This window comes from Hyperolius riggenbachi, chromosome 6, assembly GCF_040937935.1.
Source record: "Hyperolius riggenbachi isolate aHypRig1 chromosome 6, aHypRig1.pri, whole genome shotgun sequence".
NCBI classification, from domain to species: Eukaryota; Metazoa; Chordata; class Amphibia; order Anura; family Hyperoliidae; genus Hyperolius; species Hyperolius riggenbachi.
In genome coordinates, this window is record NC_090651.1 from 303,127,638 (window position 1) to 303,199,726 (window position 72,089).

The window sequence follows — 72,089 nt, forward strand, 5'->3', positions numbered from 1 at the left end:
TGCAGCACTTTCTACTATCACCGTCTCTGTAATAAATCAATGTATCTTTCCCCTGTCTGACTTGTCTCCCTGTGTCTGGAAGGCTGCCAACTCTTCAATGCTTATCTGTTATGCACGCCCCTCTCCAGGCCCCTCTATGCACACTCCCGTGTGTGTGTGTGTGTGTTATTTACATAAGCCAGCAGCGTCTCTGCTCTCTTATCAGTGAGAGAAGAGAGCTGGATAAAAATTCTCCTCTTTAAGGCTGTGAAAGGAGCTGGCTGACACATACTGAGGAATTACAGACACGGGCAGAGCTGGCTGCAGGAAGAAATGATCAGCCTGACACTCAGCAGTGGGTGAGAGCTGCAGGGGGACAGAAGGTAAACACACAAATGATCTCTTGAGATTCAAAAGGAAGGCTGAATACAGCCTGCTTGTGTATGGATGTATTTTCTATGTGTGGACATACTGAACATCAACCTACTTCCTGTTTTGGTGGCCATTTTGTTTGTTTATAAACAAACTTTTTAAAACTGTTTTTGACTACTTTTAATGCGGCGGGGAGCGGCAAAATTGTGACAGAGGGGAATAGGAGATGTCCCCTAACGCACTGGTATGTTTACTTTTGTGCGATTTTAACAATACAGATTCTCTTTAACTGTACACAAACTGTTCCCCATTGTAACAATTCCTCGATGAATACAGTAATTTACATCTCAAATGGACTCTATATAATTAAAGAGTAACTGTTAGCCCCCAAATTGAAATTTAAAACACTATTGCAATGTTTTATTTATTATATAAGTGAGACAAAAAGCCAATGTACAAGTTAAAAATCAATCTAATTTTGTTACTATCTAACCTTTTCCCCCAGCTCCGGACGCAAGCCGCATATCAGATACTGTAGCATGCAGAGCATGCCTATGTCTGGCCGACCCCCCTCTCCCCCCCAGGACCAGGTGCCAATATATTCTCCCCACCGCAGCTGACCGCTCTGACACGGAGAGAGCGGCAGCACTTCCAGAGCAGCACCGCAGAGCAGCCAGCGCCGTGCATCTCTCTCACATGTGATTCTCTCACATGTGACTCGGCGGCGGCTGCTCTGCGGTGCTGCTCTGGAAGTGCTGCCGCTCTCTCCGTGTCAGAGCGGTCAGCTGCGGTGGGGAGAATATGGGGAGAATATATTGGCACCTGGTCCTGGGGGGGAGAGGGGGGTCGGCCAGACATAGGCATGCTCTGCATGCTACAGTATCTGATATCCGGCTTGCGTCCGGAGCTGGGGGAAAAGGTTAGATAGTAACAAAATTAGATTGATTTTTAACTTGTACATTGGCTTTTTGGCTCACTTATATAATAAATAAAACATTGCAATAGTGTTTTAAATTTCAATTTGGGGGCTAACAGTTACTCTTTAAACCCTGAAGGTATGAATTCTGTTTGCTTTCCCATGCATTACAAAGCAAACTACGGCTTAGGAAGCTGACTAATACGTACACAAACATTTATTTTACACCTGAATATAAAAATGAGAACAAATGTATTACCCTGCTTCAGTGTGAAGAAAGCATTGTCTACATGTATTATACCATGCCTAATGAAGAGATCTGAGCTATCACAAAAGATTCTGCTTATTCAAAAAGTAGCATTTAACCCATTAAGTTCCTTCAGGGTGGGAGGCATAAAGTACAGAAGAATGCAACCATTTTGATAAACATTGGCGTGACATATGGACATTTTACTGTATTTTTCACATTTATCCATTGTTTAAGTTTGTAATTTAAAGTTACTTTTATGACTACTGAATGATTTACTTATGGGCCAACCCTTCCAGTAAAGGTAGCTTTGCCTTATGCACCCCCTGTATAGGTAGCATTATTGCCTACCACCACCAGTATAGGTATCCATGTTTTCTCAGTATAGGAAACCTTATGTCCCCCAAGAGTAGGTAGCCAGATTCCCCCCAGTATAGGCAGCCTTATGCCTCCCCATTACAGTATAATCTGCAGTAGACAGTAGGATGCGAAGGATGGATGAAAAAACAAGGGGTGGAGGGAGAGCGCACTCAGATTGTCATCCAATAAAAATGGGCAGCCGGCCGAGGAATACTCTCACCTGGATCTGTGACTGTCCCATACGGGGTGGCCAGCAGAAAGGCTTTGTCCCACTTGGACATGGGGACCAAGTCTTGGCCGAAGTCCTCCTCCACAAAGCGTGCAGACGATAGCCTCCATCAGAGCTGTACTGGCAGGCCGCTGCTCTGGTATATTTTCCACCAGGGCTCAACCCTCTTTCATCAGACTGTTTGGGGGACATAAGGCTTCCTCTTTTACACTCACTTTCCCCTTAACACTTCCACCAGTCCTCCATGCTTCTCTTAAATCATTTGATTGTCTCTCCTGCCATGGTGCCACCTTGAAAGTGAAGCAAATACCCCTGTAGTCTAATACCTCTGCCGCTGGTTGTCATGGGTGTAACTAGACCCCTGGAACTGCAGGGGGGCCCAGAACTTTAAGGGGGCCCCAACTACTACGTCACTTCCTCCAATAAAGGGGCCCATCCTTCATATCAGATGTTTTTGTGACTACATTTCTTATGGGTTTGAAGATTATAATGTCTACACTTGTTGTATGACTCTCCCAAGATGGGCCCCCAGGCTGTAAGGGTTACCAGGGGTAGGCAAGGGAAATGGTGTGAACATCTTGGGCCCCATTAAAGTTTTGTTGAGGGGCCCCATGATTTGTAGTCACGCCCCTGCTGGCTGTTCATGCTTTTCAGTTCCAGGTATTGGGGCTATGAGAAAGGTAAGAGGTAAGTGGCACTAATAAACTAAGCCAAACTAATTAAATCTTTCAGCATAAGCTAAGCGACATGGTGGCTATTTTTCAAGTGAAGCTGGAGAGTAATTGGAGCGCTGTCACCATGGCAGCATAGTAGAAAAATGAACACTAGACTATTAAAGAGGGGTATTAGGGACCAGTGGGATGCTTTTTGTCCCTTCAAGTGTTTTTTAAATAAAACTTCCCCAACGCCACTTTAGTAAATATGAAATGAGGATACAGGCCCAGATTTGATGGCAACGTTTGCTCTGGATGTGTCTGACTGGGGTCGGGGTCTGCTCATTGCATCCACATTTTGGGAATCTTTTTTTGAATTGCTCAAGTTGTTACGTTCTGTGTTGCCATTTTATTGAAACAAGAACAGTTGCATTCTCAGGCCACAGCTTCCTGCTATAGAACAGAGATAAGGCTGTGTGTTCTATCACTTTGTCACCACAGAAATATTTGATGGGGCAATTTGATTTATGTGGGGTCATCACTTTGTAATCAACTAGAAAAGAAGCTTAAAATCAAGTTTTTCTTGGATATAACTCTGGCCAAAATGCTGCTATAATGTGGGACTAAATTGTATATATGTTTTTTTGGTATGCACCTGGGCACCTTGCACTTTTGTCTACCGCTGACGAATCCTCCTATAGGGAGGTGAAACACGTAGGACTGTTTCATTTGGGTTTAAGTTGTATTATCTAGTGTGAGGAAAGGAAATTGTTTATGTGACTGTTGCCTTGATTTATAACCCTATAGAGTTAGCTAGTTTGCAGTTACAATATAGTTTAACCTCCTTTCACTCTATTCAGTTTTTAGCAAGTTATAATAAAAAATTATATTTTAGACTATCATCCGCAAAAGGTTCAAACCAATCGTGTTTGACAAAGGGCAATTATTAGGATTAGAGAATATAGCCGGATACTGAGGACAGCCTTAAACATTTTCCTGCAACAGAACTGCTATTTAAAATGATCATAACCACGGCACATGAATGATGTACCAGAAGTGTGCTAGGATAATGCCATATTTAAATAATTTTGCAATTAAAATTGATTTACATATTTTTGTCCAATATACAAAGAAACATCGGGACAAGTTTTGTGGGATCTCAAATAAAGCCTTTAACTCTTAAAACTGTGACAGATCTAAGCTCATTAATTGATCCTTTCTAGATAGATATTTTGAAAGGAAAGTGCTTTTGCTTGGGATTTAATTGTGATACTTATTTACATTTTTGTATGGTTCTTAGTGAAAACTGCTAAGGAAGAGGGCAATGGCTGCGCAGACGTTACAAAACACAATAAAGTTAAACTTTTCTGCTGAAAGCAATAACACTATAGTAGTAATAAATTACTTTACTTTTTATTATTATTATTGTTGTTGTTATTAAAAAAAAAGACAATTGTTTATGCTGAATGCAATAACAGTAAAGTAGTTAGAAATCGCTGCATATTTTTGTGTGTTTGTGAAACTGGCACAGAGCTGTACTTGCATCCATGGACAACGCTGGGAACTACAAAAACTGGCAGAAGTTGCTGTTTGGTTGTAGAAGATGGCCCATCTCGTAGAGGCTGGGGGCCAGAGGAGCAGCACCTGTAGGTGAATAATGATTCTTTGAGGCCTTGTTCACATCTGAAATCGCAATCGCTGACGCCAGCGTTTTGTGATTTTGTGAGTGTTTTTTTTTTAGCGCTGCACGTTAGTTGTTTTTTTTTACAGCGCTTTTCTAACTGCTTTTGCAGAGCGATTTGTTTTTTCACTTCCTGATGCAAGTCAGGAAGTGAACTCTTTGACCTCAGAAAAGAATAAATACCTGTATTTATTCTTAAAAGCGCTGGGGAAATCGCTATACAAAGCGATTTTTCAAGCGTTTTGGGATTTCCCTTTACCTTCCATTATAGGCAATTCGCCCCAAAAATGGTACAGGCAGCTCTTTGGTGAGTAGATCGGAATCAAACCGCTCATACTTGAACATTCTCATAGGGAATCATTGCACAAGCGCTTTTATGGCGATATTGAAAATCGCCGGCGCTTAAAAAAAATTAAAAGCGCCCATAGTATGAACAAGCCCTGAGGGAAAACTGATTCTTTTATGTGGCAGGGTGGTGGGGAAGGTTGATATGATGTTATATTAAGGGTACAAGGATATACAGTATCGCAACACAACCCTGTCAGCACAAACATGGTGACTAGTGTACATAACTTTGCCCATCCTTTGCTGCTGCCAAGCCCAGTGCATAATGGGATTAACAACCGAACAGTCGAGATATTCGTGATATTCAGGGTGAATAATCCTTTTTTTTAAACATGGACTGCAATACTATTTTCAAGCGTGCATTTAGCAGCAGTCTGCTACACATGCAAAGGTGAAACTGAGAGAAAGCTAATTAAATGTTATGGGGCTAAAATGTTCCTTGTTTTTTTTTTTTGTTTTTTTTTTACAGCCAGCTGACTGGAAGTTCAAAAATAGAAATAATTGACAGAAGAACGAGTTCCTGGACTTTGTCCATTAAAAGTTATCAACAAGCTCTGGCTAAAAATTCCTTTGAAATCCCATCTGTACTTTTATCAGTACTCAGGTACCACAAAGAAACTATGGTTAAGGGAAATTAAAGCCACTGGACCCGTGGGGGCTCAGGGCGGGTTCAGTGGAGCGGCCGTTATTAGCAAGGAGCGCAAGGTAGTTAGCAGCGCACGCTTCGCTGTATTACCGTGCATATTGTGCACATAACTCGTGCTCCTCTCATTAAGCTGCGCTGCTTTAGCAGCACAGCTTAAAGTGAACCTCCAGACTAAAAATCTACTCAGCAGCACTGAAAAGGTTTGGTGTTTCTTTAACAGGTTCACAGCATCAGAACTTTGTTTTTCATACCTAAGCTTAATTTGTAGCTGCTTAGAAGCTAAGCTCTGCCCCATCAAAGAAAACTGCCCGGGCATTTTCCCCTGGTGCTGTGCAAAGCATGATGGAATTTCTGATGTTGTTGTTCTCATTGCTTAGCAACTGGGAGGGGTGATCAGGACACAGGACAGTTGGAGCTGTGTCTCATGCTCCCTGTCACCTCCTTTCTACTAAAAATATGGCTGCCCCCATGAAACCACAAACATTTGCCTGTTTGTTTTAAAACAGGGTGGGTAAGAGATTATATTACCTGTCTATTTCAATTAACATAACTAATGTAACTTAAAGAAAACCCGAGGTGGGATTTAATGATGTTAGTGGGGCACAGAGGCTGGTTGTGCACACTATCACCAGCCTCTGTTGCCCTATGGTGTGCCCCCAGGACCCCCCTGCGCTCTGCTATCCCTAGCGCCGTGCTAGCGACACACAGCGTGTCGCCAGCAGGCTGTTTACATGTGACTGTCTGTCAGCGCCGCTCCCCCGCCTCCTCTGTATCGGCGCTATCCCTTCCCTCCCGCTGGCTGGAGGAAAGGGACGCGGGCAGGTAGCGCCGATACAGAGGAGGCGGGGGAGCGGCGCTGACAGACAGTCACATGTAAACAGCCTCGCTAGCGTGACGCTGGGGATAGCAGAGCGCAGGGGGGTCCTGGAGGCACACCATGGGGCAACAGAGGCTGGTGATAGTGTGCACAACCAGCCTCTGTGCCCCACTAACATCATTAAATCCCACCTCGGGTTCTCTTTAATGACAGTATGTTTGTTTAGGCTGAAGTTCCTCTTTAATGAATCAACCCCAAAATCTCTGAGCAATGCCACAAATAATTAAGGCAGTTCTGACGGTAAGAGGGAGTCCAACCCGGTACTGGTAAAATGTACCTTGTAAAGTGCCCAGCAAGATCTGTTTATTTTCCTATCATTGGCCTATTTTTAACACCAAATTTTCAAATGCAGCAATTATGACCCTCAAGAAATCTGACCCCTTACCACCATGTCAAAAACTTTAACAAATATTTCAACTTTAATCTAAAGAGGTTATATTTTTTTCTTTTACCATTTTTTTATTAATCTCTGTAAAAATTTGGCAAATACTCTGGCCTGGATTTACCAAAAGGCACTGTAGGCACGTGTCTACAGTTGTCCGATGATGGAAAGGCGACTCATTCCCTTGTGACACTTCACATGTAAACAGCCGTCGCCAGCACGGCGATTGATTTATGGGGCATAGCAGAGCGCAGGGGGGAGACTGGGGGAGACGGTATAGCAACAGAGGCTGGTCATTGTATGCAGAACCAGCCTCTGTATGCTAATTGGATTCTTAGAACCCACCTCGGGTTCTCTTTAATACTGAGGTCCCACTAGCTACCTGATACTTGAGGGCACCTCTTGCTACTTAATATTGGGGGTACTTCTGGCTACTTAATATACTAAGGGGCACACATATGGGGCACTACTTAATATACTAAGGGGCACACATATGGGGCACTACTTAATATACTAAGGGGCACACATATGAAGGAGGGCAAAGTAAGTAAGGGAGAAGTGACAGCTGGGACAGCCAGCCCACTTGCGGTGCAGTTTAGTGAGGGTTTGTAGGTTCATGAAGGGCAAAGTCTATGGTGCTTGGACATCTGTGCCTATAGGCTGCTGCAAGGTAAATCCGGGCCTGCAGATACTAGTAACATTTCAGATGTTTAGAAATTCACAGGTACCTCCCTCTGGTGTGTTTTTTTTTAGACAGAAGAGGGTGTTTCTTTACTGCTGCAGCAAATAAGTCTCTAACACACACACACAGGTGCAGAGGGAAGCTGAAAGATGCTCGTGCTCGTGCTGAATACTATTCCCCCTCCAAGTTGTAGCAACTGGGGGGGGGGGGGGGGAAGACCCAAGACAAAGTCCTCCAGCACCCAAGGCTGAGACAGCAAAGTGCGCCCCGCCCCCCATCCCTCCCACCCCAGCAACATACTGATTGCTATTAGACTAAGAGGTGCCACAGGGCCCCCAATCCCCCAACACCTTAATCTCTAGTTATCTGGCTTGCAGTCACTGCCATGTATCCCCTTTTCTTATTTCTCTCTGTTTCAAACACAATAGGGGAATAATAGCTAAAGGCCTGAGCCCACTAACGCAGTTGTCTTCGCTTTTCAGTTAAACATCAATGTTACAGATGCTGAAAATCGGACAGAAGCGGACACAACTGCGTTAGTGGGCTCAGGCCCTAAGTAAGTTGTGTGCCTCCTCCTACACTGTGCCCTGAGCCTCTCTCACCTCTGCCTTGGGGGGCAGGGGGGGTGGGGGTGGGCGGACACGTAATTCAGGCGCTAGCTATTGCAGGCAGCCAAATTACCTTTTGTTTTTAGCTGATCTGTGCGGTGCCCAGCTGAAATTCTGGTGAGCAAATCAGCCACACAGCACTAGCACCAAAATCAGCGGTTTTGCTGCCTGAGACCCTCTGGAGCATCGCTCCTCTTCATACATGAACGTAGCAGTACTGTGCACACACAAGTATGGGCACAGCTACAAAGTAGCACAGAGCCGCGCCTGCATGAGTGGCTTCAGCTTACTGCGCAGGTGTGGCCATACTCACACTGACGCATGAAGGGGAGCACAGGCGCAATCTAAAATCTGACAAGCTCTTGTCAGATTTCTTTTCGGGGTCCACTTGTTGCAAAGTTGAGGGGGCAGGAGCACATGGAAAGCTGGATACAGGGGCTTCACTTTTTCTTAGGTCAATTTCAGTTTTTTCTTGCAGGTTTTGGCTCAGGTACACTTAAACTCATGATTAAAAATCATGTTTTTTTCCGACAATAGTCAGCACTGGAAGTGGCGGTGCGGTTAGTAGAACAAGCATTCTCCGTGCAAACTGTACCAGGCTGGTATCCTGGTGTTTTTTTACCATGAATCAGGAATTTCCCTGCCAGTAATAACAGGTGATGGATTGATGAGGTACTAGCAGCATGTCACACTTATGTATCTCTGGCATCTCCCTCTCTGCAGTCAGTTCTATATTGTTCTTTCCCTCATCTGAACTCTGGTTGGGTTTCAGCTTGTACTGGCAATATCACTGGAAGGTTTCAACCACAATACAAACAAATTGCTTCTGTTTCACACTAGTAGGTCTCTTTTTTTTGCTCTCCTGTTTTAGCTCATAAATCCAGCACTAAATTGAAGACATTTTAATGTGCAAAGCAAAAGCCAAATGGCTTAAAGTGAAACACCACTTTAACCGAACAAACATTTAAAGGGAATCTGAAGTGAAAATAAGCTTATGTTATAATGATTTGTATGTATAGCTAAGAAATAAAACATTAGGAGCAGAGACATGAGTCTAATATTATTTCCAGTACAGGAAGAGTTTAGAAACTGGTTGTTATCTATGCAAAAAAGCTTCACTGATCTCTCTGACTTTCAAAGTCGCAGAGAGCTCTGTCTTCTGAAGCTTATTATCTCAACTATCTGTCACTGCATTTCGTTTTTTCTGCAGAGGAAAGTTCAAAAGTTCATTAGCCTGCTCCGTGAAATAAATTAGAATGCTGAGTGTAGTGAATAAATTGCAAATATTAGAGAATGATGCAATGTTATAAAAAAAACAACAACTATACAACTGAAAATAAAAATATGAGGCTATTTTCTTTGCTACTAATGTTGTATTAATTATCCATACAACACAACCAATTCATTATATCATCATTTTTTTTCTGCTTCAGTGTTACTTTAAAGGAAACCTGAGACCACAAGGAAAATATATATATATATATATATATATTTCACCATAAAATTGATCAGGTATTGGCCTGCGGTGTATGGACAGCTGACAGATCTCTCTCTAATCAGATTTGATTAGAGAGAGATTTGTCTTCATCATCGCTAGATGTATGGCTACCTTTACTGTGAGTGGGTTTGTCTGCAGAGCTGTGTCTGTGTAAATCTGGCACATCTCTATGGTAATGAGTCACATGTGCAGGCAGAACCAATACTGTATACACACACAAGGGGCGGAACTGTAGACTGTATGAAGCTACTTGTTATAGGGCTGTTCCGGAACACCCCCCACACCCACCCACCCTCACAACTCCACACCCCATTATAAATTATACTATACTGTCTGCCATTGTATCATGTGAAAAGGGGGAGATGGTGGGTAATGCCTGCCACATGGTTCCCAGCAGCAGCAACCAGAGACAGGCTGAGACAGTGTCCTGCTATTCATGCAAGTTGAGGAGCTTGCAACGAAATTGCATGTCTACAGACAGCACAGGGTGGGCCATTTATATGGATACACCTTAATAAAATGGGAATGGCCCACCCTGTACAATGGCAGGCACGAGCCATTAAATCTGGGGACACCACCAGATTGTCAGCGAAGTTTCTTACTGAATATCTGGTATTGTCTCCAGATTTTATGGCTCATCTGGCTATACACTGTCTGTAGGCATACTGTAAAATATGATGGGCATCTGGTATTGGTGGTATCCCCAGATGTGATGGCTCATCATGGCTGTACTGTCTGTAGGCAACAGGCATGCAACTGGATGGCCAGGCCATCAAATGCATGCCATTACCTACTACAGACAGTACAGCCATGATGAGCCTTCAAATCTGGGGACACTACCAACCTATAAAATGCTGTCTAACATAATGACAGTCACTTACTGTGAGTGGGTTGTTTCTGTCTCTCTCTGGTCTGGTCTGTCCTTGCCACAGCAAGTCAGTCTCCACAGCACTGTGTCACACATGCATTGAGCAGGAAGCCCCAAGTCCCCAATAGTATATCTACATGGGGTGGGTGTGGAGCTGTAGTAGCCTATACAGGACATGGCCAATGCTGGTCGTAATGGAAAAATCTACGCTTACGGATCATTACGCGTAATTTTACGCTATTACGCATTACGGAATTACGCTTACGGCGTAGACATTTATCTACGGTTCATGTCTGTAATTACGCATGACCCTTACGCAATTACGCGTAAGAATACCGTACTGCAGGTTGTTACGTTATTGCCTTACACATTATTTCACTACTAGCAATTAATGCGTAAGGCAATGCTCCCAAGCGGAAAAGTTGATGCATGGATCATTGTTAGGTAGCCGCCAACTTTAAGGGTTAATAGCAAAGCCCCCTTAAGTGCTAAGGGCCTCAAATTTGGAGAATATATTAAGGAGATCAGAAGGAATAAGAGGAAATTTTTTTTTCAAAAAGACCTTATAGTTTTTGAGAAAATCGATGTTAAAGTTTCAAAGGAAAAATATATACATTTAAAAACCCGCCGACTTTAACGGTTAATAGCAAAGCCTGCTTAAAATTTAGGAACACCAAATTCCCAGGGTATATTTAGGGGATCAGTGGGAATAAGAGGAACATTTTTTTTTCAAAAAGACCTTATAGTTTTTAAGAAAAACGATTTTTAAGTTTCAAGGGCAAAAATGTCTTTTAAATGCGCAAAATGTCCGTTTTTTTTTTGCACAGGTAACAATAGTGTATTATTTTCATAGATTCCCCCAAGTGGGAAGAGTTTTACTTACTTCGTTCTGAGTGTGGAAAATATAAAAAAAAAACGACGTGGGGTCCCCCCTCCCAGACCTCTTTAACCCCTTGTCCCCCATGCAGGCTGGGATAGCCAGAATGCGGAGCACCGGCCACGTGGGGCTCCGCACCCTGACTATACCAGCCCGCATGGTATAGGCCCCCACGCGGCCGGTGCTCCGCATTCTGGCTATCCCAGCCTGCATGGGGGACAAGGGGTTAAAGAGGTCTGGGAGGGGGGACCCCACGTCGTTTTAACATCGATTTTCTCAAAAACTATAAGGTCTTTTTGAAAAAAAAATTCCTCTTATTCCTTCTGATCTCCTTAATATATTCTCCAAATTTGAGGCCCTTAGCACTTAAAGGGGCTTTGCTATTAACCCTTAAAGTCGGTGGCTTTTTTATATTATACGGGAGCGTAATATTACGCGATTACGGCAGACTGTGTAATTTCAATAGGAGTTTACTGTCTTACGCGTAATTTGTTACGCGTAATAACGTAACCTACGGTCTACGCGTAATTAATTACGTGTAATACCGTAACCTTACACGTAATGCTTATGGTGCATTTGTAGTGAATTACGATGCGTAATTACGCTAATGCGTAATTTCGGCCCAGGACTGGACATGGCTACTTGTTACAGGGGTGCTGTTCTGTGCCTCCCCACGGCGGGGGCCGGTATGCCTGTTAGAGTCCTTTTACAGTTAATCAGTTGCTCTCAGTTATAACTGAAAGATAACTGATTTTCAAAGTGATGCTCATATTTTCCTATAGCACAGTTCACACTAAACAAACTAACTGAAAGATTTTTCACAATATACTGCTATGGAGAAGAAAAAACGCGTACCAACTGATTAAGTGTAAAAGGACCCTCACTGTCTTGACTACACATGCTAGCTGCCACTGTATGTACACAGGAGAGGGGGCAGGGTGGAGGCGGAGCTGTTTGCCTACCTCCGCTCTCAGTGTCAGCTCAGGCAAATTTAATTGGGATGTGATGCCTGGTTCACAGCGGCAACACAGCCAAAAAGCGCGGCGCCCCTCCTTTCCTCTGCACGCAGCTGAAGACTTGCAGCCTTGCAAGTTGCAGCGCTATGTGCAGGCATGGCAACAATAGAGAGTTGGACATCACTAGCTATCACTATATGCGGCCAGTCAGCTGCGGAGGATGAAGGCGGCCGGGGATTGTGACTTCACGTGAGTGGGCAGGGCGAGTGGAGCGGTCACGGATGCAATCTCCGCATTTCAATTAAAGAAGGAAATTCTGAAATGTCCCACCTTTGTCCCATAAGGCGCTTGTAGGCTTGTGCCTACATTGCCTTATGGTAAATCCGGCCCTGAAAGCAGACTATGATTGCGCAAAGTCTTTGGCAAATAAAATTGATTCTGATTTTATGCAGCTGTACATAAAACAGGTGGTGCTTGGTTTAGAGCGCTTGCATTTCTCTCCCAATGTGGATAAATTTACCTGCCGGCAAGGCTTCAGACCTCAAATGTCATGGGCTGCAGCTAACAACATTAGGTGCAAAGCAGAATTTTCTATGCTTCTACATTCATCATGTCACTCAATCTAGCCAATTACTAGCATGTGAGCAGCACGATCAAACACACACCAAAAGGTCAAGGGACCCCATTCCAAACTCACATGAAGCCAGCAGATGCACACCTCTATAATAAAACCTAACTGTCCCTGCGTCATCCTTGCTGTCCCTGGCTGTGTGTCCGTGTTTTTTTTCTACTGTGCATGTGCGCAGTACAGACAGCCATTGCTACAGGATGACAGGGGGGGTGACGGGCAGGTGCGTGTGCGCACTGACTGGCGGCAGTGTCGGCGGCGTGAAGAGACCCAGAGCCCGTTTTTAAACAGGCTTAGGTCAATTAGTCTATATAATAAAAAGGCAGTTGTAATAAAACAAGGATGCAGTGTTGCACACGCATATTACAACTGCCTACTGTGCTCGCAGCGGCGGTGAAGAAGAGGAAAGGGGACGCACATAAGCGTTGGTCATGCTCGCGTGGCATGGGCTCTGTGGCACGCCTGTGCAGAGGTGGGGAAGAGGGGTACATTTAAAATGGTCTCGTGCAAATTTGGGCACAGGGTGAAGCCAAAAGATGGCTTGCTCTTCTCCTGCTGAAACCGGTCGTTTTAAATGCTATTCTCCCTCTGAGTTGGGCGCCCAGAGATTATTAACGTTTTCAAATGGCGCCTGGAGATTATTAACATTTTCAAACTGCGCTTGTGATGATTTAAGTTTTCAAAATGGGCCCGTGACGAATTACATTTATAAATATACTAAACATATGTATTATTATTATTATTATTTAGTATTTATATAGCGCCGACATATTACGCAGCGCTGTACAATGTATATATATATCTTGCCACTAACTGTCCCTCAAAGGAGCTCACAATCTAATCCCTACCATTGCCATATGTCTATATTATGTAGTGTAAGTACTGTAGTCTAGGGCCAATTTTTTTTTAGGGGGAGCCAATTAACTTATCCATATGTTTTTGGAATGTGGGAGGAAACCGGAGTGCCCGGAGGAAACCCAAGCAGACACAGAGAGAACATACAAACTCTTTGCTGATAGTGCCCTGGCTGGGATTCAAACCAGGGACCAAGCGTTGTAAGGTGAGAGAGCCAACCACTACGCCACCGTGCTGCCCATGTATTGTATGTAACTAAACCGTTGTTTAAAATTGTATCACTTACTGTTTGTAAAACATTAATTTCAACATAATAAAGTGATCAGTAAGTAAATTGTAATATATTTTTTACAGTCACTATTTGTAAAACATTATTATTATTATTAGGGTTAGGCACCACCAGGGGGGTCTTAGGGTTAGGCACCACCAGGGGGATGGTTAGAGTTAGCCACCACCAGGGGAGATTTAGGGTTAGGCACCACGAGGGGCGTCTTTGGGTTAGGCACCACCAGGGGCATTTTAGGATTAGGCACCACCAGGGGAGATTTAGGGTTAGGCACCACCAAGGGGCTCTTAGGGTTAGGCACCACCAGGGAGGTCTTGGAGTTAGGTAGTAATATAGCAGCACTCTCAGTAGATGAATCCCATCGATGTGCCTGGCTAATAGTCCAGCAGCACTCTGGAGCAATCAGCAAGATAGCAAGGAAAAGCCGGCACCATCTATTTATAATCTTCTGCTCTTTTATTGCATAGAAAAATCCCAGCAGATAAAGCAATGCTTCAAGGTTGCACACCTCTTTGTCAAGTTTGCTGGAAGTCAAATACACACTGAACTTGAACAAACATCATTATATATCACACATGATTAGCAGCAACCAATAGGATTCAAATCTATCTGCCCCAATCATAACAGTCCTAAACTGCTGGACCTGATGGGAAACTTCTATACAGCTGCTATGATAGGTTGCAGTATTGTAGAACCACCCACCATACTGCAACCTATCATAGCAGCTGTATAGAATTCCCCATCAGGTCCAGCAGTTTAGGACTGTTATGATTGGGGCAGATAGATTTGAATCCTATTGGTTGCTGCTAATCATGTGTGATATATAATGATGTTTGTTCAAGTTCAGTGTGTATTTGACTTCCAGCAAGCTTGACAGAGGTGTGCAACCTTGAAACGTTGCTTTATCTGCTGGGATTTTTCTATGCAATAAAAGAGCAGAAGATTATAAATAGATGGTGCCGGCTTTTCCTTGCTATCTTGGAGGTCTTGGAGTTAGGCACCACCATGGGGGTCTTAGGGTTAGGCACCACCAGGGGGTCTAACGGTTAGGGATAGGTAGAGGGAGGGTTCTGTGTGAGAGTAAGGTTAGGTTAAGTTGTAGTAAAATGTTAGTAATATTTACTAATGTTTTACTACAGTTATTACAAACATACTTATATTTTTTTTTCCATTTTTATAAACAATATTTTTTAGATTTTATTACATGAAGAAACAATAAATGAAGGTTATACACAATATATACAATTATAACGATTATACATATATTATCATTTTTTAACAAACGTAATTACAAGTTTAACTTTCAAAACAGGGAAGATTATCAAATTCACAATTTGTGATTTCATAGACATTATTAAAGGTTTTTTAATTTGTAAAACATTATTGTAAACGAAATAGAACACAATATTTTTGTAAAAGCTATTACCGCTTATCATTTACACCACACGCCCTTTTTTCCCGATGCCCTTTTTGCATGGGCGCAGAACAGAGATTTGTTGGTTCCTCATATCCACAGATATGCAGGTGAACCCCAAAACCTATTTTTTTTCAGGATCCACCCTCTATTATTGCATGTAAACGCATCCTGCACAAATAATGGGAATTTGCACCATGAAATCTAAAAATCTAGCTAATGATTAGCATCACTAAGTCTCACCACTGGCTTGCAAGGAGTATGGAGGCGGGGCAATAAAATTATATATATTGATCCTGGCATCACTGCCTAGTGAGTCACTGAAGTGGTTTCAGTCTTTAACCAGTGAAGTGTGAAAAGATGGAAACTTCAGACCCACCTTGCAATCTTCATCTGCATCAGGAAATTGCTAACTAGTGAAGCAGACTTTTTAAAGACTGCAAAATATAATAGTAGCAATGTCCACATTTGATATGTATATATTCACTTTTATAAAAGAGTTAAATGTTTCTTTTACAATTAATGACTGCATTGCTGAGCAGTCTTGGCAGCTAATGCTCCTAACAATGAGCCACATATGATTTTGATTTTGCAGGCAGTTGATTGGAACCAGGTGAGGTGGAGAGTCCAAGACTTCATATAGTTATCCTCTCACCTGGCCCCAATTTACCAGTTGTAGAATTTGTGTAATTTAAATGGGGAGTTCTACTGTGATTCAACATCCGAGAATGTGAGATTATTTTCTCTCTGACATGTGATGTTACCTAAATTGCCTCTTCCCGCTCATGGCTTTGATCTGTGTTTCTTAATGATACTTATAGAGAAAACGTGGCATTATATCAGAGGAGATACGAATGCCACATCTCTTTAACCTGGACTTTAGGTTAACTAAGGTTATTCCTTGCTAGAAACTGGTGAAGGCGCCCTTAATGATTAGTAACAACTACAAACTATTATGAGAAGGGTATTGTCTAGGACAAACCAATTTTTATGGAAAAGGTATTTATTCATGCCCAATACACAATGTGTTTCACATTTAATTAGAGGTGCTCACGCTCCTACCGGCAACATTTCAGGCCCTTTTTTATTGACCTGAGGAATGGGGCCAGAACATGCTGTCTATTGTGCATGAATAAATACCTTTTCCATAAAAATTGGTTTGTTCTTCTGAGAAGGTAAGACAATACACTCCTCAATTATATAATTATTTGCAGTTGTTATTAATCAAGGGCGCCTCCACCAGTGTTTCTAGTATAGTCCATACCCATTTGGATTTATAGCGGCGAGGACTTTGCAGTCCTCACAACAGTCAAAGGAAAGCGGACAACCAACATCTGCATCCACAGACCTGGAACTGCAAAGGTGTTGCATTGCTTTGAACTTTGTGTATATGTAAACAAGCCCAAAATCCAATCCAGACTAGACAGTTGGAAGGTAACACAGGAACGTTTGAAGTTTACATATGACAGCCTACTGGAAGTGGGTGAAGTGTTTTGAAGTCTATGTGTAAAAACAGGAAAGCTTTGAAGGTCGCGTATCACAGAAAGGATATGACATGAAATACCCACGGGCCACACTGCGGACTATATAAGTGGCCTAGGATAGTCACAACTCGTAGTTCTCTGGGGGTAGCAACACGCTAGGACAAACCTGGTCTCAACAGAACCGCGTCGCCCTCGCAACAATGCTCAGATCTATATGCTGGTACGTTTATTCTTGTTTAATTAATGCAAACTGCCTTGTGTGTATCTTTTGTATCTTTGTAACTTTTATTTTGTAATTTTTACTTTGTTTTCTGTAAATCTTGTGTATATATTATTTTCTGCATTCTTCCACTTTTCTCTGGAATATTAAATCGTTATTTGATAAGTTTGACTTCTGCTGTACTAAGCTAATGCTCATAGCCTAGAGAGACTGCAGTGTAACTTGCATTACAAGATTCAGTGCCTGATTGTGCCTTGCTACTGCACGATTGTGCTGTGTGTGTGTATGTGTGCGTGGCGTTCCTGTATTCGGCCTAAAGCGCAAAGCTGACCCGAATACGAAAACGCACACTGCGTGTAGATCACTTGACAGCAGAGTGAGAATCGCTGAAGTGTCTAGCGGCAGCTAGTGTTGGCAGTGAGAAGTGATTTGAGGGGCGACAGCCTTGTTGTAGCTTGACTAAGGCTGCTTCCCTCTTGATCTGGTCAAACCCGCAGTCGGGAACTGTATCTGCAGGCTTGCCCCGGGGCCGGTTCCTGACACATATCTCTCCATATTAAATGAGTACACCATGGATAAACTGGACAACTACACAACAGCATCCTTTCAAAATCCTAACTCTCTCTCAAAGATGGAATTTGGAAAAACACATTGGATGCCCATGACCATAATCCAGCATTTCCAGTGGTGCACAGGACAAGGATAGGTCTGTTATACTGGCAGGGAAGGGGTGCTTAGATATCTACAACTCAGTTGACTGTATTGCAGCTTTAAAGGAGAACTGTAGTGAGAGATATATGGTGGCAACCATATTTATTTCCTTTTAAGCAATACCAGTTGCTTGGCTGTTCTGCTGATCCTCTGCCTCTAATAGTATTAGCCACAAACCCTGAACAAGCATGCAACAGATCAGGTGTTTCTGACATTTTTGTCAGATCTGACAAGATTAGCTGCATGCTTGTTTCTGGTGTGATTCACACTACCGCAGGCAAATAGCTCAGCAGGGCTGCCAGGCAACTGGTATTGCTTAAAAGGAAATAAACATGGCTGCCACCATATACCTCTCACTACAGTTCTCCTTTAAAGTGTAATTTCGTGACACACAGAGAGGATGGTTCATTAAAGAAGGCCCTCAAAACTCACCTTTTCACTCTGGCCTACCACCCCTCACAATTGCTCTAAACCCACAGCTGAACTCTGGTCCCCTCCCCTTCGTGTCCCTACCTCTCCCTCTAGATTGTAAGTCTTTGGGCAGGGTCCTCCTCCTTTTGTGTCCTACCTGATCATGCACCTCCATTACTGTGCACCCATGCTATGCATTTGAGTGAACCTAACTTGCCTAATCGCCATGCTCCATCCAGTGACTAAGCATTACCTTGTACTCATACTGTGCTGTGTGATCTGGTTTTCTTGTATTCCTGTATTGTCATATTGCTGTATGTCACCCCTAAATATTGTCTGTAACCTAAATTAATGTCCAGCGCTGCGTAATATGTTGGCGATTTAGAAATACAATAAATAATAATAATTAAAATGAGGTAAAGGTGTGAATGCTAAAGGCCTCTTTTTTGCACGGGCAGCCGAAGATGGTGAATTCACCGCCTGTCAGCTGCTCCCATTCACCAGACAGGCGCCTGGCAGCACTCAGCATGGGCGGTGGACAGGCGGCCATGCTATGGAGTTGCGTCTGAGCACAGTGGTTGCTCTCCCCAGACTTGAAATTAGGTGTTTTTTGGCTGCTAGGTAATGCCACCACGTGTCAAACGGGACATGTGTGGTGTTACCAAATGCTATCACTCGGATGCATGTAAATTCGCTGAAAGGCTCTTGTGGCCAGGAGGCTGAACTGAACATCAAGTGAGCAGTTCAGCCACCCCTGGAAAAGAAAACTGGTGTACCTACGATCAATAGACAAAAAACAGCCACACGTTTGTACAGTGGATGGCATGTGATGGCCGTGTGGGAATTCACTTGTCGACACTAGTGCAGTGCTCGTCTGCTCAATACTTCTTATCAATAGTCTAAGGACTTACGCTTCCTTAAAAGTCCAAGACCGTTTTGTTGTCTGAAGGACATTAAAGTGGTATGAAACTCAACATTTTTTGTTTGTTCTAAAGGTTTATATGCAGCCCTACTACCACAAAAAAATAGTAGTAGAACAGCAGCAGTTAAACACAGCACTATCTTCTTCAGTGCAAAGCTTGTTAACATTACATTTTGTTTATATTCCTTTGTCAGATACAATAGGTAAACATTAGTAGCAGTGCTGAAACTAAGTTACACACATAGTCGAAACAGAGAGAGCTGAGAAGTGATCACTAGATAGATTTTAATATATAAATACAACAACTATGCAATAAAATACAATGGCAGCTTTCAGAGCAGATAAACTATACTTTGGGAACTTGTTATTTGTAATCAGACAATATTACTTGTGCACAAAAGAAATTACGGTAACTGTATGTGTAATAAAAAGTAGGAAAACACGTTTTTATTGAATGTTATGTCAGAGTTGTATCCCATTTTAATCAACATGAATAGTTGTAGAAATATGTAAAATAGAACTGGAAAAAAAGGAATGGAGAATGAAGAACAAGGCAAAAGACAAAAACAAAGAAAGCATTACAACATGACACTGGCTTGTGTTACCCAATGTTTAGATTTGTTTGGTTTTGCCTTGTATTTCCCAGCAATTTACTATTCTCGGTATTTATTGTATCCTGTCCTATTTGTTATTTTTTCTTCTAAATTTCCAGAAAGCTACAGTAAATAAAATCTACATTTAATGCCCTCTGGGGGATATATTTAAAATAGATACAGACTGTTCAATTTGTCAACATGCTTGTTTTATTACCGCTTTGTCTTCCTGCTGGTTTTACAATTTTTGTCCCATAAAATACTACTGCATAAAATGTCCTCCTATGTCAGATATAATCAAAGTTAACATTAATGTGGATCTTTTAGTGCACCGTTCATTTGTTTACTGTTTTTTAATACGGAGACCCGATTAATTACTGTGCATGAGTTCAGCCATGACCGCACATAGCTGAAAACAACTAGAAAAAAGCATGCATTTTTTTATGCATATAAAAAATAAATATGATACTGTATTTTTCCCCAACAAAAAAGGCAGATAATTTAAAAAAAATGCAAAAAGCAAGCACATGAAAAACATGCATACAAAAACACAAAACCAAAACTGCAAAAGGCAAAGAAAAATGCCGAAATGCACATGGCATAGAACTCAGTTTTTTTACACAGATAAGTGTTCTTCCAACCTTAAGTATAAATGACATTTACTTTTTGTTTTAGTTTCAAGCCACCAGTCTTCCATTGAAATCTTCTGTGCCAAACTATCTGTGAATACTTGTGCTAAAGCCACCGCCATGTTACCAAAGGTAACAGTGTAGGCAAGTGTCAGCACCCAGTACTTTTGTTCCATAACCCACCTGTCCTGTTTTTCATTGTGCTCATGTTTCTTCCAATTCCAACAACATAATGGAAGGTTAGCCAGCTTTCCATGCTTGGCCTAGAATGTGGTTGGAGCATTAGATTGCAGTAATAGTAATGCAACTTTCCAAAACTCTCTAAAAAGGGCTGTGGAAAATGTGTCAGAGCTATAAAAATACATAATAATAGTGATAAAGTGTTGCTGAAGATTGAATATAACAATTCTTCTCCCCTGTGCCAAACTGGGATTCACGTCTGATGTGTCTTTGTCCACCTTCTGTGCTGCACATCGTCATCGTTACTTTCTGATTGTAGATTTCAAATAAATATGAAAACATACTATCGGCACACAATTCCATCAGCAACAAAAGTGTATATTATATAGTGCTTTTGTGTTCTGCAATTAATAAGCTAATAAAGCAGCGTTCTCCCCATTCTGACATTGGACCTGTCCATGTGGATTCCTCCCTCGTGTCTGGTTTTGATCCCCGCAGAATGGCTTTTCTTGTATTTCACGAAGTTCAAAGAAAAATCCCAGTTTATGTAGATTTCTGGGAAACGTTGGAAAAATGTTTCCTGCAAATATTTTGGTTCAGAACATTCTTGATATAAAAAGCTGTCATTCATCTCCGTATTTGTTGAGATTTATAATTTCAGGAAATGTTAATGTTTTGTTTTTACTCCAAGCCTCGGAATAGTATTTGTGAAGTTTGCCAAAAGCACCGTCCACAAGGTAATTATAACGCTACATCTGTTTTTTTAAATGTTTTATTTAACGTTTAATAAGGCTCGGAGCAAACCTGTAACTGGGTAAAAAGAATAAAATGGACTTTGAGCTGTCTCGCCAGATCGGTGAGATTCTACTTCACATCCCACTTCCCCCAACCCCACCTCATGTGGCCATAATCCATCAAATGCATTAACAGGGAGGCTAGAGGGGATCAAGCAGGTAAAAGGGGGCATGCGACCGGCCGGTAATAAGGGCGCCACATAGAGCACAATGTAATTAGTGGCTTTTGTGGTGCCCACTGTATAATAAGGGTGTAGGAGAACATTATATCAATAATTATAGATAATAGAGAATTTATGGATAAAAGAAATAGAAAATGTATTGATAATAGAAAAATTAATGATAATGATTTTTTTTCCTGCTTCTGCCTCTGGCGCACCTGAAGCCCAAACCTCTGCTAATAGTTGCCGTTAGCATTGCATCTGTCGGTGGATCAGGTTAGGTTCCAGTGGGGGGGGGTTCTTAAATGTAAGTGTGGGGGGCTAAGGTTAGGCACCACCAGGGGGTATTCAGGATTAGGCAGCGGTAAGGGGGATTGGTTAGTGCTAGGCATGAATAGGGAGGGCTCTGTGTGAGAAGAATTAGGTTAGGTCTCAGTAAAATATTGGTAAAGAATAAGATTAACGATATTTTACTATTGTAATTAACTAGTAGATTATCGGTATTATTACAGATATTCTAATAGCAACTATCTACGGTGCCCTTCTTACTGGGTGCCTTTTTTTACATGTATGCTGGACAGAATCCCGAGGACCACACATTAGGCCTTAGAGCAGGGGTCCCCATACTTTTTTAGTCAAGGGCCAGGTCAACATACTTCAGACTGCTGGGGGCCGGAGTATACATGAAATGATGTAGAGAAACATAACATTGAGCCTAGGTATTGTAGACAGCGCCTATTAACATGGGCAGCCCTAATTTCTCCCATTTAACCAGAGCACATGTTATGCCCCTTGTCAGGAACCGGCCCGCGGCACGCCTGCGTATACGGTTCCCGACTGCGGGTTTGACCAGATCAAGCGGGGAAGTAGCCTTAGTCAAACTAGAACAAGGCTGTGACCCCCTCAGAACACTTCTCACTGCCCCCACTAGCTGTTGCTAGACACTTCCACTCTGCTGTTTTCGTACTTTGGGTCAGCTGCGCGCTTTAGGCCAACGTATGACAAACGCCCCGCACACACGCACAATTGCAATCTTACACTGTAGTGAAGCCAAACCACTAACAGTCGTTCCGAACGATACTGTTAGCCACTTCGAGACTTCTCACTCTGCTGTCGAGCGCAGAAGTGCCCCATACACACAATGCAATTACAATCTTATACGGTAGTGTGGCTCAGTCATACAATCAGGCATGGACTTATACACAGTTACACTTCAGTCTCTTCTAGGCTATGAGTGTTAGTTTAGTACAGCAGAAGTCAAACCTATTAAATAACGATTTAATATTCCAGGAAAAAAGTGAAACAATGCAGAAAATAATATATACAAAAGATTTACAAAAACAGTAAAAAAGTTACAAAGGGGGCGTGGCTTGGCACCGCTCTGAGATGGCTGCTTGCTAAGAGAGCTCCGTCCGTGCACCCACCAAATCCTGGTTTCCAGCTTAATTCCAACGATGAAAGAGGATAAAAAGACTACCGGGACCTCTAAGAACCCGGGGGACCCCACAACCCGACCACCGAAAAATGTTCCGGAGATGTTTAGAGCGCAGAAGAGCGGAACCACAGGGCGCTCCTCTCCCACTATGGCGGCAACCTCACCCAGCCCTTCAGAAGACTCTTCCTCAGGTACAGCTCGTGGACAAAAAGACTCCAAGGTACTTGAAAAGCTAAACAACATGCCGACAGTGACAATCATGAAAGAGATAGCTGCAGACATAAAAGAATCATTCGCTACCACCATAACAGACCTCAGAGAAGATGTGACACAGATTCACACTAGACTATCCTCTTTAGAGAAGGAAGGAAAAGACACTTGCACTCAAGTAAGCGACTTGCAAACCAAATCAGAGAAGCAAGATAATAAGATGTTTGAATTCCAGCAAAAACTGGAGGACTTAGATAACAGAGGACGTCGCAACAACATTAGACTAAGGGGCATCCCTGAGGTGGTATCCCAAGACTCCCTCCTTGAGGCGGTAACCGCCATCTTTAACCAACTCCTAGAGAGGCCCAAGGACAGTCTTATAGCAATTGAAAGAGCGCACTGCGCACTTCGCTCCAAGGGACGAGAAGAAGGCCCTCCGCGCGACATAATCTGCTGCCTAACTAGCTTCTCGCTGAAAGAAGAAATCATGAGGAAAGCTAGACAGCAAGGCGAGATTCACTTCAATGATGTCACCATTCAGCTTTATCAGGATTTGTCGATTATCACCTTGCAGACTAGGAGAGCACTGAAGCCATTATTACAGCTTTTAAGGGAGAACGGCATTGTGTATCGCTGGCGCTTTCCCTCCTGCCTACAAGCAACGAAGGGCTCGATCACTGCTAACTTGAGGCACCCTCTAGACCTGGAATACTTCTGCAGGGCACTCCATATCCCCATGGTTGATCTCCCAGACTGGCAACATCTCACAAATGGAGACGGACCCCCGACCCTGACAGCGGCCGACCGTATAGGGTCCGCGAGGAGACGTGACCGCACCTCGAGTAACTCCAGTGACCAACAACAGGCCCGCAGGAGACGCTTCAGTCAAGTCTCTGAACCCGCTTAAGACGACCTACAGGAAAACAATCCCAGGTCTGCATCGGAGGAGAGTGACGCCGATCAAAGCCCAGACCCACAAGACAACGCTGATGGGTGACTTTTTTCTGTTCTTCATCCCTGTGCTCTGGTGAACCTTTAGGCCATCTCTTGGCTCTCACATGATTGAGCTTTATCTGCTTACTTAACCTCCGAGGTGCTTCACCAGGCCAATGTTTGCCCAACTCTTCTAGCGCCATATTCCTCATAATAGATATGATAGTTACATAGTCTTTCTCTCCCTTCCCTGTTTACCTACCATCCCAAGATAGCAGAACTGGGTTAATCATACGGAACCAAACAAAATTATATCTATCTGGCCTAAGGCGCAAATTACAATATATTTGTCATCTAACTACGCACCCCTTTTTTCTACGCAATAGCTGTAAATGTTAAACTGTTTAGCCTAATTGAATAAGTGTGTCACAATGGTATAAATACAAGGGTTTAAGGGTTAATTTAGTTTATAGTTCTATGTAATTGGTTAATTATTGGATATATACTAATCATCTGTCCAAGCTATAATAATATAATTTCCTCCTCTCAGGGCGCGTACTTTATTATATGGTGCTAACAATAAACTCAGGAGACGATCAGACCAGCTACTATGGACGATCTCAATATTTAGAGCTCCTTATACCTGGCTCTGCTAGACCCTGGGTTCCCCGGAAATAAAATTGCTTAAGGCGCACCTCTTATACGCACCCTGAAACCAGGAAACTGTGTTGGGTTGACACAGGACACTTTCTTGAGCTCCATTGATTGGATCCTTGTCACCTCAACCCCCACACAGTGTATACAACTGCACTGACCCTCAATCGGTTAACTAACTAGACAGGTCACTAGTTGATCTGTCTACACCGTAATTGCTTCTAAACACAGTTAAAGCACTTAAGATTCTTCTGACATTTAATTTGTGCTAATTTGTGCTTGTGCTCATGATAGCTCTCTCTTCTTCTATTTCTATTTTCACCCTTTGTTCTATTCTCTCTCTCTCTTTCTCCTTAAGTAGTGAAGAGGCGGTTAAGTGGAGTGGCAGCTTCGTAGGATACTACACAATGTCCTCGCAAAAGGACTCAGTCCTCTGGACAGTCACATCCCACAATGTCAATGGGCTTAATACTCCTGAAAGGCGTTCGGCTTTTCTACATCTTCTCCAAAGCCAAAATATCATGATCGCCATGATTCAGGAAGCGCATTTCTCCAACCGACATACACCCTATTTAAGGGATAAAAACTATACCAGAAGCTACCACTCCACTTCTCCAGCAGGTAAAACTAGAGGAATATCTATCCTCCTACACAAAACGTGTGAACTACAAGTAAAGGATCACCTAGCAGACCCTGAGGGTAGATTCATATTTGTCAACTGCACACTAGGTAACAGAGATATCACCCTAGCCTCGATTTATGCGCCCAATGAAAAACAAGAGTCGTTCCTAGCTACTACTGCTAATAAATTACTAGATTACGCTAAATGCATGATTATTTGGGGAGATGACCTCAATATACCCCTGCACCCACCAATCGACACCTCAAATGGCAAATCCCAACTCCCCTACAAAATGATAAAAAGGGTTAAAGACAAGCTACATGATCTCTCCTTGGTGGATGTTTGGAGGACTCTAAATCCCCAGGGCAAAGATTTTACATATTACTCTGCTCCTCACGGGAAGTATTCACGCATTGATCATTTGCTAATTACCCAACTTGACATAGAATATGTTGCAAAAGCATATATAGGCTCTATAGCTTTCTCTGATCACGCGCCAGTGTTTTTAAAGCTTAAAATTCCCTTTCTAAAAACTTCCCAATTTAATTGGAAACTAAACCCAGAGCTTCTGGAGGATTTGGAGTCCTCTAGTGCAGTTACCAAGATCTTATCAGACTACATGAAACATAACCTAACATGCGAAGCTTCGCCCCTTGCTATCTGGGAAGCCCATAAAGTGGTCATAAGGGGAGAACTTATTAAGCTGGGAGCACGAAAGAAAAGAGAAAAATACCTTAGAGTACAGACCCTACTAAAAGAGATTGCGCAGCTAGAACAAACCCATCAAAAGAACCCTAGGGAAGACACTCTAGCCACCCTCCAACGTAAAAGACAAGACCTTAAGCAGGTCTTAGAGAGGAAAGCACAATCCTCCATCCTTCAATCAGAAAAAGCTTTCTACGAATGGGACAACAAAATAGGCACCTTTTTAGCAAGAAAACTTAAACGTAGGAGGGCTAGACCATTAATATCAATAATTACCAATCCCAAAGGTCAGAACCATGTCACTACCCCGGAAATCCTAGAAGACTTCCGCAATTACTACCTGGGCCTTTATAACCTTCATTCAGCTGGTAAAGATGCACCTCCACAAGCAGATAAAAATAGACTGATCCAGGAATATCTACAAAAACACGGATTCACCCCGTTAGAAACGGACGTGGTGAAAGAATTAGAACTCCCAATAGACCAAGGGGAGTTCCTGAACATTGTTAAAAATCTAAAATCAGGGAAGAGCCCGGGGCCCGATGGGCTAACTGCCCAATACTACAAGCTCTTTGCCAAGGCCTTGGCACCTTGCTTCACTAAGGCCTTCAATATTGTATCGGACCAAACTGTCCCCTCAGTGCAGCTTCTTGAAGCTCATGTGACGGTGATTCACAAGGAAGGAAAGGATCCTACTCTCTGTAACAACTACAGACCAATCTCACTTCTCAATTGTGATATCAAGATATTTGCCAAGGACTTGGCAAACAGAATCACACCTCTTCTCCCACAGCTCACCCATCAAGACCAGGTCGGTTTTGTCCCCGGAAGGGAAGGCAGGGACAATACGACAAAAGCTATTGGGATTCAGTACTGGCTTTCTCGGCGTCGGTCGGAGGGCTTTCTGCTGTCGACCGATGCCGAGAAGCATTTGATAGGGCCTCCTGGAACTATATTAAGGCGGTACTTGCTAATCTAGGATTGGGCCCACAGCTCACTTCATGGATCAACCTGCTATACAACAATTCATCAGCAAAAGTAAAGGCGAACCTCTCTCTCTCAAAGTCTTTTCCTATCTCAAATGGCACTAGGCAGGGGTGCCCCCTATTCCCCTTAATTTATATTCTTTGCTTGGAGCCTTTTCTAAATCAGGTTAGATCGAATGCTGACATTCAAGGTATCAAGATTGGTCGGGATGAATATAAAATAGCAGCTTTTGCTGACGATATGTTATTTTTTCTGTCAAACCCCCTAACCACTCTCCCGAACCTGATACAAGCTCTTCACAATTTTGGACTAATTTCCAATTTAAAAATCAACTATGATAAATCCTTTGCACTCAATATTACCCTTAAAGCAGAAATTGTGACGACTTGCAGAGAGAGATTCCCATTTAAATGGGAGACAAAAGCAATCCCATACTTGGGCATTAAATTATTTGCGAATTTAGATAACCTCTTCGACTTCAACTACGGCCCTCTCAGTGACAAGATTCAAAAAGAATTAACAGACTGGAACAAGCTCAAAGGTCTGTCCTGGTTTGGGAGGATGGCATCTATTAAGATGACAATCCTTCCGCAACTCTTATACCTTTTTCAGACGGTTCCTGTCAACCTACCCCCAACCTTAGTGAAAAAGCTGCAAAATTCACTCAACCAATTCATATGGGGACATAAAAAAGTAAGACTTAACAACAACACTCTTTCCTTACCCCTAGACAGAGGTGGCTCAGGCCTTCCTAACCTAAGACTATATCACCTTGCCTCACATCTAATACGAATTATTGACTGGAGATCCTTGCTAGGCCAGAAAGACTGGGTTAAGATAGAGCAGGAGATTATAGGCACCCAAATAAGGGGCTTCCCCTGGGTACCCTCCATACCTACCAGTGATAGCAAACTAGACCATCCATTTATAGTAACAACAAAACAAGCCTTCTCGACATGCTGCAAAAAATACAAAATCTCCCTCCTAAACGGGCCTATGACCCCACTGATAGGACATCCTCTCTTTACTCCAGGTAATAAATCAGCTTATCTTAGAACTTGGGCAAAGGTAGAACTCCCCAGGGTACACCACTTTGTGACAGCTGGAAAACTCAAAACCCGGGAAACCATAACACACCCTACTTCAGATCAATCCCTGCCTTACTGGACGTTTTTCCAGATTCGTCGTTTCCTAGAGACACCTGTTCTTAAGCAGGGAGCAACCTGCAACCTCACACAATTTTACCAAAGATGTGAATCTAAAACTGTGAAACGCCATATGCTCTCATGGAACTACAATCTTTTGCTATACGCCCAATCTCCACTGACTCCTATTTTTAGGAAAAAGTGGGATAAACTTCTAGGTTCCCCATTATCAGAAGATCAATGGCTCACAATATACTCAAACACACATAAATCCTCTAGGAATACAAGAACCAGGGAGCAGAATTATACATTTCTTACCCTATGGTATATAACTCCTGAAATTCTAAGCAAATTTATGCCCAACTTACCTAACACTTGCTGGCGTTGTGAAAAAGGCCCTGGTAACTTACTCCACTTGATGTTTGACTGTCCTCTGATAAACAGATTCTGGAAAGACGTCCACAGGCTAACCCAACAAATCTCGAGTTGTAATATGCCGTATAGCCCAGATGTTTTCCTTCTACACAATTCAACCTACTCCTCCGCTCAGTATAAGAAATCTATAGTCCCTCACTTGATCTCAGCGGCCAGAGCAACTATACCAGCACTCTGGAAAACAAAACTTGCCCCTACCCTGAAACAGTGGTTCCTGAGAGTTGAAAAAGTGAGAGAGCTGGAAGAACTGATCTTTATAGCCCAGGAGCAGGTCGACAAAATCTCCCAAATATGGGCCTGTTGGTACAAATGTAAAGACTCTGAAGAATACAAAGGTATAATGCTATAACCTGGCTTCAATTATAGATCATTATTCCCTGTACACCTGCCATCGCAGTCAAGCTGTCACACCGCACTCTCCACCTCATAGCCTACTACACACCTACTTACTCACTACTCCTCTCTTCTTTTCTTTTCTCTTCTTCCTCTCTCTCTCCATTTTCCTTTCATCTCTATCTCCTTTTGCCTCCTCTCTTCTTCTCCTCATCTTAACTCCAGTAGCTCATTTTAAAGAGTAATATCACCCTAATTAATAAAAATGGTATTTGTAAACGATTCCACTTTAATGGCTAGCCAAATGTGTTATAAATAACTTCGCTGCTTTAATATGTACACTGGTATAATCTGTTTGCAAATTTCATTCAATAAAATATATTGGAAAAGAAAAAAGTTACAAAGTAAAAGTTACAACGATACACACAAGGATATTTACATAAAAATAAACGGGAATCAAAACGTTACCAACTTGAAGGTCTAAACGTCATTTTGCGGGAGAACGCAGCTTCTGGTCAGACCAGGATAGCCCTAGCGTTTGCTATCTCCAAAGAGCTACCAGTTGTGAAGGGCCTGTGCAGATTCTTATAGGCCCATTTGGGGCCTGGGGCATTGAATGTTCCATCCCCAAAACTAACGCAATTTCCCCATTTGTGACATCACGGTCTGCCAAGCCACTTGTCATATCTGGGTTAGCTGTGACATGCGAATTTCAAGGCTTTTCCTGTCACACCTTGCAGACTTCAAAGCAATTCAGACCACAGGTAAAATTGTATCAAAAGGACTTCAAACCACTTCACCCACTTCCAGGTAGGCTGTCATCTGAAAACTTCAAACATTCCTGCGTTAGCTTCCACTGTCCAGTTTGGATTGTATTTTGGCTTGTTGACATATGCACAAAGTTCAAAGCACGGCAACAAAAGACAAAAGAGGGGCTCGTTATCTAATTACCTCTTTCCCAATTAGGAGCAGACAATGGCTTCCCCATGCTGGCCATTGAATGCAGAGCTAATTTACATTATATAAGGACTCCAGGAAGCCAGACTGGCCTACATCCACCTCTGGAAGATATACAGCAGATGAAAAATGAAAATATACTCCTGTATTATCCCAACATCATAACTAGCTGCTATATTCCTGACACCACTAAATCAGCAAGTACAGATATTATGCCATCAACTCAGCATGTGCAGATAGTATGCACTCCACCACAGCATGTGCAGATAGTATGCCCTCCAACATAGCATGTGCAGCTATTATGCCACCAATACAGTGCAGATATCGTGACCCTAACATAGCAAGTCATATGTGAGCCATACTGTCATCCAATAGCCTGCAAAAGCTTGCAGCACAACACAGAAGCCAGAAAAAGACTGCTTTCTGGGTTCCATGTGGAAGGTTGGTGCCAGAACTGCTATTCTATATGCAGGCCACCAATATTTAAAGATGCAGCAGAACGCATCTATGACTAATACATTTTGTGTATGGGAGGCGGTAAAAAAGCCTCAGGGGGCCGCATTCAGCCCGCGGGCCTTAGTTTGAGGACCACTGCCTTAGAGTGTTCCTGTATTGGTGTCTAAAGTCATAAACCAATTATGCTTCCCAACAAGAAACCAAATAATCTACCCACCCATGTTAGTTTCAATTCAAAAGGTCCTACTATTGTAATCATTAATGCTCATTATGCCATTCTAAGGCTCCCCTAGTGATCTGACCAAGCAAAGGAAGGCGGCTATGACCCCTTATTTATTTATTTATATTACTTATAAAGCGCCAACATATTACGCAGCGCTGGACATTAGTTTAGGTTACAGACAATATTTAGGGGTGGCATACAGCAAAATGACAATACCTGAATACAAGAAAGACCAGATCACGCAGCACAGTATGAGTACAAGGTAATGCTTAGTCACTGGAGGGGAGCATGGAGATTAGGCAAGTTAGGTTCACTCAGATGCATACTTCAAAACAAAAACAGGGAGCGCTCCATAGTGCATTAACATAAAAACGTGTTTATTACGCATTAAAAGTTATACTCACAATGTGCTAATATAAAAATCGCCTATCAGCGGTAAGCCCTTCCGCTTAGATCCCCGGCAGCTATGGCGCTCACGCTGTGGCCAGCAGCGCGGTCCTGGTGTAATCGGTAGCTCGTCTCTTGGGGGGGTGGGCGTGGCTTAGTCCAAACGTGCTTGCTGCGTCATTACGCGTTTCGGCGCTCTGCGCCTTCGTCAGATGACGCTGCAAGCTGGAGCACGTCCTTTATTAGGCTGCCTCTCACCGTAGTCATAGCAACAGTTACTGCGGCGATAGGGAGACTCGCCCTGGTGCAGATAGCAGTTGCAACGGTGATAGAAAGATTTGTCTGGGGCGAACAGAGGGTGGGTAGATTACTGTAATTGAGCAACCCACTAAGCAACACATATGATTAAAGACAGGACCGCTCTGTTGGCCCCTAGCAGCGCGTTAGAATTTGTTAACCATCATTTCCGCGGCAGGCGGAAATACATAATAAATAACAATTATAACATTCATAATGATGGGAACACATAAATTATATGTCAAATATATAAATATATAAATATATAAATATCAGATGTATGAATATTCATAATAAAGATATGTTATACGACATAATTACATATACTAAACATTAGATGAAGATGCAATAAAAACAAAATTAGATACAGAGATTAAATGAATGCATAAATACATCTCTGCTCTCTCCTGTATAGAGGTAAATTCGTTCCCCCATTGTATTAGGACTATAGACTTTTTTTCACTGTGGACTATTTTTAGTCGCATCAGACCTTACTGCAGCACAAGCAGTTGGTATATGGGAAAGTTAATTTAAAAAGTGGGGAAAAAAAGGGGCTAGATAGGAAGGATGGGTGGGGGAAGGGGACAATAGGAAAAGAGGGGGGGGGGAGGTTATTCTGGAAGAAAAAAGGGGAAATTATTTTTAGCAATGATTAGTAAATTGCGGCAATGTAGCTGCCGTTATGCTGATATAAATTGAACAGCAGGAAAGCCATGCGAAAGCTTACTATATTTCTATCTAAAGTGTACTCACCACCCTCACGTGCTAAATACGACTATTATTAGACACTTTGGGAGCTGTATAGGAAAAAAGGGGGGGAGGATAAAACATAAGGCAGTTAATTATATATTCAGACTCTATGCCTAAAATTATAAATACGTAGAGATCTCTAATGCTTCATTGAGGCCTTTGGGGGTCAAGGTGTCCATCTTAAAAATCCAATATGTTTCTCTTTCGCAAAGTTTCCTATACCTTTCTCCCTGATGCAGTTTTTTGGGCATAGTTTCTAGGCCCATAATGGTGAGGGTATCAGTTTCACTACCATGATATTCTTTAAAATGTTTCGGGACGCTGTGTTTCTCTATCCCATCTAAAATATTGCGCTTGTGCTCGCCAAACCTTTGGCGGAGCGGCCTAGTGGTTCTGCCGACATAGTATTTTGGGCAATCACAGGAGAGGAGGTAAACTACATGATCGCTCCCGCAATTTATGAAATCCTTAATCTTTACGGTTTGCTGATTCCCATCTATTGCTTCCTTTGTTCTATGTCTTATAAAGGGACAACAACCACACCTCTTAACGTTACATCTAAAATTTCCAACGACAGAAGGAAACATGTTTTTTATTTGTGCAGTATTGTCTTTGATATTGCTAGGAGCAATACAATTCTTAATTGATTTGGACTTTCTAAAAATGACTCCAGGTTGCTCAGGCAGAGCACTTTTGAGCAAGGGATCCTGTTTCAAGATTGGCCAGCTTTGTAAAATAATATTCCTAACTCTTCTGGATTCTTCAGTGTATGGAGTAATGAAAGAGATTTCTGGTTTATTGTTTCTGGACATATTTTGGTCTTTATTTTCTAGGGATCTCACTTTAAATTCATCAAACACCTTCTGAACCAGATTTTTCTGATATCCCTTCTCTATAAATTTTTTAGATAATATTTCCCCCTGCTCTACATAATCTTTATCCGAGGTGCAATTGCGCCTCAATCTACAATATTGGCTCCTAGGAATATTCTGGATCCATTTACGGTTATGACAACTTGATGCATGAAGGTAGGAGTTGCCAGATGTAGGTTTGAAATGTGTCCTGGAGCAAATTACTCCTTTATCGTCAGGAAACAACTCAAGATCTAAGAAAACCAAACTTTCATCTGAAACAACATGTGTGAAAGTTAAACCAAAATTGTTGCTATTGCAATACTCGACAAATTTAGCAAGTGGACCCGGACCCCCTTCCCAGATGATTAAAATGTCATCTATGAACCGAGTATAACATACAAGGTTTCTGGAAAAGGGGTTGGAGGCCCATATCTGCTGGCTTTCCCAGTATGCCATATAGAGGTTGGCAAAACTGGGAGCGAACCCCGCTCCCATGGACGTACCGCAAGTCTGTAGATATAATTGATCCATAAAACTAAAATAATTATGTGTCAAAGCAAACTCCAGTAAATCTAAAATAAATTAGGCTTGAGTTATGGGTACGGAACCGTCTTGTACTAGAAAATATTGGACTGCTTCTAATCCCCTTTCATGGGGTATACATGTATAAAGTGAGGCAACATCGAGTGAAACCCAAAGATACCCTTTATCCCACCTATATTTTTGCAGTATATCTAATACATGCATTGAGTCGCGAGTGTAAGCCTCTGTTTGCAATACAATGGGCTGTAGAAAGTGGTCAATGTAAGATGATATGTTGGCAACCAACCCCTCCATCCCTGCAACAATTGGTCTCCCCAGCCAGCAGATATGGGCCTCCAACCCCTTTTCCAGAAACCTTGTATGTTATACTCGGTTCATAGATGACATTTTAATCATCTGGGAAGGGGGTCCGGGTCCACTTGCTAAATTTGTCGAGTATTGTAATAGCAACAATTTTGGTTTAACTTTCACACATGTTGTTTCAGATGAAAGTTTGGTTTTCTTAGATCTCGAGTTGTTTCCTGACGATAAAGGAGTAATTTGCTCCAGGACACATTTCAAACCTACATCTGGCAACTCCTACCTTCATGCATCAAGTTGTCATAACCGTAAATGGATCCAGAATAGTCCTAGGAGCCAATATTGTAGATTGAGGCGCAATTGCACCTCGGATAAAGATTATGTAGAGCAGGGGGAAATATTATCTAAAAAATTTATAGAGAAGGGATATCAGAAAAATCTGGTTCAGAAGGTGTTTGATGAATTTAAAGTGAGATCCCTAGAAAATAAAGACCAAAATATGTCCAGAAACAATAAACCAGAAATCTCTTTCATTACTCCATACACTGAAGAATCAATATTATTTTACAAAGCTGGCCAATCTTGAAACAGGATCCCTTGCTCAAAAGTGCTCTGCCTGAGCAACCTGGAGTCATTTTTAGAAAGTCCAAATCAATTAAGAATTGTATTGCTCCTAGCAATATCAAAGACAATACCGCACAAATAAAAAACATGTTTCCTTCTGTCGTTGGAAATTTTAGATGTAACGTTAAGAGGTGTGGTTGTTGTCCCTTTATACGACATAGAACAAAGGAAGCAATAGATGGGAATCAGCAAACCGTAAAGATTAAGGATTTCATAAATTGCGGGAGCGATCATGTAGTTTACCTCCTCTCCTGTGATTGCCCAAAATACTATGTCGGCAGAACCACTAGGCCGCTCCGCCAAAGGTTTGGCGAGCACAAGCGCAATATTTTAGATGGGATAGAGAAACACAGCGTCCCGAAACATTTTAAAGAATATCATGGTAGTGAAACTGATACCCTCACCATTATGGGCCTAGAAACTATGCCCAAAAAACTGCATCAGGGAGAAAGGTATAGGAAACTTTGCGAAAGAGAAACATATTGGATTTTTAAGATGGACACCTTGACCCCCAAAGGCCTCAATGAAGCATTAGAGATCTCTACGTATTTATAATTTTAGGCATAGAGTCTGAATATATAATTAACTGCCTTATGTTTTATCCTCCCCCCCTTTTTTCCTATACAGCTCCCAAAGTGTCTAATAATAGTCGTATTTAGCACGTGAGGGTGGTGAGTACACTTTAGATAGAAATATAGTAAGCTTTCGCATGGCTTTCCTGCTGTTCAATTTATATCAGCATAACGGCAGCTACATTGCCGCAATTTACTAATCATTGCTAAAAATAATTTCCCCTTTTTTCTTCCAAAATAACCTCCCCCCCCCCCCCCTCTTTTCCTATTGTCCCCTTCCCCCACCCATCCTTCCTATCTAGCCCCTTTTTTTCCCCACTTTTTAAATTAACTTTCCCATATACCAACTGCTTGTGCTGCAGTAAGGTCTGATGCGACTAAAAATAGTCCACAGTGAAAAAAAGTCTATAGTCCTAATACAATGGGGGAACGAATTTACCTCTATACAGGAGAGAGCAGAGATGTATTTATGCATTCATTTGATCTCTGTATCTAATTTTGTTTTTATTGCATCTTCATCTAATGTTTAGTATATGTAATTATGTCGTATAACATATCTTTATTATGAATATTCATACATCTGATATTTATATATTTATATATTTATATATTTGACATATAATTTATGTGTTCCCATCATTATGAATGTTATAATTGTTATTTATTATGTATTTCCGCCTGCCGCGGAAATGATGGTTAACAAATTCTAACGCGCTGCTAGGGGCCAACAGAGCGGTCCTGACTTTAATCATATGTGTTGCTTAGTGGGTTGCTCAATTACAGTAATCTACCCACCCTCTGTTCGCCCCAGACAAATCTTTCTATCACCGTTGCAACTGCTATCTGCACCAGGGCGAGTCTCCCTATCGCCGCAGTAACTGTTGCTATGACTACGGTGAGAGGCAGCCTAATAAAGGACGTGCTCCAGCTTGCAGCGTCATCTGACGATGGCGCAGAGCGCCGAAACGCGTAATGACGCAGCAAGCACGTTCGGACTAAGCCACGCCCACCCCCCCCCCCCCCCCCCCCGAGAGACGAGCTACCGATTACACCAGGACCGCGCTGCTGGCCACAGCGTGAGCGCCATAGCTGCCGGGGATCTAAGCGGAAGGGCTTACCGCTGATAGGCGATTTTTATATTAGCACATTGTGAGTATAACTTTTAATGCGTAATAAACACGTTTTTATGTTAATGCACTATGGAGCACTCCCTGTTTTTGTTTTGAAGTTGCACACACCCCAGAGCTGTTTGGAGCTGAGCCAGGCATTGTGAACATAAAGACCGCAGAGGTTGTTGTGGATGACTGTTTGAGACCAGGATTGAAGCGCAGGGGTCATTTGGATCACTCAGATGCATAGCATGGGTGCACAGTAATGGAGGTGCATGATCAGGTAGGACACAAAAGGAGGAGGACCCTGCCCAAAGGCTTACAATCTAGAGGGAGAGGTAAGATTCTAATCCAGGCTTTCTCAACCAGGGTTCCCTGGAACCCCAGGGTTCCTTGAGTACTCTGCAGGGGTTCCTTGGCATTTTCCCCCATCGTGGGGATGTATAATGGAGCTCACTATAATAGGTGGTAGTGTAACAAGAAGCACTAAATTAGGGGCTTAGGAGGCAGTATAATGAGTGGCAGTGTAATAGGGGTAGTGAAATAAACAGCCACACATACTTTTAAAGACCATGCCTCCTGCAAAATAAATGCGGGGGTTCCTCAAGATCAGAAAATTGTTTGCAGGGGTTCCTTGAGATCCAAAAGCTATTTGCAGGGTTCCTCCAGGGTAGGAAGGTTGAGAAAGGCTGTTCTAATCTCTACCTAGTGTGTGTAAAAGCTCCTTGTCCACAAGGTTTCTCACTTTAATTACAACTTCAGGTAATCTTGCAAGGAAGCCTGGAAAGTAGAAACTGAGCATAACGACTGATGTGCATGAACAACATGTGACTCCCCTTTAACATAGTCATAGACAAACCAGAGTGTAGAGTCTTCTCTTAACTTAATCTCAGTAGAAACAGTTCAACGAATTATGCAAGGGCTGAACTTACCCTACTGTGGCCTCAAAATTAAAGAGAGGCCCAGGGGCGTGCCTAGAAAGCCCCGGGCCCCCCTGCAAAAGGGGGCAGGAGGGGTCGCAGCATAAGAGGAGAGCTGTGGCCGCAGATCGGTGGGGAGGGGGGAAATTCTCCCCCCCATCCCTCACCTCGGGCAATCCTCTCAGCGCTCCCCTCCTGCAAGCAATCATTGGTGGTGCTCGTGGCAGCAGCGGAGGTGGCAGTGGCAGGCAAGCTCAGCACATACCTCCTTCTGGCCGGAGGTCTCCGATCACTAAGTGCTTCATAGAACTTCCTGTTTACACAGGAAGTTCCATAAAGCACTTAGTGATCGGAGACCAGCCAGAAGGAGGTATGTGCTCAGCTTGCCTGCCGCCGCCGCTGCTGCCACGAGCACCACCAATGCTGCTGCTGCCACGAACACCACCAGTGGCTGGATGGTGTAATGGTTAAGGGCTCTGCCTCTGACACGGGAGACCAGGGTTTGAATCGTGGCTTTGCCTGCTCAGTAAGCCAGCACCTATTCAGTAGGAGACCTTAGGCAAGTCTTCCTAACACTGCTCCTGCCTATAGAGGGCGCCCTAGTGGCTGCAGCTCTGGCGCTTTGAGTCCGCCAGGAGAAAAGCGCGATATAAATGTTGTTTGTCACCAATGATTGCTTGCAGGAGGGAAGCGCTAAGAGGAGTGCCCGAGGTGAGGGAGGGGGTGGGGGGGAATTTCCCCCCTCCCCACCGATCTGCGGCCACAGCTCTCCTCTTATGCTGCGTCCCCTCCTGCCCCCAAAAAGTCCCCCCCCCCCCCCCCGACGGCAGGGGTCGCATCCCCTATTGTTACGCCAGTGGGGAGGCCCTCAACTGCATATAATTGGTGGAACTCTAGTCAGGATAAAAACGACTTGCATGAACTTTAGTTGCAGGTGCTGCTTTGAAGTCAGTTCTTACCTATTCAGTGTTTTTGTATGCTTGTGGAAGGATGTCGATTGGGTTATCTCCTTAGTAGTGGGAGCAGTTTTGGATGGTCCCCCAAGGTGGTAAGAGCAGTTTTTGGGGAGCTATATGCGCTGGTGTAGTTTGCAGACCGTGGTTCTGTGTGATGTGAGCACCTTGGACCCCACCCGTTTTGCACATCTCTGTGTTTGTATTTTTAAATTACAAATAAAAGGATAACATACAAAAAATATGGTTTATTTAGATCTGTGCTTGGCGGTAGTTTTTCTGACATTTGGTTTGTGCTTGAGAAATCTTGATTGCGCTACATACTTCCTCTGCAAATACAGTAAACAGCGTTCACTCAGCATGAAACTACGTCTGTCAGATCATCTTCTTCACATCTTTTTTTATGATACAGTAATTTACTGTAATTCACCAAGTGCCTTTGTTACTTTTCGGTCAGGGGTCAGGAAAGAGCCGCGGATATATAATGTCTCAGCGCTGACAAAAATCAGATATGAGCCTCACACGGAAACTCAGTTCATATCTCTGGATAACTCGTCCAGTGGGAGTTTAAACAAAGAAGCAGAAACGGACATTGCTGCAGCCTCACTATCTGCCTTATACATGACGTCAGAGGATATGTGAATTCCACAATCATATAGGGAAAGTAAAACAGACAGTATGTGCTGTATATCCAAAGAGTAACTCCCAACAAACTCTGGTTTCTGTATTTCCATAAGGAATCTGTCAAGAAAATAATATCCATTTAATTCTAAATATTTTATCATGGACAATGTTTTTTGAGTTTGGATAGACTGGTTAAATCCACTTTTAGACTTTTGTTGCTGTCTGACCACAGATTCGCTATTGGATTAAGGTCTGGACTTTGACTAGACCATTCCAACACGTTTCCCCTTAAACCACTCGAGTTGCTTTAGAAGTATGTTAGAAGTCATTGCCCTGCTGGAAAGTGAAACTCCTTCTCAGTCACAAACCAATGGCAGACTGACACAGGTTTTGCTCCAGAATATGGACTAGGAATAAAGAGATGAGATATCATGCGCTGCAGTCAAAGAAAGAGACCAGCAAATGCACAGAATTCCACTTGGCAGCTCCTCAAACAAATCCATATGGGAGGTTGAGAGACAAAAGGAAGGGTGGTATAATAAAGTTTTTATTTCTACAAAACACACAATTAAAATGTACTTACTGGAGACCAGTAATGTAAAGTCTTGTATTTGTATAGTTGGGAAAAGGTCCTTTCTAACGGAAGGACAAAAAACGTCCACCACACCCAATCTTGACACTAAATAGATATTATGAGGACTTGTGTTTCTTTCAAAAACCACAACAACGTTATGCAGTAAAAAAAATATCAGTCCAGCCTGAGGCCCCAGGCCGCCGCTTACTTAGCTTGTAGCTAGCGGCGGCCCTGGGCACAGTATAGCTTGAAGCCTGGCAAACATGGTTTCCAGAAGTATTCAATGTACAAAATAGCTGTGTTTATCCTACACAGACCATACTTAGGGGAAATGGAAGTGCAAAGTCTCTCCAAATTTCAAGCTGTATGCATGAATTCCTTGCATGCTGGTAAGAGTGGACCAATCCTAAGGAGGGAACTTAAACAATTTTGGTGGGTTGGCTTAATTTGAGTATGCTGCAACATTATTGGAGAACTAAGATCCTCCATTTTATTTGGCACTAACATTGCTTGGACACTGAGGTTCAGTCTCTGATGAGCAACTCTTACTTTAATATCCAGAAGTCATCTTGCATTCAGGAATTCTACTGTTCTTCTTTTCTTCACTGAACTCACTTCCATATTCCATTTGACGCTCATTCAAGATTATGAATTAAAAAAAAAACATCTACCTACAGATGCAAGCCACAGCTGCAGCACATGCACATCACTCAGGTGGAGATGTGGGATCTACCTAGAAGACCTTTGCAATTTACCGGTAGATCATAATTTACGCAATGGACGCCCCTGCTCTGCCACATAGTCAAGACACCTCAACTTACTAACTCTCCTCATCATGTGTTTCATTCCTCTATTACTTTAGAATGTAAGCTCTAAGGCTAGGTTAACAGTACACCAGGCTAATGCCGTGGACGGTCACTGCAGATCCAGTGTGACCACCCAAAGCATAACCCCTGCAGTTCTCACTACTTATGTTGACTCATGCTATATATGACATGTTTGACATCCATCTGGTGTCAGGAAAAGGCATGCCTGATGTGACTGGGAGCAAAATGAGCCCCAGAGGTGCCCTGGTAAAATGGGTGTCGCCTTAGACGTCAAAAGTTGCACCCAAAATATTGGCAGATAGGGTTAGGCAGGAATCTTTAGAGCTAGGCACTGGAGGGGGGGGGGGTTCTTTGTGTTAGGCGTTGGTGGGTTTTAAAGATTAGGCATCACCAGGGGGGGTTTTAGGGTTGGGCATCACCAGGGGGGTTTAAGGTTAGGCACCGCCAGGGGAGTCTGATGGGGGGGGATCAGTTAGTGTTAGACATCAAGCATGAAGGTTAGGTTAGGTCATAGTAAAATATTGTGAAGGTTACCTATATTTTTCATCTGAATTAACTAGTAAAATATCAGTAATTTTAAATTATATTCTACTTATGGATATCTCCAGTGCCCTTTTGACCTTTTTACATGTACACACAACGGACGTGTCTGAATGGATCATATGCTTAAAGAGGAACTCCAGTGAAAATAATGTAGTAAAAAAGTGCTTCATTTTTACCATAATTATGTATAAATGATTTAGTCAGTGTTTGCTCATTGTAAAATCTTTCCTCTCCCCGATTTACATTGTGACATTTATTACATGGTGATATTTTTACTGTGGGCAGGTTATGTAGCTGCTCCTAGCTGTTTTGGCTGTTAGAGGCAGCTGTAAACAGCTAATTCCTGTCTGTGAACCTTGTTACATTGTAACAAACTGCCAAAAGTACCGCGGTCCCAGAGCTTCTTGTGGGAGGGGTTTCAGCACAAAATCAGTCATACAGCGCCCCCTGATGGTCTGTTTGTGAAAAGCATTATATTTCTCATGTAAAAGGAGGTATCAGCTACTGATTGGGATAAAGTTCAATTCTAGGTTGGAGATTCTCTTTAACACAGGGTCTATCAACCTGTCCATTGGTCAGTTGTGGTCCTTTCTAGGAAACAGACTGATTTAAGGCTAATTGTGAACCTAGCCGCTTAGGCTGGCCCACCTCTCCCAGTGTATCCCAGTATTGCTATTGTCTTGTCTTTCTGCTGGTAATTTGTATGACTGTGTCTTATCACGATTGTATTCTGGATTTCTCTCTACACTTTGTCTATGCCATTGTAACTGGAAAGCACCATGGAATATGCTGGTTCTTTAGAAATGTATAATAATAATAATAAAGTTATTTTTTCAGATGTAATCACTGATTTGGGATTATAAAAACAGAATTTCTCATTGTAAATTCTAATGAATGCTTCGCACTTCCACTATTTACTGAAAAGAAACTTGACATGTGTAATTTGTCAGCTGTAAGGCAGAAAAAAACAATTGATGGTGACAAGTTCCGCTTTCTATGAAAGCAAAGCAGAGAAAAACCTAGCAGCTCCCACACAATGAGATCAGAGGCGACACAATAAAACCTTTCAGGATAAAATTATAGGAGACACTTGTTTTTAAAGGAAACCTGGGGGAGAGATGTTGAGTTTTATCTTCCAACATTCCGTAGTCTTTCAGATTCCTCTGTGTCCTCCTGGTCCCCTCCTTTGTGCCGCCGTCCCCTTGAAAAGATTGACGACTAGTCGCAGGCTACTGCTCAACTTTTTCCTCTGCCTCAGTTGTTTTTGATCACTGTCTGTTAAAGGATACCACAGCCAGAAGCATTTAGAAAAAATGGGGGGGGGGGGAGCAAGCATGTATGAGAAGCTGTCCTCATGCCAGCCACTCCTCCCATTCTCATCCGTCCCCCTTCTCGGTTACCTAAATGCCCCTCTGCAGCCTCTTCCGGGTCGACGCATAACGCAGCAGTGGTAGTTGTGACTTCATGTGCAGGCGTGGGCGCGCAATCTAGGACACTCGTAACCAGACCAGCGCCTGCGCACTGCTGTGCGACTCGCTGACCGACTTGCTGACCCGGGTGAAGCTGCAGGGGAGCATTTAGGTAACAAAGGAGGGAGACAGAGGAGAATGGGGGGAGAGGTGGGCATGAGGACAACCTCCCACACATGCCTGCTCCCAGCATTTTTCCAATTGCTTTCAGCTCTGGTATCCTTTAAAGCACTATACCTTGCTAAATGCACCATTATCATTTCCATATGTACCACTTATAATTCCAGGTGAGATAACTGTCATACTTACGAATAAAGATGATTCAGATTCTGGCTCTCAAATGTTTTTGTTGCATTTGATCTGCATTTCTGAAGCACGTTGGAAGCATTTTAAATTCAGAATGTATGAATGAGATCCTAAGGATCAATTTTATCATGCATTTCTATTGCAATGTATGTGTGTTTGTGTTTGCTTTACTTCACACATTTCCAGATGCAGCAGGCCCATTTGAACTCCTTTCCTGATTGGAATGTATTGAATGTTTGGCTGATAGTGATTAACAACTTGTTCAGCATGAACAGGTGTTGAGGGCTCAAACCCACCAGAAGCTTTTTCTAAGCTCTAGTGATTTGAAAAAGCTCTTGCTAGTGCAATGCTATGGGGGATTTTTATAAAATCACATCGCTCAAGTGGGATCACACCCATAGCCTTACATTAGCAAGAACTTTTCAAATCACAAAGTGCTCAGAAAAGCTCTTCTAGTGGGTTCCAGGCCTCATTCATGGAGAAGCTGTAATATCTTTATTATGGCAACAGCTTTGTAAGTTTCTGAATGGCTAGTCATGATCATGTGATAATGCATAAAAAAACAAAAGAACAAGGACCCAAATGGACGGCAGCAGGTGAGTATCTTGCAAAATGTTAGTGTCAAGCAGCCTAGTGAGAACGCACACTGTTCCAAATGGACTCATGCGTATGGATCATATTGTTTTGCCTAGGATCCGATAGCAACCTTGCTTATCCGTTCCATTCAGTTCCAATAAATGGTGTGAACTCCAAAAAGCAAAGGAACATTTTGGTAAAGGAGTTGAGACTCTAGTAAATCAGGCCCTTTGTTTCAAAATAAACATTCAGATGGAGTATTCAGTAAAAAAAAAACACTGTACATAATTCGACAAGTGAATTTTTACTTGTCTTTATTGCACAACTTTCAGAAAATCAAACACTTTGCTATTGGATTCGAATTGATTTGGATGCCTGGAAGGGAAATATGAATTTTTTGAAAAATATATTTGACTACTAATGATGAGCACGAATTTCGCATAATTATAATATCACAATGAATTACAATTACGATGCAAAATCGTAATGTGACATTTAAAAAAATTTAACTCCATTTGTAACTGTAATCAGGAACTGTAATTTCACAATTATGTGTAATTTTCCTGAAATTTCAAGATGACTTTAGTGGTTAATAGCAAAGCCCCCATACATCCCCCATGCAATCATTACCAAAACTGCTACGTAAATTACATGAAATTACACTTGGATTATGCAAAACCAATTGAATTTCCAAAACGTAATTAAATAGGGTCATAATTGCAAAATTTTGCTCAAAATTACATATAATTGTAAGTAGCAGATTATGATCATCACTACTGGCTACAGAATAAAAGGAAAATACACCACATCATCATCACACTGACAAAGCCTCCGTCACTAGTAGGGGAAACGAGCATGTGGGGGTGGGTTCATGACCTTGACCTTAGAGAGCGCTGGATCGGTGTAACACGTGGGATGTGGAAGCCGGTTCTGAGATGCACTCCGGGCTTCTTCATCCTATCCGGGAACAGGTACCTGTGAGCTGCAGGACTCCTCAGCCAGTGTCATCAGTAGAGATGTCGCAAACATAGAATTTTCTATTTGCGAACAGCTTTGCAAAGGTTCGGAACAAATTTGCAAACTGTCTGTTCATGGCGAGCTTCATAGACTAGTATTTCAGGTGAACGGCCGTCGACTGTAACGGTTAATAGCAAAGCCCCCTTACATGCTAGAAACACCAACTTTGGAGGGGATGTTGACAGGGACAGTGGGTACAAGAGGAAAACATTTTTCAGAAAGACCTTATAGTTTGAGAAAATTGATTTTAACGTTTCAAAGAAAAAAAAGTATACATTTAAATGCGGTAAATGACAGATAATGTAGCAAGCCTAACGGTAGTGTAAATTTCCATATATTAAAAGAAAGAGCAATGAATTTCCTGACAGGGTTTCCAGGGGTCCGTACGCAGATATATTCAGAGGGTGGAAAATAAAAAAAAAAATGACGTGGGGCTCTCCCCCACTTCCAGTGCTCCAGGAGGAGGTGGAGGTCGCTGACTCCCTGGGGGGGGGGGGGGGGGTTCAAGGTGGTATCTGGGAGTCCCCTTTAAGAAGGGGACTCCCAGATGCCCACCCCCCTCCCAGGAGAAATTAGCATAGGGGTACAAAGTACCCCTTACCTATTTTCATAAAGGGTTAAATGAAATAAAAACACAAAAACGAGAAAAGTCCTTTATTGTTCTTAATTAACCAGAAATACTTACCTGTACCTTTAAAAAAAGTTCCCACGCCAATATCCTTGAAAAAAGTTCCCACGCCAATATCCTCTGTCTTGCGATCTTCTGTTACATGTTGATTGAAGATCTCCACCGTTCGCCGCCCACACTGCCACAACACCGCTGACAGCTCTGCCACACTAAGTATAGCAGAGCTGTGTTGCTCTCTGTCTTCCACGGCTCCCGGTTCCACTCTCCTCCCCGCTCACCACACCAATAGCGCAGACCTTTGCTGTCACTCTGGAGCACCCATATACAGGGGTTTTGCTATTAACTGTTAAAGACGTTCACCTTCCATTAAAGTCTATGTAAAAATGCGAACGCAAATTTGCGTTCTACGCGAACGGTGAACAGGCCTTTGTTTGCAGAAAACTGCTCACCAGCGAACTGTTCGGGCCATCTGTAGTTATTAGTGCTTGGATGCCTCCCAAGGAGAAGTTCTTGTTGGAGTGGTGAGTGACCCTACCATTAGGTTGTGCTGTAACACAGGCATGAATTGTCTGCCCAATGGGAAGCTGACATGGTGACATCGATGATCTCATGTGTTAATTCAAGGAGTATACTTGGAAGGTCTCATTTGCAATCATACCATTGAACTATATGAATTATGGAATGTGTTGCCTATTAACAAACACAAGGAAGATCGTGCAGTGTTTTAAGGGTATCGATTACAAGCCTGATGTTGTTGAACCAAGCAGTGTTCCAGGGGACTTTACTTGCCAGTCTTTACCCTTGAACTGAATATTGGGACATCTGAGAAGCATTGGCTTCCCGCTTACCACAGTGTGGCATACATTACAACCAGATCATGCTATCTGATGTGAGTCTGGAACGGTGGTTATGAGCTAGTGTTGGCTGCTAGGAGCGCTCCTAGATTCTATGCAGTGTATTGTATTTAGGGGGTTAGTGTTTTAAAGGGGAATCACCCAATGACCAAAGTGATCAAAGTAAAGTTTTGTATTTTTGTACTCTATGAGTGGCGGTTTGAATTGAATATTTTGGATACACATTATACCCAAACCAGCCTTCCCTCCCTGAGAAGAAGTGTGTAAAGGTTCATACACAACTACCAACTATCTGTCCAACTATCTGCCAAAATTATCTGTTAAGCCCCATACACACGCCCAACAGCAGTCTTTTATGCAGCACAATTGTCAAACAGCTTTTGTTGTGAAACAAGTTGAAACAACTAAAAAGTCTTTTGCTATTGTTCAAAAAGCTGATAAGACTGATAAGAAGTCAATCCAACAGTTGAATTGACTTCTTATCAGTCCTATCAGCTGTTTGAACAATAGCAAAATACTTTTTTTACTTGTTTCAGCTTGTTTCACAACAAAAGTTGTATGGGGCTTTATGCTGGGAATACACAGCTCAATTCTTTCTCGATTCGAATCATTTAGATCAGTGTTTCTCAACATTTTATTGGTATGTACCCCTTTTAATACCCTGTACTCACCAAGTACCCCCTAGCATAGTACACCTTATCACAAGTACCCCTTGACAAATATATTTTTAATCCTAGTACATGATAATTGGTTCTAAACCATTTCCGAGCATTTTAATTAGCTAAAACACTAATTTGGTGGTGTGTAAATAAAATGTATCATTTGTAAAATTCGAAATTTGTTGTTCTTGGTTAAGTATATCAAGCCCGAGTACCCCCTGGAACCATCAGAAGTACCCCCTGGGGTACGCGTACCACACGTTGAGAACCTAGGATTTAGATGGCTCGACAGATCATTTCCTACATGTCCGATCTCCCGCCCAAACGTTTCGCCGCTCGATTCTGCATTGAGCACAATGGAAAAAGATAAGAAAAAAAATCGCCTGCGGAATCGAGCGGGGAATCAATAGAGCAGAAGAGTTGAGGGGCAAAATAGAGCCGTGTATGCTCAGCATAACAGACAAGTTTGGCAGATAGTTGGTAGTTGAGTATGAACCTTAAAGAGAAACTCCGACCAAGAATTGAACTTTATCCCAATCAGTAGCTGATACCCACTTTTACATGAGAAAAATAATGATTTTCACAAACAGACCATCAGGGGGCGCTGTATGACTGATTTTGTGCTGAAACCCCTCCCACAAGAGGCTCTGGTACCGTACGGTACTCCTGGCAAACTGCCACAATGTAACAATGTTCAGACAGGAAATAGCTGCTTACAGCTGTCTGTTAAAGCCAGACCAACTAGAAACAGCTACATAATCTGCCCACAGTAACAATGTCACCATGTAATACATGTCAGAATGTGAATCTGGGAGAGGAAAGATTTTACAATGAGCAAACACTGACTAAATCATGTATACATAATTATTGTAAAAATGAAGCACTTTTTTTATTACATTATTTTCACTGGAGTTCCTCTTTAAGACTTGTTCACCAATTTAGTGTATGTTTTTTCTAAAATGAAAAATGTCATTTTCAGTAAAAATTACAAAATAGCTTGTTTAGCAATGATGGATATTGTATTAGTTCATTCTATTTACAGTATATCCTATGAACAGTTAAACGGAGCTATTTCTATGGAATATTTTGACTTCCTGGTAAGATTACAGTAACAGCGATGTCACTACAGAAGAATAATCTCTATTGATTTATAACGGATAGCAGCATTGTCTGTGTTTGATCATCTAATGCTTATTTCTTGTCTGCAGTGGATTTATTGTACCTCTATTATCACAGCCCCAGTGCCTCCACCCCCCCCTCCATTGCTGATTTATCTGTTTCTACGGGAGTCTGCATGGATTCTTGTTAAACATTTATCTGTCATTTACAGAATGGGGAGGAGCCTGTGACTTCTGGGAAATCCAGACCGTATACTATGTAAATCAGGCAGAAGAGTGAAAGAGAGTGTCAGATACAGAGAGCGAGCAAGACTGTCAAAAGTTTGTTAATGTGAATGAAATGCATTAGGCCGGAGTGAGTAATGATGAAGAGCGAGAGAATCGTATATTTGCTGTAATCTATGTCTTCTGGGGATTTCTTGTAATGTCGTCTGTACATTTTAGAATATGTCATTGCAATGCGGTGCTCCAATTATGAAAATGACAGGATTCATCTGTTTCTATGGAGGGGAGGCTGTACTGAGCACTGTGATCTGTGGAATTGTTAGTGATGTTGATATCAGGGCTGGATTTAGGCTAAGGCCACCTAGGCCCTGGCCTAGGGCACCACAGGTGCAAGGGCACCAAAGCAGCAGGCTGAACTTATGCAGCATTTGCAAAGTTGCAAATGCTGCAATGCAGGGATATTAGGTGAGCACCTGACCTTGGTACTCTGCTGCTAGCCGCCTGTGTAGAGGCCACTTTGCTCTCTGTGCACATTTGCATTGTGGCCGGCAGCTATGGACCGGGGCAGCATTGGAGACATAGGGGAAGAGGAAGCTTCTGCAATGGAGATGAGCTGAGAAATGTGTGACACTAATGGGTGCTGCAGTGTGAAGGCAAGCTGGCTACCTATACTGAAAGGGGCGAGTGGGAAAAGGAGGGATTAAGGGAGTCATCTGGCTATCCATACTATAGGGAAAGGGGGGAGGAGTCATCTGGCTACCTATACTAGAGGGATAGGGAGGAGGAGTCCTCTTGCTAACTATACTGGAGGGGTGGGTCATCAGGTTACCTATGCTAGAGGGAAAAGGGGAGGAGTCATCTGGCTACCTATACTGAAGGAGGGCGGCTGGTAACAGCGCCTTGGGCAGTAAAGAGTACAAATCTGGCCCTGGTCGATATTACTTATTGGACCTGGAATAAAATCCATTACAGGGACTCACTGGCTTTCCATTTATCTTAAATCTCAGGCACAGTTAGTAGAGCATCAAAGCAGGCATCTGCACCTAAAAATCGTGTATTAAAAATGTAATGATGCGGCTTGAAGTACTCCAGAGAAAGTTAATAGCAGGTCTCTGAATTGCAAGCCTCGGCACCCGTGGTTTTATCGGGTGGCTCTGGGCATCCAAACTTCCCTTCTTTGCTGCATATAAGTTAAGGTTAAGGTTAGGAGGAGGGGTGATTAAGTGTTAGGCATAGGTAGGTCTTAGGGTTAGGCATCGGTAGAGGGAGGTCTTAGGGTTAGGCATTGGTAGAGGGAGGTCTTATTGTTAGGCATCAGTAGAGGGAGGTCTTAGGGTTAGGCATTGGTAGAGGGAGGTCTTATTGTTAGGCATCAGTAGAGGGAGGTATTAGGGTTAGGCATCAGTAGAGGGAGGTCTTAGGATTAGGCATTGGTAGAGGGAGGTCTTAGGGTTAGGCATTGGTAGAGGGAGGTCTTAGGGTTAGGCATCAGTAGGCATCAGTAGAGGGAGGTTTTAGGGTTAGGCATCGATAGAAGGAAGTATTAGGGTTAGGCATCAGTAGAGGGAGGTCTTAGGGTTAGGCATCAGTAGAAGGAGGTATTAGGGTTAGGCATCGTAGAGAGGGAGGTCTTAGGGTTAGGCATCGGTAGAGGGAGGTCTTAGGGTTAGGCACCGGTAGAGGGAGGTCTTAAGGTTATGCATCGGTAGAGGAATCCAAAATGTGATTGGTACAATGCTGGCTGCTGAGCATCGGAGACAAAGGCCTCAATTCACTAAGCTTTATCAAACACTTTATCGAACATTTGATAATTTACCTCATGGGTAAAATCTAATTTTAAATTCACTAAGGTGTTATATATTTATCAAATGTTTTATCGATAAAATGTTCAATAAATATATAAAACACCTTAGTGAATTCAATATTAGATTTTACCCATGAGGTAAATTATCAAACGTTTGATAAAATGTTTGCTAAAGCTTAGTGAATTGAGGCCGATATATCAGCAATATATAAATGTCTAAAATACTATTAATTTGGATGCTAAACTGAGAGCTTAACGGGTTGGTGGGAGGTTCCCCAAATGTAATAGAAAAAAAAACTTCTAAAAGTTGTTGATTAAAAGGTGAAGGTTGGCTTGCCTTAACCACTTTACCCCCACGCGTACGAATTTCTCCATCCCTTTTTCCATCCTTTCACCACCAGGGACGGAGAAATCCGTACTTTCCACGCTGCCCGCGCTCCCGCTCGCTCTAGCGCGCACTCTCACTCGTGAACACACCGCCGGCCGCTCGCCCGGAGATCAATGAACGGGAAAATCCATTCCCGTTCATTGATCTAAGCCCCGCAATAATCTGCTGCTTCTCCGATAAGCAGCGCGATCATTGTGAAAAAAAAAAAAACGTTCCCAGCCTCCTAGTACTTCCTGCAAGCGTCCGGAAGGACGTTTGCAGGTCGCATTAAACAAAAAGTTACTGTTCCCATCTTGTGGCCAAATAGTAAAACTACACCCTAAAGCATTTTTCACATACAAATAAATTAGTTTTACACAAAAAATTAACTCCTTACCTCCCACACTCCCCAAATTTTTTTTTTTTTTGGATAATTAAAAAAAAAAATTACAATAAAAAAAAATACATAAATACCATATATACTCGCAAGCAAGCCGCATGTAAGCCGACCCCCCCACTTTTACCCCAAAAAACAGGAAAAAATTATTGACCCTCATGTAAGCCGGGGGTAGGAAACGCTGGCCGCGTGATCCCCCCAGTATGTCCCAGTATAGCTAGTATAGTGCCCAGTATAGGTAGGTAGTGCTCAGTATAGCTAGTAAAATGCCCCAGTATAGCTAGTATAGTGCTCAGTATAGCTAGTATAGTGCTCAGTATAGCTAGTATAGTGCTCAGTATAGCTAGTATAGTGCTCAGTATAGCTAGTATAGTGCTCATTATAGCTAGTGAAGTGCCCCAGTTTAGCTAGTATAGTGCTCAGTATAGGTAGGTAGTGCTCAGTATAGCTAGTAAAATGCCCCAGTATAGCTAGTATAGTGCTCAGTATAGCTAGTATAGTGCTCAGTATAGCTAGTATAGTGCTCAGTATAGTGCTCAGTATAGCTAGTATAGTGCTCAGTATAGCTAGTATAGTGCTCAGTATAGCTAGTATAGTGCTCAGTATAGCTAGTGAAGTGCCCCAGTTTAGCTAGTATAGTGCTCAGTATAGTGCCCCATTATAGCTAATATAGTGCCCCATTATAGCTAGTATAGTGCCCCCAGTATAGCTAGTATAGTGCCCCCAGTATAGCTAGTATAGTGCCCCCAGTATAGCTAGTATAGTGCCCCATTATAGCTAGTATAGTGCCCCCAGTATAGCTAGTATAGTGCTCAGAATAGTGCCCCATTATAGCTAGTATAGTGACCCATTACAGCTAGTATAGTGCCCCCAGTATAGCTAGTATAGTGCCCCATTATAGCTAGTATACTGCCCCCAGTATAGCTAGTATAGTGCCCCATTATAGCTAGTATAGTGCCCCATTATAGCTAGTATAGTGCCCCATTATAGCTTGTTTAGTGCCCCAGTATAGCTTGTATAGTGCCCCATATAGCTAGCATAGTGCCCCATATAGCTAGCATAGTGCCCCAGTATGGGTGGGTGGGTGGGTGGGTAGGTGCTGTCCCTCCCCGCTCCCCCCGCGGCCGCCGCTGCTATTACCTTAGGCGGCGCCGCTTCCTCTATCCCCGTCCTCCTCCGGTAACTCATTCACAGCAGCGCGCCTCTCGCTGCTGTGATGACGAGGAAACCAGAGAGAGCGGCTTCCTGTAGCGGCGATGCCGTTACTATGGGAACCGCTCTCTATGGTTTCCAAGCCGACCCCCCAACTTTTGGCCCACTTTTGGGGGGTCAAAAATTCGGCTTGCTTGCGAGTATATACGGTAGTTACCTTAGGGACTGAACTTTTTAAATATTTATGTCAAGAGGGTATAACACTGTTACTTTATAAACTATGGGCTTGTAATTAGGGATGGACGCAAAACTGAAAAAAATGCACCTTTATTTCCAATTAAAATATTGGCACCAAACATTGTGATAGGGACATAATTTAAACGGTTTTATAACCAGGACAAATGGGCAAATACATTTCATGGGTTTTAATTACAGTAGCATGCATTATTTAAAAACTATAAAGGCCGAAAACTGAAAAATAATAATTTTTTCCCACATTTTTTCCTATTTTCCCATTAAAACACATTTAGAATAAAATAATTCTTGGCATAATGTCCCACCTAAAGATAGCCTAATTGGTGGCGAAAAAAAACAAAATATAGTTCATTTCATTGTGATAAGTAATGATAAAGTTATAGACGAATGAATGGAAGGAGCGCTGAAAGGTGAAAATTGCTCTGGTGGTCGAGGGGTAAAACCCCTCAGTTGGGAAGTGGTTAAAGCACACCTGAACTGAAAAATAAAAGTCAAAAATTATTTTGATGAAACTGTAACAGGTAACAGGTCAGCATTCCATTAACCTGTGATATTGTCCAGTTGAGCCATAGGATAACATGGACATTACCTTGCACATCAGTGGTCCTTTCAGTTATTACTGACAGCAACTGCTATAGTGGAAAAGGGCCCTAAGGCTTTCATGAATAAATCTAGTCAGAACTGGAAGGAATTGTTCTCAGAAGAAAATGGTGAGCTTCTGAGAGAAATGTACACAGAGGTAAGTATGTAATATTCATTTGCAGGTGCATCGCACGTTTATTTCAAATAATTTTACCCTGTTCAGGTTCCTTTTGTAGCCTATAGGCGCTATTTTGCTTACCATATTAAGACACTGATATTGGCCTGAAGAAGCGGAATTCAGCCCACGACACGCATTGTCTATGATGTTTGTTTCCAATTACATTTTTACTTTCAACTTATGTTATCCGTTGACTTCTTTAAAGCGGATCCGAGATGAAAAACTAACTATAACAAGTAACTTGTCTGTATATCTTATCTAAAGTTTAGATGCAGCAAATCTAGCTGCAAACAGCTTCAACAGTATATCATTATTTCTTCCTGTGATACGAGAGCAGCCATGTTTGCTTGTAATCATTACACACAGGCAAGCTGATCTGTATCTCCAGCCCTCAGCCTGTGAAAATTTTGCTCCCCTCTCCTCTTCCCTCCTCCTCTCTGCCTCTGAAATCTCTAGCTAGTAACACCTCCTCCTCCTGCCCAGACTGAACTCCCATAAGCCTTTGCTACATGGATATGAGAGTGCCAAGGCACTGGAGAAGCTGTGGCCGAGGCTTGTTTAGTTTATAGGGAATTAAGGTATTAAAACAAAACAAAAAGTATTGGGCTTGAGGAATGCCCTATAAACTATATGAAAGGAACACAATTTTGCAATGAGTAAAAGTTTATATTGGATCCACTTTAAGGTAAACCAACCTTCATCTTTTAAAATGCATTTAGAGGTTATTAATCACATTTGGGATGCCTCCTCCCACCTCTTTAAGTTTTCATCCCCACGAGGGGCAGTAATTTGTAGTGTCACTGTTGATTTGGTCACTTTCTTGTTTTTCAGAGAACGGCCCCCAAGATGCTAGGATCACCACAGTTATGTGTGGAGACGGGCTAGAATTCTCTTGTGGTTGCCAATGTTTCGACCCGGGCTTTGTGAGTATATTTTGAGAGCACAATTATCCCCATCCGTTAACAACATACTACACTATAGAAGGCTTCTGGGGGGTTTTCTGTTTTTGTTTTTTTTATTGTTTCCTTTCTGGAAGGCACATTGAGACCTCAGGAACCTCCCCCTCTGAGAGCTGTATTGCACAAAGGCTGGAGCAGTGCTGAAACTTTGTATGGAAGCTACACAGTTAATGTGTCGTATCTGAATGTGTGTATGTTTCTTGTCAACATTTTTTCTAGAAGCCACATTGGAACCTTAGCAAAACATAATATGACCAGAAACAGAAATTTTCCAATTTCAACCATTAAGATAAAGCCTTTTTAAGGGATACAGTGGTTTGGACAGCTTAAGATAGAAGGAAAAAATGAACAAATTGCTAGTCTGGGAATTACTCCGCTGGCACAAAAGCAATCCTGTTACCAAAAAACGAAAATAAAATAAGGCTGCTCTCCAGTCTGGCATATAATACACTTCCAATTACTGAATATCGAAGGGAACGACAAACAATGCATTTGCTGAACTGAAAAGCAATCACTTTAGATTAGTGTTCTGCTGGAAATACACCATACGTTTTTCCACTCGATAGATGGGTTCGATAGATAATTTCCAACATGTACAATATTTCTTCTGATTGTTTTTTGGGTCGATTTCTCATAGAAGTGAATGGAAAAAGATAAGAAAAATGAGCGGAAGATTTGAGAATCGAGCGCCAAATCCAGCAGAGGGATGAGCAGAAAAAACGATAGGATGGAAAATCAAGCGGAAAAACGTATCGTGTGTACCCAGCATAAGGGCATAAGGGCATAAGGGCTCTTTTCCACTAGGAAATGCGTTTGCAATCATGCTGCAATGTCATTGCGCGTCTTCCTAATTTCCGCAACTGTGACTGAGCGACTATATAAAGCATAGGAGCACAATCGCACCAACAGTGATGAGCGAAAATGCCGATATTCTTTTCGCATTCATTTTTGTGAAAATAATGTTACATTTGAATTTCAAGCGAAAATGCCATTTGAAAATCATTTTGTAATAGGTGTCTGATATTTTGTGAATTTTTGCGAATTTTCACACTAATAATAGAAATGATTTTTTGCGTTCTCGTTTTTCGCATTTTGTAGTAAAATAAAGATTCTTTTGAGAATTTTTGCCGTATTGTGAAAATACAATGTATTTTTGTGAAAATGTTCTTGTAACGAAAATCCAATTTTCGATGCAAAAATGACTTTGGCAAAAATTTGCCAGCAACACTGCACACCAATAACGCAGCAAGATGATGATTGCACTTGGAAGAATATCATTACCACTTCAGCACCAGCTAAGAGCCAATTAAGAGCTAAGAGGTTGCGACTGCCCAAGTGCCCCTGAATCTGATGGGGCATCCACTATTCCTACACCTTTACTGTAAATGAATATGTAACTGGTTTTCTTGCGCTGCTTTATAGTTCAGCTTCTTATACACCGAGTGGACAAAAAATCAGAGACACCTTCTAATAACGAGTTGGTCTACCTCTAACTCTGATCACAGCCAATCTTCTTCTTGGCATGGACTCAACAAGATGCTGATATTATTGCTGAGAAATGTTGGCCCATGGTGACATATTGGCAGCTCCAAGTTGGATCAGATCGGATGGTGGCGTTTCCAAGCTTTGAAGTTATCTTTCGACTTCATCCACAAATGCTCAAAAGGATTGAGGTTAGGGGACTGAGCTGGCCATGGAAGCAGGTGAAACTCTGACTGATGTTCCTCAAACCAATAAGAGACTGATGGAGCATACAACAATCATCTTCTCCTATTTTTCTGTGATTCCAAAGGCACTCTTGATGGTCTCCTGCTGCTGAAGCCCATCCTTTGCAAAGTTCGTCTTGTTGTGTGTTGGGGTGTGCTTTGTGATGAACCTGAATTCAGCTGTAATTTGTCATGTTGTTGCCCTTCTGCTGCTGAAGACTAGGGGCCTGATTCACAAAGCGGTGCTAACAGTTAGCACGCTGGTGAAAAGCCCTTTATCATGCCTAGTGATGCTCAAATACCCCTTTTTAAAATTCGAGTTTGGTCGAATTCGAATAGTAAATTATTCGAGTCGAATAATTTTTACTATTCGATTCGACCTCGGACTTCGAGCTCACTATTCGAGTCGGTATTCGAGCTCACTATTCGAGCTGACTATTCGAATTGGCCTTAAATAGCTTCCAACACTTGTTTTGAGGGTGAATGATGCAAGAAACATCTTTTTTTCCAAGTAACAACAGCAAGTGATTATGTGGGGATGTTCCTTTAAAAAAAAATGTGGAAAGAGAAGTTGTGTCCTAAATTTTGTTCAGTAGTGTTACTGTATATACTTGTTCTTCTTCTTCTTTATCTTTCTTCTTCTTCTAGATCTTCTTCTTCTATATCTTCTTCTTCTTCTTCTTCATCTTCTTCTTCTTCTTCTTCTTCATCATCTTCTTCTTCTTCTTCTTCTTCATCATCTTCTTCATCTTCTTCTTCATCTTCATCTTCATCTTCTTCTTCTTCTTCATCTTCATCTTCTTCATCTTCTTCTTCTTCATCTTCTTCTTCTTCTTCATCTTCTTCTTCTTCATCTTCTTCTTCTTCATCTTCTTCTTCTTCATCTTCTTCATCTTCTTCTTCTTCATCTTCTTCATCTTCTTCTTCATCTTCTTCTTCTTCATCTTCTTCTTCTTCATCTTCTTCATCTTCTTCTTCTTTTTCATCTTCTTTTTCATCTTCTTCTTCATCTTCTTCTTCATCTTCTTCTTCATCTTCTTCTTCTTCATCTTCTTCATCTTCTTCTTCTTTATCTTCTTCTTCTTTTTCATCTTCTTCTTCATCATCTTCACGTATTTCTCTTTTCAATTTTTTTTTAAAGAAATGCAGCTATTTTTGAGCGTAACAAATAGCTGGTGGGCGCACGCATGTTGGAAGCGCCATTGTATGTGCTCCCTGGCAGTGGAAACACAAAGACAGCAGGAGGTAAATTCAGCAGCAGGAGGAGGAGGATGAGTGTGTGGCAGCAGGCAGTCAATGAGGCAGGCAGCTCGCCGTGACATAATAGCCCTGGTACCTAGCGGTGATACCAGGGCTGTAAATAAACACAACAGGAGGTCCCAGACAGCGGTCGTGCAGCCCACATTGTGTCCAATACACAACTGGGACAACACAGTTTTCAACCCGGGCACCTCAGAAAAATTAAACCTTTTTTTTTTTTTTAATGGTTTTTGGGTTTTTGGTTTTACAACCAATATAGCTATTGTTTGACGTAATAGCTGGTGGCAGAGTGGCAGCAGAAGAAGGTAATTCTGTGTACCCTGGCAGTGGGAAACACAGACAGACAGCAGCAGCAGGAGGAGGAATGGAGGAGTAGGCGAGCAGCTATTGTTTGACGTAATAGCTGGTGGCAGAGTGGCAGCAGAAGGTAAATCATCTGTGTACCCTGGCAGTGGGAAACACAGACAGACAGCAGCAGCAGCAGCAGGAGGAGGTGTGGAGGAGCAGTGTGAGTGTGGCAGCAGGTAGGCAGCGTGACATAATAGCCCTGGTACCTAGCGGTGATACCAGGGCTGTAAATAAACACAACAGGAGGTCCCAGACAGCGGTCGTGCAGCCCACATTGTGTCCAATACACAACTGGGACAACACAGTTTTCAACCCGGGCACCTCAGAAAAATTAAACCTTTTTTTTTTTTTTTTTAATGGTTTGTTTGGTTTTGGTTTTGCAACCAATATAGCTATTGTTTGACGTAATAGCTGGTGGCAGAGTGGCAGCAGAAGAAGGTAATTCTGTGTACCCTGGCAGTGGGAAACACAGACAGACAGCAGCAGCAGGAGGAGGAATGGAGGAGTAGGCGAGCAGCTATTGTTTGACGTAATAGCTGGTGGCAGAGTGGCAGCAGAAGGTAAATCATCTGTGTACCCTGGCAGTGGGAAACACAGACAGACAGCAGCAGCAGCAGCAGGAGGAGGTATGGAGGAGCAGTGTGAGTGTGGCAGCAGGTAGGCAGCGTGACATAATAGCCCTGGTACCTAGCGGTGATACCAGGGCTGTAAATAAACACAACAGGAGGTCCCAGACAGCGGTCGTGCAGCCCACATTGTGTCCAATACACAACTGGGACAACACAGTTTTCAACCCGGGCACCTCAGAAAAATTAAACCTTTTTTTTTTTTTAATGGTTTTTTGGTTTTTGGTTTTACAACCAATATAGCTATTGTTTGACGTAATAGCTGGTGGCAGAGTGGCAGCAGAAGAAGGTAATGCTGTGTACCCTGGCAGTGGGAAACACAGACAGACAGCAGCAGCAGGAGGAGGAATGGAGGAGTAGGCGAGCAGCTATTGTTTGACGTAATAGCTGGTGGCAGAGTGGCAGCAGAAGGTAAATCATCTGTGTACCCTGGCAGTGGGAAACACAGACAGACAGCAGCAGCAGCAGCAGGAGGAGGTGTGGAGGAGCAGTGTGAGTGTGGCAGCAGGTAGGCAGCGTGACATAATAGCCCTGGTACCTAGCGGTGATACCAGGGCTGTAAATAAACACAACAGGAGGTCCCAGACAGCGGTCGTGCAGCCCACATTGTGTCCAATACACAACTGGGACAACACAGTTTTCAACCCGGGCACCTCAGAAAAATTAAACCTTTTTTTTTTTTTTTAATGGTTTGTTTGGTTTTGGTTTTGCAACCAATATAGCTATTGTTTGACGTAATAGCTGGTGGCAGAGTGGCAGCAGAAGAAGGTAATTCTGTGTACCCTGGCAGTGGGAAACACAGACAGACAGCAGCAGCAGGAGGAGGAATGGAGGAGTAGGTGAGCAGCTATTGTTTGACGTAATAGCTGGTGGCAGAGTGGCAGCAGAAGGTAAATCATCTGTGTACCCTGGCAGTGGGAAACACAGACAGACAGCAGCAGCAGCAGCAGGAGGAGGTATGGAGGAGCAGTGTGAGTGTGGCAGCAGGTAGGCAGCGTGACATAATAGCCCTGGTACCTAGCGGTGATACCAGGGCTGTAAATAAACACAACAGGAGGTCCCAGACAGCGGTCGTGCAGCCCACATTGTGTCCAATACACAACTGGGACAACACAGTTTTCAACCCGGGCACCTCAGAAAAATTAAACCTTTTTTTTTTTTTTTAATGGTTTTTTGGTTTTTGGTTTTACAACCAATATAGCTATTGTTTGACGTAATAGCTGGTGGCAGAGTGGCAGCAGAAGAAGGTAATTCTGTGTACCCTGGCAGTGGGAAACACAGACAGACAGCAGAAGGGCAGTACACAGCAGCCCACTGTAGGTGTAAAATGTGTGGCTGCAGGCGACGTAATAGTCAAAGTGAACCAGGCTGGCTTAGTGAGCAGGAGCCAGGAGGTGGTAAAGGGTGGTAAGGCACATTAACGATGGTTCCGGCAGCCAGTTCATGTCCCCCTCTCACCGACAACAGGGGCCAGGAACTCGCCTTCCACCCACGCCTGGTTCATCTTGAGAAACGTCAGTCTGTCCACAGACTTGTGAGACAGACGTGAGCGTTTCTCGGTGACCACGCCACCAGCTGCACTGAAGCAGCGCTCGGACAGCACGCTGGAAGGGGGGCAGGACAGCACTTCCAGGGCGTACTGCGCCAGCTCGCTCCAGATCTCCATGCGCTTGACCCAATACTCCATGGGATCAACAGGGGCATCGCTGTCAAGCCCGCTGTACGACCCCATGTAGTCAGCCACCATGCGGGTCAGGCGCTGGCTGTGACCGGAGGAGGATGCTGCTGCATGCATCTCCTCTCTAGTCACTGCTGCCGGAGCCTCTACAGTCCTGTAGAGCTCGTGGCTGAGAGACAGCAGGTCTGTGGGGCGCTTGCTGCTGCTGGATGCAGGCACCTGCTGCTGCCTCTGTGCTGGCTGCTGGACAGTGGGGGTGGAAGGCTGGGGGAAGGCTTCCTCCAAGCGCTCAACAAGGGCCTGCTGCAAGCTCCTTATTTGTTGCGCTGGGTCTCCTCCTGCAGGCGGCAGGAACTGGCTCAACTTCCCCTTGAGGCGTGGGTCCAACATCATGCTGATCCAGATGTCCTCCCTCTGCTTCATCTGGATCACCCTGGGGTCCCTGCGCAGGCACGTCAGCATGTGCGCTGCCATTGGGAAGAGGCGGGCCACGTCTGCTGGCACATCGACGTCAGTGCTGTCCTCATCCTCCTCCTCTGCCGCCTCATCCTCTCTCCACCCCCGCACCAACTCAGCTGCGCTGTGCTGATCCCCCTCATCAGCAGCCAGGTCAGGGACCTCCACCAAGTCCTCCTCCTCCTCCCCCTCAGAGGTGGACTGCGCAGCTGGTTGCCGCTCCTGCTGGTCCAAGGCTGCCGCTCCCTGTTCCAGCAAAGCATCGAGGGCCCTGTTCAGCAGAGAAACCAGGGGCACCCACTCGCAGACCATAGCATGGTCCCTGCTCACCATGTTTGTGGCCTGCAGGAAGGGAGCCAGCACAAAGCACACCTGCTGCATGTGCCTCCAGTCATCATCGGGGACGATGGACGGGATGTTGCTGGTCTTGTCCCTTCTCTGAGCTGCGGAAACAGTGGCCAGGGCAAGGTACTGTTTGACAGCGTGCCTCTGTTCAACCAGACGCTCCAACATCGCCAGGGTGGAGTTCCAGCGAGTCGGAACGTCAAGGATCAGCCGATGGCGTGGCAGATCCAGCTCCTTTTGCACGTCTTCCAGGCTCGCACAGGCTGCAGCCGAGCGCCGGAAGTGACGCACAACATTCCTTGCCGTTTCCAGCAGTTCGCCCATCCCCTGGTAGGTGCGCAGGAACTTCTGCACCACCAGGTTCAGCACGTGGGCAAGACAGGGGATGTGGGTCAGGTTTCCCCTGTCTATTGCGGCAACCAGATTGGCCCCATTGTCGGCCACCACCTCTCCGACTCTGAGGCCTCTGGGGGTCAGCCAAATCCTCTCCTGCTCCTGGAGTTTGGCCAACACATGGGTTGCCGTCAGCTTGGTCTTCCCAAGGCTGACCAAGTGCAGCAGCGCTTGGCAGTGGCGGGCCTTCACGCTGCTGCTGAGGCGGGGGGTTTGGCCAGGTGTGCCGGAGGATGGCAGAGGATCGGAGGAACCTGCTGCAGTTCCCCTGACCCTGCGGGGTGGCACCACCCACTGTGTTGCTGCTGCTGCTGTGCCCGCTGCTGCTCTCCCATCCTCACCCCCTTCCACCAAGCTGACCCAGTGGACAGTGAAGGACAGGTAGCGGCCTGTCCCGAAGCGGCTGCTCCAGGAGTCCATGGTGACGTGGACCCTTTCACCAACCGCGTGCTCCAGCCCTCGCTCCACATTGGCCATCACAAAGCGGTGCAGTGCAGGAATGGCCTTGCGGGCAAAGAAGTGTCTGCTGGGGAGCTGCCAGTCTGGGGCTGCGCAAGCAAGCAGCGCACGAATGTCGCTCCCCTCCTGCACGAGCGTGTACGGCAGGAGTTGGGAGCACATGGCCCGTGCCAGCAAGCCGTTCAGCTGCCGCACGCGACGGCTGCTGGGAGGCAGAGCCCTAACCACCCCCTGGAAGGACTAGCTCAAAAGGCTCTGGCGTGGCCTTTTGCTGACACGGGAATCAGCAGACACAGCAGAGGAGGCCACTGAGGACTGGCTGCCAGAACAGGCCTCAGTGTCGGCGGCAGGAGTTGCAGAGGGGGGAGGAGCAGTGCGTTTCCGCACTCCTGCTGGTGCTGCTGGAGGGGCAGGAGGGCGGGTGGCTGCTGTTGCTGCTGCTGCTGCTGAAGGCTGTGCAGTGATGGGTGTGGTGCCACTGCCAGCACCAGATGCCTTCAGCCTCTGGAACTCCTCATGCTGGTGGAAATGTTTAGCCGCAAGGTGGTTGATGAGCGAGCTGGTGCAGAACTTTAAGGGGTCTGCACCTCTGCTCAACTTCCGCTGACAGTGGTTGCAAGTGGCGTACTTGCTGTACACAGTGGGCATGGTGAAATATCGCCAGATTGGTGACTTAAACATCCCCCTACGGCATGGAAGCGCTGCTGCCTGTCTCCCTGTGGTGGTTGGGGGGGGGGGGCTTGGGGGGCTTGGGTGCGGCTGGTGGTGGTACTGGCAGATGCTGCTGCTGCTGCTGCTGAGCCTGAGACACCAGCAGGCTGTGGGACCTGCCTACTGCTGCTGCCAATGCTTGCAATGATGCGCCTCCTTGCAAGGCCCACAAGAGCATCCTCCTCCTCCTCCTCAGAGCTGCTGAGGACGACATCCCCTGGAGGTGGTGGCACCCAGTTTCTGTCTGTCACCGGGTCATCATCATCCTCCCCCTCCTGAAACATGTCCTGCTGGGATGAGGACCCCCCAAACTCCTCTCCTGATGCATGGATGGGCTGCTTGACTGTCGCCACAGTCTTGCTGTCCAATCCCTCATCCCCCAAAGTGCCCATCAGCATCTCCTCCTCAAGATCGCCAACAACAGCAGACAATTTACTCATGATGCCTGGGGTCAAAAGACTGCTGAATGACAGGTCGGCGAGTGACGGTGAACTGGCCTCCTCCCCAGACCCTGCTGGGCGGCTGCTGCGAACAGGGGTGGTGGTGGTGGTGGTGGTGAGGGTGGAGGCCTCGGATGCAGAGCTGATGGCGGGCTGCTCATCCTCCGTCATGAGTTGCACCACAGTGTCTGCATCCTTTTCCTCAATGGGCCGTTTCCGACCCGGCTGGAGGAAAATGGGAGCAGGTGCTACACGCTGCTGCTGCTGTGTCTCTGCAGCGTGAGTTGCAGATGCTCCTGCTGGGCGGCGCCCAAGGCGTCCACGGCCAGTGGCTATGGGAGGAATGTTAGCCACTGACGCTGCTGCTGCTGCGGAACTGTGCATGGTGGCGCGCCCGCGGCCGCGGCTTGCCACAATGCTGCTCCCTCTCCTCCTGATTCCCTTGCTGCCCTTCCCCTTGCCCAAACCGCGCTGGCTGCCACTTTCAGACATCTTCAATGTTTTGGGCGTATAGAGAAAAGTTTTTTAAAAGGGCGGCTGAAAAGTGGGGTACTTTAATGGAGTGGGTTGGTTGGTGAGGTGACTGAGTGAGTGTCCCCTAGTACAGTAAGTAAGTAGTAACAGTCAGGAAGTACAACTAGCAGTTACAATAATCAGTAGTAATCACAAGTAAATTTAGTGTGTGTACACTCAGACAGTGAGTGCACGCACGCAGGAGCTAGTAGCCTATGGACAGTGACTGAGTGTCCTAGACTCCTAGTACAGTAAGAGTAAGTAGTAACAGTAAGTAGAACTAACTAATTACGATAATCAATCAGCGATCAGAAGGAAATAGAGTGTGTGTTGTGTGTGTACACTCAGACAGTGAGTGCACGCACGCAGGAGCTAGTAGCCTATGAACACAGTGACTGAGTGTCCTAGACTCCTAGTACAGTAAGAGTAAGTAGTAACAGTAAGTAGAACTAACTAATTACAATAATCAATCAGCGATCAGAAGGAAATGGAGTGTGGGTGTGTGTACACTCAGACAGTGAGTGCACGCACGCAGGAGCTAGTAGCCTATGAACACAGTGACTGAGTGTCCTAGACTCCTAGTACAGTAAGAGTAAGTAGTAACAGTAAGAAGAACTAACTAATTACAATAATCAATCAGCGATCAGAAGGAAATGGAGTGTGGGTGTGTGTAAACTCAGACAGTGAGTGCACGCACGCAGGAGCTAGTAGCCTATCAACACAGTGACTGAGTGTCCTAGACTCCTAGTACAGTAAGAGTAAGTAGTAACAGTAAGTAGAACTAACTAATTACAATAATCAATCAGCGATCAGAAGGAAATGGAGTGTGGGTGTGTGTACACTCAGACAGTGAGTGCACGCACGCAGGAGCTAGTAGCCTATGAACACAGTGACTGAGTGTCCTAGACTCCTAGTACAGTAAGAGTAAGTAGTAACAGTAAGTAGAACTAACTAATTACAATAATCAATCAGCGATCAGAAGGAAATGGAGTGTGGGTGTGTGTACACTCAGACAGTGAGTGACCGCACGCAGGAGCTAGTAGCCTATGAACACAGTGACTGAGTGTCCTAGACTCCTAGTACAGTAAGAGTAAGTAGTAACAGTAAGTAGAACTAACTAATTACAATAATCAATCAGCGATCAGAAGGAAATGGAGTGTGGGTGTGTGTACACTCAGACAGTGAGTGCACGCACGCAGGAGCTAGTAGCCTATGAACACAGTGACTGAGTGTCCTAGACTCCTAGTACAGTAAGAGTAAGTAGTAACAGTAAGTAGAACTAACTAATTACAATAATCAATCAGCGATCAGAAGGAAATAGAGTGTGGGTGGTGTGTGTACACTCAGACAGTGAGTGACCGCACGCAGGAGCTAGTAGCCTATGAACACAGTGACTGAGTGTCCTAGACTCCTAGTACAGTAAGAGTAAGTAGTAACAGTAAGTAGAACTAACTAATTACAATAATCAATCAGCGAACAGAAGGAAATGGAGTGTGGGTGTGTGTACACTCAGACAGTGAGTGCACGCACGCAGGAGCTAGTAGCCTATGAACACAGTGACTGAGTGTCCTAGACTCCTAGTACAGTAAGAGTAAGTAGTAACAGTAAGAAGAACTAACTAATTACAATAATCAATCAGCGATCAGAAGGAAATGGAGTGTGGGTGTGTGTACACTCAGACAGTGAGTGCACGCACGCAGGAGCTAGTAGCCTATGAACACAGTGACTGAGTGTCCTAGACTCCTAGTACAGTAAGAGTAAGTAGTAACAGTAAGTAGAACTAACTAATTACAATAATCAATCAGCGATCAGAAGGAAATGGAGTGTGGGTGTGTGTACACTCAGACAGTGAGTGACCGCACGCAGGAGCTAGTAGCCTATGAACACAGTGACTGAGTGTCCTAGACTCCTAGTACAGTAAGAGTAAGTAGTAACAGTAAGTAGAACTAACTAATTACAATAATCAATCAGCGATCAGAAGGAAATGGAGTGTGGGTGTGTGTACACTCAGACAGTGAGTGCACGCACGCAGGAGCTAGTAGCCTATGAACACAGTGACTGAGTGTCCTAGACTCCTAGTACAGTAAGAGTAAGTAGTAACAGTAAGTAGAACTAACTAATTACAATAATCAATCAGCGATCAGAAGGAAATAGAGTGTGGGTGGTGTGTGTACACTCAGACAGTGAGTGACCGCACGCAGGAGCTAGTAGCCTATGAACACAGTGACTGAGTGTCCTAGACTCCTAGTACAGTAAGAGTAAGTAGTAACAGTAAGTAGAACTAACTAATTACAATAATCAATCAGCGAACAGAAGGAAATGGAGTGTGGGTGTGTGTACACTCAGACAGTGAGTGCACGCACGCAGGAGCTAGTAGCCTATGAACACAGTGACTGAGTGTCCTAGACTCCTAGTACAGTAAGAGTAAGTAGTAACAGTAAGTAGAACTAACTAATTACAATAATCAATCAGCGATCAGAAGGAAATGGAGTGTGGGTGTGTGTACACTCAGACAGTGAGTGCACGCACGCAGGAGCTAGTAGCCTATGGACAGTGACTGAGTGTCCTAGACTCCTAGTACAGTAAGAGTAAGTAGTAACAGTAAGTAGAACTAACTAATTACGATAATCAATCAGCGATCAGAAGGAAATGGAGTGTGGGTGTGTGTACACTCAGACAGTGAGTGCACGCACGCAGGAGCTAGTAGCCTATGGACAGTGACTGAGTGTCCTAGACTCCTAGTACAGTAAGAGTAAGTAGTAACAGTAAGTACAACTAACTAATTACGATAATCAATCAGCGATCAGAAGGAAATAGAGTGTGTGTTGTGTGTGTACACTCAGACAGTGAGTGCAGTGCACACACGCAGGAGCTAGTAGCCTATATGAACAGTGACAGTGAGTGTCCCTACGGGTACAGTAAGAGTAAGTAGTAAGTAAGTACAACTAAATAACAATAATCTATCAGTAATCAGAAGGAAATAGAGTGTGTGTACACACAGACAGTGAGTGAGTGCACACACGCAGGAGCTAGCTAGTAGCCTATAAACAGTGACAGTCAGTGAGTGTCCTACTCCTAGTACAGTATAACTACAATACTATTAGTAAAGGACAGCAGAAATACTGGTATAGATGAGAGAAATAAACAGAGGACAGCTGCCCACAGAGGCAAGGCCCCCCTGAGGCCTAAACCTGTAAGCTTGCAGCAGCTGCCTGTCTCTAATGTAACACACAAGCTACTAACTAAAATACAATGTCTATCTAACTAACAACAATATAGGTGTATATGGCAGGTGTAGGTGAGCAAAAACGCTAGGTAAATGATCACAATAGAGCACTTGCTAAGCCAAAGCACAAAGGAGCAACTCTCTCTCTGTACAAGTCTCAGGCAAGCATGGAGAAACGGAACATGGCGGCCGCTATTTATAGGGTAGGGGCTGGCCAGGGTCCCCCTCTGTGATTGGCTGCCGTCAGAGGGCCTGGGAGCCCTCTGATTGGCTCTAAGGACATCAATCTGGGCTATGACGCTATTCGAGCTCGGTACCGAGCTCGAATAGCGCCGGGTTGCTCGAATAGCTCGAATAGTGAATGGGCTATTCGAGTGTACTCGGATAGCCCATTCGAATAGCTCCAGCTATTCGGAGCTCGAATACCGAGCTCGAATAGCTGGAAAAGAGCTCGAATATTCGAGCTACTCGAATATTCGAGCTCTGCTGAGCACCTCATGCCTAAACTCAGTTTAGGCATGATAAGTTTAGGTGTGATAAGTTTAGGTGTGATAAGTTTAGGCATGATAAGTTTAGGTGTGATAAGTTTAGGCATGATAAGTTTAAGCGCCAACTGGGTTAGCACCGCAGTGCACAGCTGATCAAAAGTTTTACGCTAGCAAAGTCTGGTGCACTTCGCATAGAGTTTAATGGTGCTTGCTGCTTTGCGTGCGGGACTTTGCAAGCGATCTTAACTTATCTAAACTTATCATGCCTAAACTTATCACACCTAAACTTATCACACCTAAACTGGCTTTTCACCAGCGTGGTGCAATGGTTATCATGCCTAAAGTCTCTAACTGGGTTAGCACCGCTTTGTGAATCGAACCCTATGGGCTTGATTTACTATGCGGTGCTAACCTACTTAGCACGTCTAAAGTATTTAGGCGTGCTAACCAGGGTGCTAAGTAGGTTAGCACCAGTTTTCTCAATCAGATCGCGCGCAAAGTTCTATGTGCGTGCTAAGTCCCATAGGCTTTAGTGGGCACTTCGCGCGGAGTGCCCTGCACTCTGTGCAGTGCGCGCGCAAAACTTTGCGCGGTACTTTGCGCACGATCACTACTTCTCACATTTAAACTGAGTTTAGACGTGCTAAGGGCAAGTGTTAATGTTAGCACCGTTTTGTAAATCGAGCCCTATATGTGTTACTCGCCTTTCACCTCTCTTGTTCACCAGCCTTTTCCAACCAGAATAGTCCTTACATAGTTACATAGTTATTTTGGTTGAAAAAAGACATACGTCCATCGAGTTCAACCAGTATAAAGTACAACACCAGCCTGCTCCCTCACATATCCCTGTTGATCCAGAGGAAGGCGAAAAAACCCTTACAAGGCATGGTCCAATTAGCCCCTAAAGGGAAAAATTCCTTCCCGACTCCAGATGGCAATCAGATAAAATCCCTGGATCAACATCATTAGGCATTACCTAGTAATTGTAGCCATGGATGTCTTTCAACGCAAGGAAAGCATCTAAGCCGCCTTTAAATGCAGGTATAGAGTTTGCCATAACGACTTCCTGTGGCAATGCATTCCACATCTTAATCACTCTTACTGTAAAGAACCCTTTCCTAAATAAATGGCTAAAACATTTTTCCTCCATGCGCAGATCATGTCCTCTAGTCCTTTGAGAAGGCCTAGGGACAAAAAGCTCATCCGCCAAGGTATTATATTGCCCTCTGATGTATTTATACATGTTAATTAGATCCCCTCTAAGGCGTCTTTTCTCTAGACTAAATAAACCCAGTTTATCTAACCTTTCTCGATAAGTGAGACCTTCCATCCCACGCATCAATTTTGTTGCTCGTCTCTGCACCTGCTCTAAAACTGCAATATCTTTTTTGTAATGTGGTGCCCAGAACTGAATTCCATATTCCAGATGTGGCCTTACTAGAGAGTTAAACAGGGGCAATATTATGCTAGCATCTCGAGTTTTTATTTCCCTTTTAATGCATCCCAAAATTTTGTTAGCTTTAGCTGCAGCTGCTTGGCATTGAGTACGATTATTTAACTTGTTGTCAATGAGTACTCCTAAGTCCTTCTCCAAGTTTGATGTCCCCAACTGTATCCCATTTATTTTGTATGGTGCTAGACCATTAGTACGTCCAAAATGCATGACCTTACATTTGTCAACATTGAATTTCATCTGCCATGTATGTGCCCATATAGCCATCCTATCCAGATCCTGTTGCAATATGACACTATCTTCCTGAGAGTTAATGATTCTGCACAATTTTGTATCATCTGCAAAAATAGCAACATTGCTCACTACTGCATCTACTAGGTCATTAATAAATAAATTGAAGAGCACTGGACCCAGAACAGACCCCTGTGGGACCCCACTGCTAACAGTCTCCCATTTTGAGTATGATCCATTGACCACAACTCTTTGTTTTCTGTCCATTAGCCAGTTCCCTATCCATGAACACAGACTCTTCCCCAGTCCTTGCATCCTCAACTTTGCACCAGACTTTTGTGGGGAACAGTGTCGAAGGCCTTTGCAAAGTCCAAGTATATCACATCTACAGCATTCCCAATATCCATATTAGCATTCACTACCTCATAAAAGCTGAGCATGTTAGTCAAACAGGACCTGTCTTTAGTAAACCCATGTTGATGCTGAGAAATAAAATTATTTTCTACTATGAAGTCATGTATAGTATCTCTTAGTAACCCCTCAAATAGTTTGCATACAACTGATGTTAAACTTACAGGTCTATAATTTCCTGGATCAGATTTTTTGCCCTTCTTAAATAATGGGAAAACGTGGGCTGTACGCCAATCCACTGGGACTCTGCCAGTTGCAAGAGAGTCACAAAAGATAAGATAAAGGGGTTTATCTATAACTGAACTTAATTCCCTTAGGACCCTAGGATGCATGCCATCCGGGCCAGGTGCCTTGTCTATTTTTAATTTATTTAGTCTTGCCTTCACTTCTTCCTGCGTTAAGTATTTAATATTACAGTTAGAAGATTGAGACTCTTCCGCCTCTGTAGTTTGCAACAGTGCTGTTTCTTTTGTGAAGACAGAAGCAAAGAAAGCATTTAATAACTCTGCCTTACCTTGGTCATCCACCATTGAGTTCCCATTCTCATCCTTTAGGAGTCCTATACAGTCAACCTTTCTTTTTTTAGAGTTAATGTACTTGTAAAACTTTTTTGGGTTAGATTTGATATCCTTAGCGATTTGTTTTTCAGCTTCAATCTTTGCCTGCCTAATTTCTTTTTTACAATTTTATTGCACTCCTTATAATTGCTTAGTGCAGCCTCTGTCCCCTCCTGTTTTAAGACCTTATAGGCATTCTTTTTCCTCTTCATTTTATCTTTAACCTTTCTATTCATCCATAGAGGCCTTTTTTTATTCCTAGACATTTTGTTTCCATATGGGATATACATACTACAGTATTGATTGAGTATAAGTTTAAAAGCTTGCCATTTCCCTTCAGTGTCTTCCCCTTGTAGTACATTATCCCAGTTCACCAAACTTAGTGCCTGCCTAATTTGAGTGAACTTTGCTTTTCTAAAGTTCATAGTTTTAGTGGTCCCGCTGCCCCGTGGCCTATCAGTCACCAGCTCAAACGTTATCATGTTGTGATCACTATTTCCCAAATGTTCTTGAACCTGCACATTTGATACATTATCTGGTCTATTAGAAATGATCAGATCCAGTAACGCATTCCCCCTAGTTGGTTCAGTTACCATTTGAGTCAAGTAATTGTCCTGTAGTGCTGCCAGAAATCTGCTGCTTTTACCAGAATGGGTAGCCTCAATACTCCAGTCAATGTCTGGAAAGTTGAAGTCGCCCATAATTATGACCTCATTTTTACCTGCAGCTTTTTCAATCTGCTGTAGTAATCGCAGTTCTGCAGCTTCATTAATAAGAGGTGGCCTGTAGCATACCCCAATAAGCAATTGGCAACTTTTATTTCCACCATGAATATTTACCCAAACGGACTCCACATCTTCGCAATCTTCCTCCATCTCATCGTTGAGGACAGCTGTAAGAGAATTCTTAACAAAGAGACAAACCCCTCCACCTTTTTTCCCTGTTCTATCCCTCCTAAACACATTGTATCCTTTTAAATTAGCTATCCAGTCATGGCTTTCATCCATCCATGTCTCGGTTATTCCCACAATGTCATAGCCTTTGTCATTCAGAATGAACTCTAGTTCGTCTATTTTATTTGCAAGGCTCCGAGCATTGGTTACCATGCACTTTATATTTTTACCACCACATTTACCAATTTTGTTTACATGAAATTGGCTACTTGAATTTTTACCAACCTCCTTAATCTTTACACTGTCCCCACCCCCTCTCCACCCTCCATAATGATAGGTTCCCACTGTCTTTTTACCTCATCTTGTCTATGTATTGAGACTTTATCCTCCCGCCGCAACAACCAAGATACTGTTGGTTGAGAAAATCCTAAAAGAGCCAGTTTCAAAGATGCTGGCGCCAGTTCTTCTTGCACCGACTACCATTCCAATCAAAATCACTTAAATCTTTTGTCTTACCCACTTTGACTTTAGATAATGTTGTCCGAAGCCAATTGTTCCTTATATAAGCAACTCTGCGTTATGTCACTCTACATCACTGTTGGACTGGTTTACTTTCAAATAAGGGGTGTCTCTAATTTTTTTCAGTGTATAAGCAGCATTTTTAAACATCAAACTAAATTTTTTGTTTGCATCTTAAATCTTGTTTCTATGGAAACACAAGTTTTGTACGCACCAGGATTCAGTCCTACAGTCTTCCATGGCATTATAGCAGTAGATACCACTCACATACACAGACCATTCTCCAAACTGACCAAAAAGTAAAGAGTTTGACCACAGAGAGGGAAAAACAAACAATACAGATGTAGCAAATTATATGGTATAGTAAAGTATGGAATGTTTTCATAACATGGATGACGTGCACAACATTTCCCCGTACATACAGATGCAGCAATAGCTTCATTCCCTTTCTTAAAGAGAAACCATAACCAAGAATTGAACTTCATCCCAATCAGTAGCTGATACTGATACCCCCTTTCCCATGAGAAATCTTTTCCTTTTTACAAACAGATCATCAGGGGGCTCTGTATGGCTGATATTGTGGTGAAACCCCTCCCACAGTGTGCTGTCAGGACCATGGTTCTGACATCACACTGTGGGAGCCTTGTTGCATTGTGGGAAATAACAGCTGTTTACAACTGCCAAAAAATCAAGCAGCATCTCCTTCCACTGACATCTCCTGCCAGCAGTAAAAATGTCACCATATAATAATGTCAGAATGTAAATCAGGGAGAGGAAAGCTTTTACAATGAGCAAACACTGACTAAATCATCTATACATAATTATTGTAAAAATAAAGCACTTTTTTTAATTACATTATTTTCACTGGAGTTCCTCTTTAAGGCCAGTACACAGTTGCAACTTAGGTCAGCCAATGCAATCATTTGAGATCGCTTCAGGTGCCTTTGTGTACAGGTGTCACTTGACAGTTTATTAGTGATCATACTGGAAAACCATGGCGGATTACTGTTGTTATGTAGTACCAGAAGCACTGATAGCTTGCTCCTGCTAGTCTTCCCCTCCTCTCTTCATAATATAGAAATAGAGAGCCTAACAGCATTTTTTATGGGAAACGTTCATCTGAAACAAAATAATGCTGGCTTTGGTTTGGGTGATTATTATTGCAAGTGTGAGCGGGCCTTCAGGGAAAAAACTGATTGTTTACTGGTTGTAAATATGTTTTCTAAAACACTACACAGGGCTGTCACTACCATAGAGTCAACGGGGGCAATTTGTGTCCCCTTTCAACTTAACTGTTCCTCCCTGGGGCCCCTGGGGAGTCTTCGGCAGCGTAGGGTCTCACCTGTCCCGGCAGGTGCACACCTTTGTCAGTCTGAGGCTCCGTGCACTCTTATCTTCATCAACCGCTGGCTGCATTTTCTCTGTGACCTGCGGCATGATATTACGTAATAATGTGGGTCGCATCACGGAGGAGAGGTGCCCCTGTAAGGATGAAGTTGGGCACTGCATGGAGCCATGGACTGACAGAGGAGCGTGCCCGCCAGAATAGGTAAGATGCTGCTCTGCCAAAGACTCTGCAGGGGCCCCAGGGAGCACAGTTAAGTTGGGAGGTGAGGGGGCAGGGAAACAGTAGCTGGCTCAAGGGCCCTAGGGGGAAATTTGGCTGCAACAAAGACCCCCTCGTGCCACTTTCTGGTTTGGAGGTGTCTGTCAGGTGGGCCCCTAGATTTATTTTGCCTGGGGGCCCCATTGTTACTAGCACTGGCCCTCACACTACAAGAGGTCTTTAGTATCAATGCAAGCAGCAAGCGTGGCTTTGAAAGAAACAAACATAATTTCAGTTTTATTCACATCATATTGGAACACATAAAACTGGCCATGCCTGCTTGCTCATGTTTATCAAACCACCAGTAGGTCCTTAATCATATCAATGACTAAGGATCTGGTTGCGCTCCAAAAAGTATGAGTAAGAAGGCAAAGTCGTTTTGTGCGTTCCCATATGATGTCAATAAAGATGCAGAGTTTGGGCTGTGAACTGCTGCTTCAGGAATTTTCAGCGGTCAGGGTCTTCATGGTGGTTGGGCAGCTTTGAAGTTGGTGCAGAAATGACTGCTTCTAATAATTAGAAGTGCTCATTACCTTACCTCTATATGGCTTGGTTTTTGAAAGGAAGGCTGAAATTGTTTGCATCACATGTTTTATGGAGATATTTATAGCCAGTCTTAAACAGTTACCTGCTTCTCCTTGAATGAACTGCAGTTCACAGTCCAGACCTCTGAATGACTGCTCCTTTTAAAGAAGTATAACAGCAAACTAAATAAAGTTCTCACTGTATATTCTCAAAAAATACTTTTCAGAGCTTCACATTTGTTGGTAGGTCTCTTGTCAGGGACA

General features: G+C 43.5%; 1 long non-coding RNA gene across 1 annotated transcript; it reads left to right on the forward strand.

The window, feature by feature from the left end:
- Nucleotides 1–214: 214 nt before the first annotated feature.
- On the forward strand, nt 215–53,751 carry LOC137522822 (uncharacterized). Its single transcript, XR_011022450.1, has 3 exons — nt 215–362; nt 52,855–52,946; nt 53,620–53,751. It is a non-coding gene; the product is annotated as an uncharacterized lncRNA (long non-coding RNA).
- The last annotated feature ends 18,338 nt before the right edge of the window (nt 53,752–72,089 follow it).